The sequence below is a fragment of the Pinus tabuliformis genome, chromosome Q, assembly GCF_031772625.1.
Source record: "Pinus tabuliformis cultivar Carrire ecotype Pingquan chromosome Q, CPIR1, whole genome shotgun sequence".
Lineage (NCBI taxonomy): Eukaryota > Viridiplantae > Streptophyta > Pinopsida > Pinales > Pinaceae > Pinus > Pinus tabuliformis.
Window position 1 is genome coordinate 1,177,522,639 of NC_142296.1, and position 72,089 is coordinate 1,177,594,727.

The window sequence follows — 72,089 nt, forward strand, 5'->3', positions numbered from 1 at the left end:
TCTGCTTCGGGCAGAAGAAACTCCGGGTATAAGGAAGAATTTCCGCAGAAGAATATGACTAGTCCGTACCCCGTCCGTGTAAGGAAGTGGGGTTGTTCTGGAATAATAATCTTTTGTTAAAGTTATGTGTTTGACAAAAGAGTCATTCACCTTTGTCTAAAAAAGTGGGCAATGCCCAAGTAGGAATTCCCTTATCGTAACGAATAGTAACCATCTTTGAATTCAAGCCTCGCCCATTAAAACATATGTTTTGAAGGATAAGCAGGGGCAGCCTACAAAGTAGGAGACTATATTGTTGTGACAGAGGGTAACCATCTTTGGACAACCCAATGATAGACACCGCCGAAGAAAGAGATTGATTTGCGGCAGCAAATAGAACCGTCTTCGGATAATAAGAAAGAGGCAAACCTCGTTGATAAAGGGGCAGTCTCGAAATTCTATCCTATACCTGGGGGCATGCAAACTTTTGGAATGCAAGCAAGGGATGACTATTTATTTTTTAAATTTTTAGGTCCTCCCTTTAAACCTGTAGGTCTAACCCTTTAAACTCGTAGGATTAGCCGTTTCCGACCTTGCATAAAGAAAGCCTGTGGGGCAAAAGTAAAATTTGCCAAAATTGGAGCATAGCTTTATGAGATAAAGCTCCTTAAAAAATAGTTATCTCATAGGAGGCGTTCTTATTATGACTGGTATATCGAGCAGTTTTAGCATATAGTTTATGCTCGTTAAAAAATAAACGCAAAATTCGAGCAGTTTTATGACTGAATTTATGCTCGTTAAAAAATAGAAAAGTGTGAGCAAAAGTTTCCCCCAGAGTTCAAGCTCATGGAAAAAATGAACCGGTAAATAACCTTTTGAGATCGTAAATTCATCAGCCATAAGAACCTTGATCGTGTTTTCATCCATCACCTCCACTGTTCATTTGGCCGATCATTCACTTCCATTTGTGTGTTTACCTCTTTTGAGAAACAGCTGCGAAGAGTGATTTCACCTAGCCATCCTTGTGACACTGCCGTGATTGGAAAATTCCAACCTGTACCTGGAATCTGCTGCTATCCCTGTTTATCACTCGTTCCTCAAAAGACGAGTCTTCTTTGAGCTCTTTTCACTGACTCATAAAATATGAAAAGTTTGCCGAGTTTTGGCCTTCCAGCTCGTTAAATAACCGGAACGCTATCCCTCCTCTAAATTTTAATCTTTTTGGACCTGAGGGATTATTGCACAAAAGGATCGAGCGCTTGTCTTGTTCGGCTCGTTAAAAGTACCGAACAGCCATCCCTTCTGTATTGTTTTATACTTTTTCGGACTTAAGGGATTAGCTGACGAAAAAGGAATTGTGGAGTTAACTTTCTGTACCTTTTCAGACTCTCTAAAAATGAAAAGGACCGAGTTTTCCTTGTCGTTAGACTCGTTAAAATGATTAAATAGCGACAAACTTGTCTTTAGACGAGAACGAGTTTCCCTATCGCTAGGCTCGTTAAATCATAGCGATGGGCTTTCCCGAAGGGCAGGTTATAGAACAAGCATATGTTATCCTCCTCAAGCTTGACAAAAATAAAGAGGTACTGGTCAGAAATGACTGGGGAAAAATTGGGAAAACATCAAAGTTTAATGGTAGCAAGTCACTCTTGAACATGACACTTTTCCTCCGTACCACATCGGGTTGGGTTGTTTCATTCACCGGTCTCATCGCCATGGTCCTCGCCAAACCATCCACATTTGGGGTAATGCTACCGATCCATCGCATCAGTGTCGTTATATGTTCAAGAGGGGTCATTCTGAAAGTGTCAACCGTGTCCCATCCACTGCCATACATTATCCTTCATCCATTCATGATCGCCACCCTGAGTCATATGTCACAGTTTGTTTTCACCTCCACTAAAATCATTAGCTCCGTTCCGTGTCATTGATGTGGGATTCATTAAGGTCCTCCTTTGACGGATCGCTTCTTGTCGACTTCAGCTCATTATCCAAGAAGTTGATCTAGGAACAACCCCATCAGTGCTTTGAAGCTTGCATTCCTCAATGGCAAGTTTCTCACTTCCGGCGACAGGTATACATCAATGACCTTCGACCAGAAGATTTTGCGTGGCGTTCGACGCCAAGTCCTTTATTCACGCCACGTGAACTGTACTGCAGTACCTTGAGGATCATCGTCATTATTGGTGATTCCTCTCGCGCTTGTTAACGGTTTTCATTATTGACCGGTAATCAAGCGATGTCTTTCCATGTTCGACTTCAACGAAATTCTCACATGGATCGACTTGTACTTAGAGTGAAGATCGAACGAGTTTGAAGACCCCGGATCTAGTTTCATCCATCCGGGCTGCGATATATATTCAGGAAGTATAAAAGCATTTGCCATGTACATCATTGCAGCAGATGATCATCCTATTCTAAGGATGATAATTTCAGCAGAAAATTATCAGTCTACCTTCAGACGATCGTCTGTCATATGTACCAAAATGTATTTATAAAAGCTGAGCATGGGAATGCCCGCCTCAGCTAGATCATGAAAATAGAATGAAAAATAATGTATTGTATTGTATTGTATTACAGGGCGCCTCCTCAGCACTGGAATGAACTTCGGACCCTCTAGATAAAGCATTTCACCCGATAAACAGCCTCATACTTTAGGGGGCAACTGTTATAGACATTTTTGTGCCTCGCATCATGGAGCATGAAATGTCAATAATTACAGGGATCCTCAGTCCCTAAACATGTTTTTCTTACCCCTAAAAGAACAAGGTCATCAAACAACAGCACTTCCAATCAGTTCTCCACCTGAAAACACTTCAAAACAGGCTATTTTTGGATCATGTCAGCTGCTCCACTGAGCTTCTGCGCTGGAATGCAACTGCCCCTCCTTGTACCTGCGCTGGAAGTCAAGATTAATGAAGGCTACCTGCGCTGGGCGAGATTGACCAAGTGGCACAGTCATCCTGCAAGGTGTCAACTGCCCAGGAAGCTTCCAAACTGACACTTGGTTCATGAGATTCGCCCTGTGATGAGTAAGAGGTACTTGATCACCATGTGTAAGCAAGGATCTCCAAGTGGACTCAAGAACTGAAGATTAACTAAAGAGGGAGAGGACACAAGGCAGCTTCATGTCAGTCTCAAGCTGACTCATCCTCTCTTCTTCTCTCCTATATATAGAGCTCTTCTATGAGGTCTAGGGAGGCTGGAATTTTGTGTAAAGCAAGGAGGTGCTATTGGTTTACACTTAGTGCTATTGGGTGATTGTTTTACTAGAGGTGAAGAGGAGAGTTCTTGCTATTGAGGAGGTGCTGCTGGATTGGAGCCATCAATGGTTGTAACCTTCTCAGAACCCTGTTACTTCTATCAATAAAGTTTTGCATGTTCTCCTATATACTTGTATTGCATTGATGTATTGTATTTACATGTATATTTGATTCACTCTAATCCATGCATCAGTTATGAGTACGTGTATCTTGTAGTTTCCTCTCTTGTTTTGTGCAGGATCTGTGTGTAGCTAGACCGGCAAAGAGAGCAAGGAGCTGGGAGCAAGAGACAAAGAGAGAGGATAAGGATCGACTAAGCGAAAGACACCAGGTTGGTTAATCTTTTCTTCCTTCTCTCTGTACTTTCATAAAGGAAAATATCAAAGCTTTACTTTCAGTTGTTGCTAAAGACTGTCACCTTTAGAGTAGGGATAGGGTCATCCGCATCGGATACTTTTCCCCACAACACTACACTTAAGCTACTATAGGTGACAAGAACCCTAAAAAAATGTAAATTTCTAGATGAATTTTAATTAATGCTTTATTATTAAGTTGTTATTTACTCAAAAGGTAAATGGACATGAAACTGATGGTATTATGACTCGACTCAAAACTCTAATGCATCAAATATGAAATTTGTAATCTCTTCATTTTGATGAACTCTAGCTAGAGTAAGAAAAGAGGTTCTTCTTTAAAATATTAACTCCAAAATGTACCACTTCTAATTTTTCAATGCAATTCAAAGCTCTAAGTTGCAAACCATGCAAACTAATCTATACACAATTTTCCTGAAAACTATGAAAATGTAATCTATGCATAATTTTGGTGAACATAATGAAAATGTAATATATGCACAATTTTGTTCATGAAATGAGAATTCTAACCATGCAAATGTAATCTATGCAAGAGAATTATTCAAAACAAACACAAGGTGATTCCAAATCAGCGAAAGAACAACAAGACTATTTCACTTCACTAATACAACTAAAGAACCAATCAAGTGTAGGTAAAGGAAATCAGGTGAAAATTCCAAATATCTAAAATAATGACACTCAAAGGTGATTAACACTCAGAGACATGTTTTTGCAAAAATGAAAGCAAAAACATGCAAAAATTATTAGGAAACTGAGACAATTTTTTTAGAAATGACCAAAGGAATTCAAATTCAATTCACCCAAAGAAATACTTAAAATGAAAATGCTTGAATGAATGTTATGAAATCAATGCTTAAAGTGTAATTTTGATTAAACTTCAGTACTGGAATAAAAATGACTCATGTTTTCAATGCAGCACAAGAAGTACATCTCATCAAAACACTAATTCTTGAGAAACCCTACCTTTCAATCCTTGAACACAGACAAATATCAAGAAAACTCCTTCACAACACTCGATCAAACAAACGAAGACTGACTCGAGTCAGAGACAAATGTAATGAAACCTTGAAAACAAAAAATTCATACTTTAATGAAAGGAAAAGCTATTTTTTCCAAAAATTCTCAGAGTATGTGCAGGTCTACAGTATAGTATAGTGCACATGTACATTTTTAATAAAGGTAATTTGTGCAGATCTGCGCTCTGTTTCTAAACAGAAACTGTGTCGGTCAAGAAGCTTAAAGAAAAAATAAAAAAGCATCCAAACAAATCACAAAATCTGAAAGATCATTTACTTGTCAAGACTCAGATAAAGCTATCAAAACAAGTTTGAGAATAATAAACAAGGATGTGGAAGAGAACAAGACGTTCCTTAGTGGAGTCACCAATTTGTTATGCGTATAAATCCTTCTTGCTAACAAGAGTGATCTCCCTAGATCCTAAAAGGAAACTAGAAACAAACATACAATCAAGCCAATTCCTTTTCTGAATCTATATTTTCTTGAATCATAAGCTAACAAGGTGAGAAATGGAAATTCATATCTTATTACAACATGCTTGATGAAGATCCCCCTTTGTTCTTGATTGTAACTCCTCCACGATTGAATCTAGACTTGTACATATGGAAACAACAAAGGATCAAAGGCATATGCAACATAAATGATTCAATAATTCAAACTAGTGATCAAGGAGGCAAGTAGCAAGCATCATTCCAATGGAAAATTATAAATAACATCATTCCAATGGACAAATATAAATAACATAAATAATCCATGAAACCACATCAATTAATCCATTAAAAAATCTAATGAGAAGAAATTCTTGTTTTTATTAATTTCATAAACATAAAGGAGCTACAAAACTTGTGCCTTGATGTTGTGAAGCTCCTCCTATTAATCTCAATCCTCTCCAAGAATGATAAGCTCTCCAACCTGATTACTCTAGCATAAACTTACTCTCAGCAGCCTCCCTCGATTCCCCCACCTATGGCTTGATTAATAGGCCAAAAGGAAGTAGTTTGAGATCCTTAGTCCAAGGATGGGATCCACTAAAAGAGGGATGAGGGTTCCTTGAAGAATGGGAATTGGTTCCATAAAAAATGAGGTTAGGCTTGAATAAACATGAGTTCAAGGCTTTCTGCTGGGAATGATTCGCCCAACAATGCTTTTAGATCTCACTTTTTATTTTTACTTTTAATTGATTGACCTGCACAATTTCTGTTCAGAAATAGAGCACAGTTCTGAATAGTTTACAGTGGAAGAAACTGCACATCTGCGGGTTTTGTTTAGAAAAACTGCACAGTGCTCAAAAGCAAGGTTTTGTACCAAGAGATCCAGAAATTTCACTTTATTCAAGGTATATAAGTTGTTGGCTTGCAAGGGAGTGCTTCATGACACTTGGATGGATGGTGAGAGGTCTAATTTTGATGATTTATTTGTCATGGTGACAAAATGAAGTGTAAGACTTTGTTGTATAGAGCTCTAGAATTTTTGATGGGATGCACCTTATACAATTGTTTTGTAGTGGACATTTGTTTAATGGGATTCATTTTTGCAAAAAATTTTATTGGTGAGCCATTATTTCATGGGAAATCTGTAAAGGAGCAGTGGGATATTATATTTTCAAATCTAAGAAAGTCTTTCCCTTCATGCTACAAAATAATTATTAGAAATGTTGGGTGTCCAAAGGGTATGGAATGTTAGAAGTGGATGGGAATAAAAGAATAACAACTAAAGAAGATCTACAACATCGATACTTTTAGTGCTATAGATCCTAAATAGTTGCAAAAAATATTAAAAATGGAAATTAGCTACAAATCTTGATGATAACATCATCAATATGGAGGTTGATGCTCTCTTAAAGATAGAGCTGGAAATGGAAGCAGGTGTTATGGAGCTGACAATGGTAAAAGATAAGATAGCATAGCTACGCACAATGCATTCCACTCTCAAACGATCAGTTTTTGCAGATGTTTTGTAGATTGTGTAACAATCTTATAACCAATTTTGGCTTTGTCACCAACATGACGTTTGGCTTCTAATTTATTTTCAGCTGGTTATAAAACAAAGTGTCTCTTCATGCTCTACTTTTGGCATGGTAAAGAATAATATTGTAAAGAATATATCTATATCTATATCTATATCTATATATATATATATATATATATATATATATATATATATATATATATATATATATTCTTTACAATATTATTCTTTACAGATATATTAACTTTACTGAAAACTCAAGAAAAATATGATTCAAGGCAGTCTTCGGTTTTTTTTTAAGATTTATCCTATAAATTTACAAGGGAGGGCTTTGTGATTTCTTGCATTTATGAAATGTAATCAAATTTCTACTTGAAATAAAATATAATAGGACACAATAACACTAAAAAGTATAATATTAATAATCTTTACACCTAATAATATTAACAATCTTAAGGTGTTACTAATGAGAAAAAAAAAAAAAACAAGAGAAAAACAATAATAAAGCAACTTAGTTGTAATATAGTAATATACAACTGTGCAAGTAGTAAATAATCATATATTAGAAAATTATAATATTGGATAGACTTATCATAGTTAAATTTAAACCATAGTAATAATTATAAAATTAGTAATAGTAATACTATTAAATGGTTTATCAATACTTATGGCATTTGTGACTATGGAAAAGGATCTGTTCATAGTTGATATGTTCATATTTGAAGTTTTCACCCATTCCTCATCTTAGAAACTAATAAGTGATAGATTCTAGAGAATCTCCTACTACATTCATGTACATATAGATGCAAGCATATGAAGTGTATTACCTTATTCACATGACTTTGGATATCTTGATAAATTAACTGTGTGTATTTCCAATATGCTATAGAATTTCTTTCTCCCATAATTCCTAAGAGGGGAATATATCCTAATCCATACCAAAGCCTCAATGAAATCTCATTTTTTGAACTAAACTACTCTTTCAAATATCTCAAGGTTAACTTGACGAAATTGAAGAAATAGGGATCTTATTCAAAATTTGTTTCCTTGTCTTCTCCATAGGCAGCAATGGTGGTAAAGAAGCCTTTGGTGCCTAATTTTAGGTCCACCTAGCCTTTGGACCTTCTCATGGAACATATTTAGCCCTTAAGTGCTTTCCTTTATGGCTAGATGCCAACAAATTTCCCAATCACTACATCATCTTTTATGTACTTAATGTAGTTACTTGTATTGGGTGAAGTGACTTTGTACATATTTTTCTTTGCCAATTTGGATAAATACCAATTTACATCATGATTTTATGGGATTTTCTGACTTTCTCTTCATTCAATGTTTCCAATTTTCTTATGGGTCATTTTCTCTGTCTTGCCCATTTATATATCTAGACTATCTAACTAATTATGGCCTATGATTATATCGTGAAATGGTTTTCTAATTGGAGAAAATTGTAGCTCCTTCATACTACAAGAGTTAAAGTTGTTGTGACTACTCTCATCAAAACCTAAAAGCAAAATACTAAAATATAAACACTCTTCCGCTTATGAATTTATTTTATGCTTAAATTTTTCACTTATTAAAAAAATTACAATTCCCTTTTAAAAAACACCACTTCTAATTGATCTTACATTTTTTTCAAATTATGTAATAAAAAATTAAGTATTAAAATAATAGAAATACAAAAGGTGAACCCAGCTGTTGAGCATTGGAGAAGGTATGTATTTACCATTTATTTCTTTATCTTTTCCTTTAAATCATAACTCCTTTACATTCTAAGATGGTAATATGTTAAAGAATTATAATAGAATTAAGGAGATTTGTGATTGATGCAAAATGACTAATTATTGTCTTTTTCTACACAAAAAGTGAAGAAAATGGAAAATCACTATTCCAGAGGAAAAGACAAAGCAGAAGCAACTACTGTCCCTTTGACAGGAAACCGCATCCAGACGAGGAAATCAAGATCAGAGCGCATGGTCCAGGAAAAGGAAGAGGAAATGCGGCATCAACGCAAGAGGACAAAACGATAACTGAAGATCAAAGATATGGCGAATCCCTCAAGATCCTTTGATCCTGAGGGATCACTGCTTCAAGACTTATCTGTATTTTTGATACTTCTGCCTGGCCATTATAAAAAGGGACAGCGCTGCTAGCCGAAGGGGCGAATATTATTGTCAATTTGTAGAATTTACTATTGTAGTCTGAACTTTGATCATCGACACTCTTTAAAGATCGATAGTTGTAACTCTGCCATTTATGATTAATATATAACTCAGTTGTTGTTCCATTATCTGATCTTGGAGTAACCGCAGTAGTGCTTCTCTGGTGGCTAAGGGCCCAACCCTAGTGGATCACTTACTTCTTGTATCATTATTTTACGATTACAGTTGTGTGTGGTTTGACTTCCCTTACATTTCCTTAACTTGCTTTATTTAGTAATCTTATGTTCCTGAACATTTCATTGAATTTCTCTATTATATCGAATTCGTAATTGAATAGCAAGATTATTGTTTGCAACCGAAAATGTCATGCTGTTCATTCTGAATTAATATTGCACTATCTAATTCGGATTCTGCTATTCATTTACAAATTGATTCTGCTGTTTCTTTACAGATTGATATTGTTATTCATTCACAGTTGCAATTATTGTTCATTTAGCTACAGTTCAGTTACAATTTTGATTGTTGTTCGTTTAACTGCTGTTCCATTATAACTGCAATTGTTGTTCCTTCATACCTATGGTTAATGTCCTGTATGCTAGAATACGATTATTGATTCTATAGTTGTTGTGTGTTTACACTTAACTAAGTTTGCTATCCCAATTCTGTAGATTTACTTCGGTTTGTTGTTCCTTTCTTAGATTGTTGTTCAATCCCTTTAGTAGTCAAGATTGCTATTCAATTCCTTTATTAGTTAAATATTGCTGCTCAATTCATTTCCATAGATTAAGCTTTGTTGTTCAATCCTTTCAATAGAATTAGTTGTTGTTCCTTTTCTATTAATTGAATTTTTATTTCCAGTATTTGCTTTGGTGTGGATAGAAAGATCTACAACTGTAACAAACATTGACTACTGCTGTCTAAGTTCTCAGATTGGAGATCTTGTCTTTGATTGATTTTCATTTACATTAGTTTGCAGGGAAAGAGCTATCATTACTGCATCCTTGACTGATGGTTGCTATAGTTTCTTGACTGAATGATCTAGTTACAAAGCATTTAAGTTTCTTGCCATTACAATTAGATTTTGCTTCCAGCATTCATTTACTTTTGCAAAGCACTATACTGCAAACATTACTCTTGAACAAGTGACCGCCTCAGACTGAGTACACTCTTGAGATAAAAATCGTACCTGGATTGATAATTAATGTAGGGTAAATAGGGGTTAAAAGACACCTTTTTATCGCTCAACATTTTGGCGCCGTTTCCGGGGAGAGTGTAGCCATTTGTTTCTTTTGAAAATAGAGTAGTGTAAGTACTTGCTAGGAGAGAGTTGGGTTTTAAAAACAGAAGGTAAGAACCTGCGTACAAAGCACGTAATAGCCCTGCTCCCCCGCTCGCTTTCCTGCAGATTTGTTGTTATTTTGGGTAGAAATAAGTATTTGATTTGTGTGCATGACTAAGCAGAAAAAGCCTGAAAAGAATCCTAAACCATTACCCAAGCCTAATAAAGCTAAGGGGTTGGTGACCCTTGGCCGATCGACCTTTATAGACAAAATCCTTAAAAAAGCAGAATCTCAACCATCAGTAGGCCTTAGAAAAGCTACTTCTAGACAACCTACCAGTTCCCTTTGGGCCATAGAATCACCATCTGTAGCCTTTGCTGAGGTGCATAGCCAAACAAAGGAGCAATATTTTCAAGAAATGGGGAATTCTAGCCCAAAATCGTTACAAGAGGGGAACCTTAGTAATCTCTGCGAAGGAGGAGGAGAAACAGGGGAAACCGAAGAACCAAGATCTCCTCTTGGAATAGTTCAGCCATTGAGTAGCCCAGATAAGGGAAGTGCTGTCAAAATCATCCAGAACAAAGCTGAAGAACCTAAAGAGCTAAGACCCCCCCAGACATTAGTTCAACAAGGAACTCTCATCATCCCAGACAAAGGAAGTGTTGTTAAGGCCATTCCTGCTCCTTCTAACTAGCCTAGGAATACACCCCTAGAAATCCTAGAAGGATATTGGCACATATTCGACCAAATGGCCCAGAACCAGCAAACACCTCAAACCTCCACACTGCAATATCCCATTGTAGATACTGCAGTTAATGCACCTATGAAGGCCATTCCTCTTCAACATATTCCTACATTCCATGGCCTAACATCAGAAGATCCAGATGCATTTTTATTTGAATTCGATGTACTATGCTAGGGGTATGACTATACCACCGATCCCCAAAAGCTAAAATTATTTCCCTCTACATTAAAAGGGGCTGCTTTACGATGGTTTATGGGGTTAGGTGGAGGTGTTATAAACGACTGGGATCAGATGAAAGGTACTTTTCTGAAGAAATATCAGGATTATTGTAGGTCTAGAGAGTTAAAGGATGAAATATTTCAGATGGTAGCCAGACCTAATGAGACACTAGAAGAATATGTTGAACGTTTTCAGTATAATCTTCAGAGATCTCCTTATGCATCATTACCCTTACCTGACAATGTATTAAAAATGACATTAATTAAAGGGATGAAGGAACAATGGGTTGAAACACTAAATATTATGGGAAAAGGAGACATTTATCAAGAAAATTTTGCTAACATTATTGATTTATGTATCAGGAGTTCACGAGGCAACACAAGCCTAAAACCAGCAGAACGTGACAGGTTCACAAGGGACATCAAGATCTCCGGTGAAGCAGTAACCCACGCAGAAATCAGAAATTTATTGGAGAATTTCAAAACTAATATATTGGGGACTCTAACAATGTAGCTCAATATTATGCAAGCTAAACAGAAACAAGCAGAAGCAAAGCAAAATCTGGCAATATTCTGCCCTAGATGTAGAAAGAAACACAGCCATAAATATTTCCCACTGGATGCAGTTCAAGTCTGCGCTATTTGTACAAAAGATCACTCCACAGAGAACTGCCCCTCACTTCCGGGTTTGAAAGCAGTGTACAAAGAAGTGGAAGAAGAGTCAGAACCAGTGTACCTACTCAATCACCACCATCAATGGTAGCCACGAAAACTAGGTATGTCCTTCGATCCATCTTCTTCTTTCCAACCTCCGCAATATCATGCTCAGCAATATAATACAATGTGGCAAAATCAGCCTCCCTTTTCAAACTGGTCACAACAACCATTTCCTTCATCACCATGGCTGAATCAAACAAGCCAATCTAATTGGCCAAATTTTCCCTACTCTCCACCATATTGGTAAAACAATGCATATCCAACACAATGGTCCCCTCCCACTTCGTAGAGTCAAGCCTGACAGACAAACTGGCAAAGACCGATGAATCAGCCAACAGGAACCATTCCACTCCCTCAACCTACACTGTTAGCGCCATATGCACTACAACAAAATCCCCAGTCCAACTTAAGACCACAACTCCCAGCCCAACCCAACCCGAACCCAAATAGCAGACCAGTTCTATCTGTTCAAATAATTGAAACACCAGAACTAGAAACCAATCTAAGTGAGTGCAACAACCTTCAATTAAGGTCTGGGTGCATTATAGAAACTGAGGGAGATAAAAATGTTCAAGTTGAAAATTAGTTACCTGCAGAACAACCACTACAAGAAGAGGATGTGGTCAAACAACAAACTCACTACAAAGAAACCATGTCCTCTCCCCCATTCCCAGAACGATTATTCATAGCATGCCCTATAGAACATCCTGACTTTGATATTCTGGGAGAACTTAGAAATTTGTGTATAAAATCCCACTCCTCCAAGCTGTCCAAGATATCCCAATATATGCAAAAACCATCAAAGAGTTATGTATAAGGAATCCAAAGAGGAGAATAACAACTAACCTTATAGTCCAAGTAGTTGGCACCTTATCTGATCTGTTATTAGGAAGAGAAGCACCTGTCAAATATGAAGACCCAGGGAATCCTATAGTGACGGTGCAAATCAATGGACAAACCTTTTCAAATGCCCTAGTTGATTTAGGGGCCGCAATTAATATTTTAATAACCACCACTTGTCAAAAATTGGGCATTACATCAGTGGAACCAACCTCCACCTTATTAGAACTGGCTGACCGATCAGTAGTGAGGCCAGAAGGTACACTACACAATGTAATGGTATCAGTAGATCCCTAGGAATATCCTACCAATTTTCTAATAATAAACCCCAAAAACCAACTCGATGGACACCTGTTAATTTTAGGTAGACCTTGGCTTGCGACTGCTGATGCTTACATTGGCTGCCGACAAGGCAATATGACTATAACTAGAGGGAGTAATATCAAGAATCTAGCTCTATACCCTCCAGCCTAGCCAAGAGTAACAATAATGAAAACTAACAAACAACCTGTGTTATACCTCACAAAAAACATTAGGTCCCCATTAACCATAGAATATGCCCTCGATTTTAAAGATCAAACAGAGGATGATGTTATTAACAACTTCATTAACCAATCCGAATCCAGATCCCATGTACAATGTCACATGATAGAGGCAGCATTTGACAATGAACTAGAAGAAGATCCTCTCAAAGACACTCATGATCAAACAATACCCACTACCTCTATTTCAAATAGCAAAACTATAGTGAGCCAGGAAAACCCCTGAACATTAACAATAACTTGACTCCTGAACAAGAAGAAAAGCTAGTCCAACTACTGAGAAAATATAAGGAAGCTTTTGCATGGGATTATCCAGACATGAAGGGAATTGATCCCCAGCTGTGTACGCACCATATTTATATAGAAAAGGATGTTAGACCCATTCGCCAACCCCAACAAAGACTCAACCCTCACCTGAAAGATATTGTGAAAGCTGAATTACAAAAACTTTTTGATGTAAACTTTATTTATCCAATCTCCGATAGCAAGTGGGTCTCTCCACTAGTAGTGGTGCCAAGGAAGAATGGAAAGTGGAGGATGTGTGTAGATTACAGAGAATTAAACAAAGAAACCCAGAAAGACCAGGAGAAAACTACTTTTACCTGTCCTTGGGGAACATTTTCTTACAGAGTCCTACCCTTTGGCCTATGCAGTGCCCCTGCCACATTTAAGAGGGCCATCCTTTGTATCTTTTCAGATTTAATAAATGAAGGGCTCGAAGTATATATGGATGATTTCACACCATACGAAGATGATTTTGAGATAGCACTAGACACATTGGAAAAGGTGTTGCAATGATGTATTGCCACCACGCTCTACTTGAGCCATGAAAAGTGCTAGATGATGATGACTTAAGGGCTCATCCTAGGTCATTATATCTCAGTGGCTGGAATACAGGTAGATCCGGCCAAAATTAAAATAATCTTGTTAATACCTACTCCTACCACACGAACAGAGGTATGTAGTTTTCTAGGATTCTCTGGTTATTATAGGAGATTCACAGAACATTTTTCTCAAATAGCTGCACCTATATACACACTAACAGGGAATGTTGATTTTGTTTGGACAGATAAATGCGACTGTGCTTTTGAGGATCTAAAAAATCTTTTGTCAACAGCCCCAGTGCTCAGAGGCCCAAATTGGGACCTGCCATTTCAAATTTCATTAGATGCTTCAAACACAGCTATTGGAGCAATCCTTTGGCAGGAAGAAGACAAAAAACCATATGCAATCTATTATATTAGCAAGAATTTGTCTCCTGCTGAGCTAAACTATACCATTACAAAAAAAGAGTTTTAGCTATAGTACATGCTATAAATAAATTTAGGCATTATATCACTGGATATCCTGTTGTTTTATATATAGACCACTCTGCCATAAAATATTTAGCAAATAAACCTATTACAAATGGTAGAGTAACAAGATGGTTGATTTTATTGCAGGAATTTGACATCGCAATAAAAGATTGACCAGGGAAAAAGAATCCTGTAGCTGATTTCCTCTCATGAATGCCGAAGCCAGCGGACGCAGCAACAGTCGAAGATCGATTCCTAGATGAACATTTAGTTGTTGTTACTGTCAAGACACCCTGGGATGCTGATGATGCAAATTACTTAGCAGTAGGCAAATTACCAAAGCATCTAACCCCCAATGAACGAAAACAGATTGTGCAACGTAGTACCCGATTTTCTTGGATTGGGGGCTACCTATTTCATACAAGGGCAGATATGCACATTAGAAGATGCATCCATGAAGACGAAATATTTGACATTCTGAAAGCCTGTCATGATGGACCGTGTGGTGGACATTTCGCAGATCGAAGGACTGGTCACAAGGTTTTGCAAATAGGTTATTACTGGCCCACAATCTTTAAAGACGCTAAGAAATTTGTTCAAGCCTGTGACAGTTGCCAAAGAGCAGGACACCCTGGATAGTCCGATGAAATGCCTTTAAACCCACAGCTAGTAATCGAACCATTTGAGCATTGGGCACTCGATTTTGTTGGTCTGATCAACCCATCATCAAATCAGAAAACATATATTCTAGTAGCAATAGAGTATGTTACCAAATGGGTTGAAGTAGAGGCACTTCCAAGAGCTACAAAGGACTCTGTGATTCATTTCCTATTCCAAATATTTGTGCGATATGGCCTCCCAAGGGACATAATCACGGACGGAGGACCACAGTTTGTAGGTAATAAAATCACTGCAACATTAAAAAATTATCACATTCAACACAAAATTACCACTCCGTATCACCCACAGGCAAATGGCCAAGTAGAGAGCACAAATAAAGTGATAGAGGCAATATTGACAAAAGCCATTACATCACACAGGCGTGATTGGGCTTCAAGATTTCCAGAAGCCTTGTGGGCATACTGAACAACATGGAGAAACACCACCGGTTATTCACCATATCAACTAATATTTGGAAAGGAACCCATCTTTCCAATAGAGTTCAAAATACAAACATTAAGAACCGCATAGGAGGTCAGTCTGAATTTAAATGAGGCCCAGAATAATAGATTAAATCAAATTAATGAGCTAGATGAAATTAGGCTCTCGGCTCTTCAACACACTGCATTAATCCAACAACAAAGAGCAAAATGGCATGATGCCCTGATCAAAAAGAAAATCTTCCACAAAGGAGATTGGGCACTCCTATATGACTCCAGGTTTCAGGATTTTCTGGGAAAGCTTTAGACTCGTTGGCTTGGACCATATGAAATCTAGAAAGTGCACTATGAAATTCTATGTTCCAACAAATTCTAAACTGAGAACTAAAAAGTACGCAGTGGAACAGCTTGCCTCTAAAAACTAGGGAACTGATTCATTCAGTTGCAAACTACCTTTTCATGGATGAATCTACCTCTATGAGTGAAAATTTAGCATAATTACATCAAAATCCATCAATTCACATTAAATTACATCATGAGTTCGACAATTAGAAGGAGAAAAGTCAAACTATCAAAAAACTAGGTGAAAAATAGAGTATTTTTGGTCAAACTGAGCAAAATTCCTCCAATGCGTCATGCTGATTTCCCTATGCGTAGTGCCTTTTTGCAGCTGCTTTTGGAGGCCTTCCCTGTGTCCAAATTTGGTCCAAGTGTTCTTGTTGGAAATTTTCACCTGTCTACTATCTAGAACAAGTGGAATTTTTGAATTTGGCCTCCATTTGCCCCACCAAAACTGCGTTCTCCCAGCACTGCTTCCTGTGTGTCCAAAAAGGGGCAAAAAGGTCATTTTTGAGGTGTTTTCGACCTTTTTGGAAGCTCAAAACCTGTCAAAATTTCTTGGCCATTTGAGGGCATTCATATTTTTCCATGAAAAATCCAAAGATGCTGAGCTTTCCTCAAAAGGAGGTCTCTAGCAAAAGCACGCGCTAAGTGGCACTGCGCATCAGGCAGAAAAACCTGTGTTTTGCTAAAAAATTTCTAGTTACGCACTTTCGCTTAGTATTACCTGTGGTCCCGCACCTAATGGTCATGTCTCCAGCGCACCTGACCGCACTTTTTCTATGTTAAAGGTGCGGACCACTGATGCACCACGCCACTACCTAGGCGCACTGCACCTTTTTGCAGACCAGTTTTGGAGGCCTTCCCGGTGTCCAAATTGGGCGCACGATAGCTTGTTGGAAATACTATCGAGTCTAATTTCCAACAAAACTTGAATTTTTAAATTTGGAGTTCATTTTCCCTATCAAAAATCAAATCTCCCCAGACTGGTCAAAATGTGCAAAATAAGGCTGCTTAAAGGTAGAGTGCTGTTGCAGTCAATTTTTGAAGATCGTCCTCAACTCCAAATTGAGTTCATGATGGCTCATTGGAAATATCCTTGTGTCTAGTTATCATTTGACTCATCAAGCAAGTCATTTGGTCAACCAAGCTAGGAGAAATCTTGATTTTTCCAAGGTCACTTCAGAGGTGCATCAATTCTCCTGAGGCAACTGTATTGTTTACATTTCTCTAAAACCATGACACTCGTGCAAAAAGTGAAGGAGATTTTTCTTCCTTGGCTTATTGTGGACAAAAATCTCTCTGATTTTTCCCAAATTCATCTTTTCTTTCTCAGAAACATCATTGGAGTAAAACTTATCTCGATGTGTGGAACAGGGGATTTGTTGAAATGAAGTGAAATGAAGGGGATAAAGGGCTTTTAAATTCTTGAGAAAATTTTGGGAAGTAGGGAGGGATGTTAGGAAGTAGGGAAAAGTGGAATTTAAAAGATTGAGTGAGGGGAAGGGGTCCAAAAGGGCAAAACATAGGCCTAGTCGAGAAAATTGTCAAGTTGTAGCAAGAAACTAGGGTTTGTGGAAAAATGAGGAATTTGGAGGATCTCGATGATGGGAAGTGTTTAATAAGGTACATTAAGGATAGAAAAAGGTGTATGAACATCTAGATACAAGTTTTGCTGATGATTTGACCATCCAAGATAAATTACCTTCAAAACCCTAGGAGAGGGAAATGAACCTTACCTAGGCACAACTGAAGCATGAACAAGGTGTAAAATGACCCATTGGAACCTGACATGATGATGACAACCCTCTGAATGATGGTACACTCAGCTGAATGGTGACATGGACTGACATTTGGACAACTTTTAAAGGAGTAAAAGCAAACCCTAGACCTAATACCTAGTGACCAAATTTTGTTTGAAGACTCACTGAAATGACAAAATTTGACCTTAAAACCTTAAAATCACTTTGTAAGAGCATGTTTGATCACTAGGGGAATGTTGTAAAGACTGGCACTAATAGGAATAACACTTTCGTTTTTTGTTGTTCCTTTCCGAAGAAGTAGCACTTTTGCATTTTGTTGTTCCTTCCGAAGGAATAACACTTTCATGTTTTGCTGTTCCTTTCCAAAGGAACAACACTTCCACATTTTCATTGTTCCTTTCCGAAGGAACAACACTTCCATTTTTTGTTTTTCCTTTCCGAAGGAACAATGCTTTTGCATTTTGCTGGTCTTTTCCGAAGGAACAACACTTTCACATTTTGCTATTCCTTTCTGAAGGAACAACACTTTCACGTTTTGTTGTTCCTTTCCGAAGGAACATCACTTTTGTTTTTTTGCTATTCCTTTCCGAAGGAACAACACTTTCGTTTTTTTGTTGTTCCTTTCCGAAGGAACAACACTTTCGTTTTTTTTTGCTGTTCCTTTCCGAAGGAACAACATCTCTGCATTTTTGATATTCCTTTCCAAAATAACAACACTTTCATTTTTTGCTGTTCCTTTCCGAAGGAACATCACTTTCGTTTTTTGTTGCTCCTTTCCGAAGGAATGGCACTTTTGTTTTTTGTTGTTCCTTTTCGAAGGAACAACATTTCTGCATTTTTGATGTTCCTTTCCGAAGGAACAACACTTCTGCCAAATTGTTTTTCCGTTCCTTTTAAAGGAACAACCCTCCTTTGCATTTTTTTCCTTTCTGCCGTTCCTTCCGAAGGAACAACAATTTTGATTTCGGATGATCTTAGGCTATTCCACCAAAGGAGCAGTATTTTATTTCGCACTTAATTTATTTGCTGCAGTATTTTATTTCGCACTTACTTTATTTGTTGTTCCGATTAAGGAACAGCTACTGTTCCTCTTAAGGAACAACAATTTCGAGTGTGTTTTTTTCTTTTGCTTGTTGTTCCTCTTAAAGGAACCACGGTTCTTGCGTGCAGATATTCTTTTGCTATCCCCTTTAAGGCACAACAACTGTTCCATCTAAGGAAAAACACTTTTTGAGTGCATTTATTTTTTATTTTTGTGTGACTGTGTGTTTCATCATTTAAAGGATTTTTGTGAATGATGGTTCATTTAAGGCACAACTATACATTTATGCAAGAATACAAAAACTAGAGGATACTGAAATCAACAAACTAAAGAAAAAGCGTTATCTTTAGAGAAACTGCTTTGAATTGATAAGAAAAAGAGGAAAGGACACAACTATTTATATCACGTTGCTGTCTTTATTTTCACTAAAACCAATTTGATTGATTATTTTTATCATGTGGTTCTTTCTTAAAATTTCATAATTATCTTTGATCATTATTATTGAATAAGAATAAGGGAATATTTTCCTCTATTGAGATGTTCAGACTTCTTCCACCATCCCTACTCTTAAGGAGTGTTGAGCCACCCTCTATATATAAATAGGAAAGTGTTATACAAAAGAAAAGAAAAAAAGAGAAAAATATATATCTATATGATTACTAACATGGTTTGTCATATGAAGGATAGGGGGTCTCATCAAGAGCCATCCTACCATGATCATAACGAAGCAAGTGAAGTGGCATTCCCACTATGGCCACCACACTAGGGATATGATCCAAAAGACATATTAGAAAAATAAAATAAAAAACTTCCTTGGAACAAGAGGTCTCATCATGAGCCGGCCTACCCACCTTTCACTCCTTCTTGGTGAATGGCATTGTGATTCATCTGGTTACCAAGACAACACAATGGCCTCCATTCTGACATCGTACAACACTTTCCTAGGCATACACAAAGGATTATGGTTCCAAGTGTGAAATAAGCAACTCTGTCAAGGTTATGGACACCTGTGGGCAACAGAGCTCTGCTGATGGTATTGAAGTCATATTTTTCATACACCAATAGTCATTATAAACCCTTCTTCTTATATCTTTATATTGATTTCAAATGAGATTATGTTATATAACCCTTTCGAACCTTTTATACATGAAAAATCATTTATAAATCAATCATAATGGTTAAAGTGGTTAATGACCACATAAGAACTTTTACTTACGTCAAGCTGTCCTATCCTCTATTTTTCGCATCATTTCATGACATTTCCATATTTATTTGCGATTTCCATCATAAGCCTCGATTTCAGTAATCCGCTAATTTTTGTAAACATGTCATGGATCTATACACTGTTCCTTTATTTTACTATATGACTGCACTCCAGCATGCTACTCCTTTATTTTCCAGTCGAGGATGGCCTATCACATTTCAGGGGGGCATGGGTGACCTCCATAATACACTGGCATACATGTCAACTCCTTATTTGGAGGTACTATGACTCCATCAAAACTTGGGAATAACAAGTTTAATGGTATTGTATTTCCCAATATGCACAGCTTGCTGTTCCATTGCCATTTCTGTGTTTTTTCTCTGTAAAAATTAACAGTGAGCTAAAGCTTGAACAACTTGTTGTTCCATTGTCATCTCTGTGTTTTTGCTCTGGAAAAATTAACAGTGTGCTAACCTTGAACAAAATGGGAGGCAGATCAATACGCAGCGAACCGCAGGTGTTAATGGTCTCCGATGCTACACGCGAAATCTTAGTAAGAACAAGATGGATTGCCTACCTTAACCGACTACAATAGTCTAACGAGGCGGTGGCCATTGAATTTCTGTAGAATTTGCAGGAAGATCATTCCATGGTGAGGGGGAGGCAAATAACAGTAATAGATGCGATAATTGTTGAAGTTTCGGGACTGCCAACTATTGGACCAATATGGACCCTGAAAAAAGTGAGACTGCAAGACGCTATAACCATCTTCCAGGATGAAGGACAGAGCCTTACTGTCAAAGGAAAAGGAGTCTTGCCTACAACCCTGGGAGAACCTTGGGCAGAATTAGCCAGAATTGTGCAAAGCTACATCACTTGCGATGGAAGAAAAGACGTGGTAAGACCACACCATCTCAAACTGTTAGCTGTATTAAAACAAAAATGTGTTGTGAATTTTCCCGCATACTTAAACTTTTTATTGCATGATGCTGCTCGAAGCATAAGAAAGTCTCGTCATGTAGAATCGGTAGTAAGTCATCACGGCTTAATTCGGCTAATAGTCAGTTACAGTCTCACCCAACAGCAGAGTAGTTGGGAAGAATTGGTTTTCTCAATAGATGGGGGATTGGCCTTGCCAGCCCCAAAACAAAAAAGCACTGCTAGCACATCAATTAGACTACAGAAACGAAGACAGTCCACTAGATTGGGGAGAAGCAGAGGAATGTTGGGAAATCCCCAAGAAAATAGTAGCCAGCCATTAGAAATACATGACTTAGAGGACGAGCAACCCCCACAACTTGAAGGAGGGGAAAATGAAGAAGAAGAATTATAAGAAAATGAGGAAGAGGAACTGAAAGAGGAAACTGAGCACTCCAACGAGGAAGAAGGGGAGGAAGCAAAGCAACCCAGCGAAAGCCCATTACAAAACCCTCTGCAAGAAGACGAATTGGCCCAAATTTTGGCCAATATGGGTGAGTATGTACAGCCCCACAGCCCACTCAACCCTGATGTCGAGGCAGCACAATCACAGGAACACTTTTCTCACAGTAAGAGTGCATCTAAGGAGATGTGTGATGAGGAAGAAGGAGGAGGACAATTTCAGGAACACTTTTCTCAAAATAAGAGTGCATCCAAAGAAATGAATGATGAAGAAGAAGTAAAAGCAGAAGCCGGCCGGGAAATAGCAGATCAACCCAGGGTTTCCTCCCCTGAAAAACCTAATAAGGAGGACAAGAACACTGAAGAAGTGTTCTAAGCAGAAAACATGGAAACAAGCTAGGGCGAGAGTACAATCCCTAAAGAACAAAGCCCAGGCCCAAGAAAAGAAACAGTTGTTCCTTCGAAGAAAACAAATGAAATCAAAAAGTTGCGAAAGGAATAGCAGAGATTGCTAAATGTAATTAAACAACTCAGACAACAAATAAGGGTCCTAAAAATGGGGAAAATCTCAAAAAGAACCCCTGGAGCAAAGGATGCAGCCATCCAGGCAAAACCCCATAAAAAGAAGATCAAAAGAACTCAAACTAAACCCATTATCATTCAGGACTGCAAGGAACAACATGTGGCTGTTATAAATGCAGAAGCCCAAATAGAAAACAAACTAGTCTGTAATAAGGACGTCCAGACAAAGGCATTATCCTCTAGCATCACGACTGATCAGATAGTTCATGAGAAGGAAACGCAAACTATAGGAACCAGATGTCGCAATAAGGAGATCTAGGTAGATCTCCAGCTTAAAAATGTTATGATGGACAATGATCCGAGGATAGTGAAACTTCAAAAGGATCTGGCACAGGCCCAACAAACGATAGAAAAGCTCACAGAGGAAACTATTCCTCAGGAGAAATATCAGAAGTTACAACAGCAGGTAAAGAACATCAATGCATTGGAGAGCGAGGCCTTTGATAGATGGCAAAGGGCAGAGGAAAAAGTTAAAAAGGTAACCAATAGACTAGACATAGTTATGAGTCAAATGGATACCTTATGTTCTCTATATACTGATGTTTTAGCATGTAGGGCACCTACCAAAAACTATGCTTTGTTTTTTATGGAAAGGTGTTTATAATTGAAAATTAAGGCTGTCAATGCAAGGGTGCTTATAGAGCTAAAAACTATTGGTGCTTTCATAAACTGTTGTAAGCATTATGGGGTGAAAGTCCAACGATTGCTATGTGCATTTTATTTGCATAATCTTGTGTTGGACGGTGAAACAGAAGAGAACCCTAGCCCTTTTGTGGGTGATATCCAGCTTCAGGCATTCATCTCTTTTGTTGTCAACCAGATAAAATGGCTTAAAGCCAATAATACCTTTCAGAGATAGGAGAACGGGTTAGATATGTGGGTAAGGGGTGAACCTAGAAACCCATTGCAACTGCGGAATAAACATAGAAGCTTAATGAGAAAGAAGGGTGTGATCCAGACATTGGGACCCATTCACACAACAGTTGTCCGGCAAGGGGTAGAATATTTCCTAGCCATCAAATACCTTGCCATAGCAGCAGCTAAACTCTGATGGAAGACTTCCAATCGGAATGTTCAGGACAAAGAGCCATTCAATTACGAAAATTTTAAGTTAGCTACTGATCGCCTGGTTACCTATAGTAACCTCATCCTGAGAGAAGGCCCGCATTGGTTAGGCTGTAGGTTTCGAAGTCCAATTATTTGGTATCCTGCACCAGGGTATAAGGCCCTATATGAATTGCCTGAAGGCCAAACAAGGCATATTTTTGAAGTTTTAGCTACACATCATGGTTTTAGACCACTGCATGAAAATCCTTCTCCACCCTATTCCCTAACTACCTTGCATGTAAATTACAATGTTTCCATGAGGGCATGAAAAAGGGTAAGCGGGGGGGTGGGGGGGGGGGGGGGTGTTGAGCATTGAAAAAGATATGTATTTACCATTTATTTCTTTATCTTTTCCTTTAAATCATAACTCCTTTACATTCTAAGATGGTAATATGTTAAAGAATTATAATAGAATTAAGGAGATTTGTGATTGATGCAAAATGACTAATTATTGTCTTTTTCTACACAGAAAGTGAAGAAAATGGAAAATCACTATTCTGGAGGAAAAGACAAAGCAGAAGAAACTGTTGTCCCTTTGACAGGAAACTGCATCCAGACGAGGAAATCAAGATCGGAGCGCATGGTCGAGGAAAAGGAAGAGGAAACGCGGCATCAACGCAAGAGGACAAAGTGATAACTGAAGATCAAAGATACGGCGAATCCCTCAGGATCCTTTGATCCTGAGGGATTGTTGCTTCAAGACTTATCTGCATTTTTGATACTTCCGCCTATCCATTATAAAAAGGGACAACGTTGCTAGCCCAAGGGGCGAATATTATTGTCAATTTGTAGAATTTATTGTTGTAGTCTGAACTTTGATCATTGACTCTCTTTAAAGAGTGATAGTTGTAACTCTGCCATTTATGATTAATATATAACTCAGTTGTTGTTCCATTATCTGATCCTGGAGTAACCGCAACAGTGCTTCCCTAGTGGCTAAGGACCCGGCCCTAGTGGATCACTTGCTTCTTGTATCATTATTTTACGATTACAGTTGTGTGTGGTTTGATTTCCCTTACATTTCCTTAACTTGCTTTATTCAGTAATATTATGTTACTAAACATTTCTTTGAATTGCCCTGTTATATTGAATTTGTAATTGAATAGCAAGATTATTATTTGCAACCAAAAATGTCATGCTGTTCATTCTCAATTAATATTGCACTGTCTAATTCGGATTCTGCTGTTCATTTATAGATTGATTCTACGTTCCTTTACAGATTGGTATTGTTGTTCATTCACAGTTGCGATTATTGTTCATTTAGCTACAGTTCACTTACAATTGTGATTGTTGTTCATTTAACTGTTGTTCCATTATAACTACAATTGTCGTTCCTTTATACTTGTGGTTAATGTCTTGTATGCTAGAATAAGATCACTGGTTCTATAGTCATTGTGTGTTTACACTTAACTAAGTTTGCTATCCCAATTCTGTAGATTTACTTCGGTTTGCTGGTATTTTCTTAGATTGCTGTTCAATCCCTTTATTAGTCAAGATTGCTGTTCAATTCCTTTATTAGTTAAAGATTGCTGCTCAATTCATTTTCCTAGATTAAGCTTTGTTGTTCAATCTTTTCAATAGAATTAGTTGTTGTTCCTTTTCTATTAATTGAATTGTTATTTCCAGTATTTTCTTTGGTGTGGATAGAAAGATCTACAACTGTAATGAACATTGACTACTGTTGTCTAAGTTCTTAGATTGGAGGTCTTGTCTTTGATTGATTTTCATTTACATCAGTTTACATGGGAAAGAGTTATCATTACTGCATCCTTGACTGATGGTTGCTATAGTTTCTTGAGTGAATGATCTAATTACAAAGCATTTAAGTTTCTCGCCATTACAATTAGATTTTGCTTCTAGCATTCATTTACTTTTGCAAAGCACTATACTGCAAACATTACTCTTGAACAAGTGACCGCCTCAGATTGAGTACACTCTTGAGATAAAAAATCGTACCTGGATTGATAATTAATGTAGGGTAAATAGGGGTTAAAAGACACCTTTTTATCGCTCAACACCAGCACACAAACATAGATCTAGATCACCTCTTTGGATGGAAACCTTAAACACTATTGAAAAGAGAGAGATTGAATAAGTAGTATGAATCAAGTCATAACCTCGACATCAAAACAATGATAACTCATGTCATGTTGATCACAAACCATGAACGCCACCATCATGAGGTTAACATCATTAATAAGACAAACAACACTAAGACAATATTAACATCTTTTTCAAATCCTCTCATTCTTTTAGATGCTTGAAATTGAATCTACATGATTTAATTGAAATGCTTGAAATTAGATTTATACTACTTAATTGCAACTTTACATTTTTAAATGGTTTATAACCGAATCTTTTTATAATATTAAAAGATTTATATATTATTTTTCTAATATTGAATTAATACTAATAAAATTAAAGATTTTTTATCAAAATTTATATTTTTGACTTTTTTAATTACTATTGTCAAAATATTTTATAAATTTGAAATTATATCTATATTAATGAATTAAAAATTCACTACTTACTATTTACTCATTGTTATAAAAAATAATAATATTATATATATTAATTAATTAAAAATCCACTACCTACTATTTACTCATTATTATAAAAAAATATTATTATTATTATTATTATTATTTACTCATTGTTAATTAAATAATATTATAATTATAAATATATAACCTACATAACTCTTTTTAAAAATCATATTATTTTATCTTATTTTTAAATACTCTAAAATACCTATTAGTATTTATTATTAATGAAGATATTTTTATCATAGATTTTTTTTTTTTTTAATTACATTTCATTTAGTTTAAAAAAAACACTCATTGAATCTTTATAATACTACAACTTATAATTTACATTAATTAATTTAGAAACCACTATTTTTTTACCAAAAAATATATGAGATATATATAACAAAGATTAATGATCAATGTAAACATGGTAGTTAATTTTAGAAATTAAAGAAACTTTTATATATAATATATTTAAAAAAATATTTCTAATTAATTTTATAGGTTTACAAATTAATTAATAAAATTTTATTTATTTCAAAAGTTAGAATATAAAAAATAAGTTTCTATCTCTCACACATGGATTACCTCTTTTCCAATTCCTTTATATATTTTCAAATTAATTAATAAAATTTAATTATTTCAAAAATAAGAATATAAAAAATAAATTTTATCTCTTACACCTAGATTACCTCTTTTACAATTCTTTTCATTTTTTTAAAGTTTAAAATTAAATCCATATTATTTAGTTTAACAGATTGAAATTGGATCTATACTATTTAATTTGGTTACAACTTTAAATCTTTAAATTGCTTCTAACTAATTTCCTTTATAACAGTAAAAGATTTCCACATTCATTTTTTTAATATTAATTTATTACTTTATAAATTTGAAATTAAATTAACACTAATAAATTTAAATATTATTTATCAAAATTTATATTTTAAATTTTTTTAATTATCAAAATATTTTGTAAAATTATAATCAATTTTATTGTCTTATGAAGCGCTCTACACCTAAGTATGAGATAGATATTGCTATATAATATTATATTTAAATATAATAAAGTAATACTTAAATTAATATGTTAAGAATAGTAATAATATAATATTATTGATATTACATGATGTTTAATTCATTTTATGTTTAGTTTACATATAATATTTTTAAAATATATATTTTAATAACCAAAAAGATTTTACTATCAATTATAAGAAGAATATTTCAATGTCCGTGTTGAAAAAAAATAAAGTAATTTAAGTTTAAAAAAATCTTATATTTTTATTTTCTTAAATGAATTATATATCAAATATTTCAACATGCATATTGAGTAAAAGATGCTAACATCAAACATATATAAAAAGAGAAAGTAAGAGAAATCTTATTCCATCATAGGTTCTTTCTAATTCAAGGTATGATGGAGATTTGTAATTATGTTAATGTTTAATCTTGATTTGATATATAACATTTTAAAAATGTTAATAATAAAAATAATTATATATATATATATATATATACATACAGGGAAAAAATTTAATCACAAAAAAATTCAATATGTGTGTATATAAATATAAAGAGAGTGCATTGTTCAAAACCAACATAGATCCAACTAGCTCCCCTAAGAGCGATCAAATTTCTCAAAATGAAAACTTATCTCTCAAAGTGCAAACTTTTTCTCAAGTTATATACTTAAAAATAAGTTTACATCTTAAGACATTTGATCCATGTCTAAACTTAGTAGATTCAGAATTAAATAAATCTATATTAGTATTAATCAATCAAAAAATCATTGTATTCACTCATTGTTATTAAAAAAAAATTTGTAATTTTAAAAATATAACATATAAAATTATTTTTAAAAATTATATTAATTTTCATATTATTTTTAAACGTTCTAAAATAATTTAAATAAATAAACCAATTTCAAATCTATATGTAATAAAATTATTTTTATTATAGAAATTTGTGTTTTTGAATTACATTTCATTTAAAAAAAAAAAACACTTATTAAATCTTTATATATTGATTAATTTAAAATTAACTAGTACTTATTATGAATAAAATTATCCATAAAACTATAAATATATGAAATATATTATATATAACAATAACTAAATAAATGTCAAGTCTTGCTGGCACAACCAGTTGAGGATGGGCATCAGCAAGGTGACCCCGGATCAAAACCTCACGGGGTGGTTGTGCTCTATGCTAGGGGGAGGAGACACGCTAAAAATGTGTCATGTGCTAAGGGGAGGAGACACGCTAAAAAATTCAATCAAGTAAGAGTTGGTGTGACCCATGTGGCCCTCGACTCATTTTGACGGCTTAAATGTCCCTAAGTCAAGCTCCTCAAGCTAGAGATCAAGTTTAGAGAATTACACAACTTGACAAACAAAAAACAAAAATATAAATAAATATATTATATATGATAATTACTAAATAAAATATTCACTAGGGTGATTAATTTTAGAAAATTAAATTTACTCCACTTTCGACACATTTATATATAAATAAATTACAAACCTATTTTTAAGAGGTTGAAATTGTGTTTCAGTACAAAGAACAAACTACGAGAAGCAAAGGTCCGATTGAAATTCAAAATGGCAAAACTAGCACTCGGCTTTCGATGGTTAAAAATGGTTGATAAACATTATAAGACCCTTGAATTTTAGTCATGCCAAGTCCATTCAATAATCGATGATTTCTTTGTATGTTTGTCTTTCTTATTATGTGTCCTCCTCTTTGATACATTCAAAAATTCAAAATTAAATTCCATATAGAGACTTCAAATTTTATTGAAATTACAGTTTTTGGCATTGTTTCAAAGGCCAAGAATGTTAATATAAGAAAGATAGTGGCTATGAAAATTTCTCTTTATAGTAATGTCATGTCGAGGGAAGAAGTTTTGTTAAAATTTCTAAGTCTAAGTAAGTATGTGGTGGGGTTTTTTTAATGCAAGAAGATTGAAGGTTGTGATTGGTATAGAGACCTAATTTTTGTATTCATTGCAATGGAATATATAGATCTGGCCATCGAATTTTTTTTCCTTTTTCTACATGTCTTGTAGGGTTCATGGGTTTTTGGGTGCCATTATAGATTAGGGGTGGTGAAAAGGTTATTATGGTAGCTTTGCAACAGTGTGACTTATTCTCACATCAAGGGTGTTACACACAAGGACCTTAAGCCCTCTAACTGTTTGATAAACAAGGAAACCACTTCCCTCAAGATTGCAGACGTTGGCATGGCTATCATGACAGAAGGCTCTAAGCATGGAATTATTAAGAACTATAAATACAATAAGTGCGTTACTTTGTGGTACAGAGCTCCTGAATTGCTGATGGGATGCACCTCATACAATTTTTTGTAGTGGATGTTTGGTCAATGGGATGCATAGTTGCAGAAATGTTGATTAGTGAGCCACTATTTCGTGGGCGAACTATAAAAGAGCAGTTGGATATATATTTTCAAATCCGAGAAAGTCTTTCCCTTCATGTTGGAGAAGAATTGTTATAAATGTTGGGTGTCTAGAGGGTATGGATTTGCTGAAAACATTGTTAGAAGTGGATGGGAGTAATAGTTGAAGAAGCTTCACAACATCCATACTTTTCCTGCTATAAGATTATAAACAGTGGGAACAAAGATTAAAAATGGAAATCATGCATAACAAAACACACTGTGTAATGAAATTATTCATCACACGTTAAATTGAAGACTTCTTGAGAAATATAAAACATGACAATAGAAAGTGACATATATTTTGATGGAGGGAATGATTGCTCCTATGCACATTTTGTTTTGTTGTCATATACTTTAAACAGTATTACACATTGCAACTATGGAAACCATAGCAAATATGCATGATTTCAAAAAAAATATATATAAATAAATAAAAATAAAAATAAATAAATAAATAAAAATAAAAATAAATAAATAAATAAATAAAAATAAAAATAAAAATAAATTGTTATCCAAATTTGTGTGATCTGATTTTGTAATTGGTGAGATTATTAATCATGGGTTGAATATGATTTATGGATATAAAATAGCTTTTTGACATTTTTCAAGTCATTTTATTGCACTGTAAAAAGACCATTTCAAGGTTATAAATAACTATGACTTTTCTTTCACAACCTTGGTGACTATGTAGCTCAATTATTGTGTGTCCAATGAAAGAGTGAAATGGGTGGTGTAACATTAGAAACTCTCGTTGCCAAGACCCAATTTTTATTTCCCACAATTCTAATATCTATCTTGTTCATCTGAGTCAAGTGATGATTCTTTCTATGTGCATAATTTTGTGAATATATAAACTACTTTAGTTCTCACCAACTTCAGCTACAGTGGCCATTCTTATGATATATTTCATAGTCATTGCACTTCTCTAATATACCAATAATATGTATTTTCTTCATCTTTGTGTCAAGTGATGTTTCTTTCTATGTGCATAAGTTTATGCATATATAAATTGCTTTAGTTCTCAGTTCTTTCCAACTTGGGCTACAATGGCCAATCTTATGATCTATTTCATAGTCAGTGCACTTTTCTAATATACCAATTGATTTAAATTATGTGTTTGAAATAAGGATACAAGACCTCATTTGTACTTGAAGGTCTATAAGACATAGTATAAACTTTTATCCATCATATCAAAAATTATTGGCCTAATGCTAATGACAAGGATTAGTTGATAGGGTTGGCCTCACATGATTTTAGAGTATTAAATTATGTGATTGAAATAGGGATACAAGACCTTATTTGTTTGAAGGTCTATAAGGCAGGTTATAAATTTTTGTCCATCATATCTCAAATTATTGGTCTAATTCTAATGAAAAAGATTAGATGATAGGGTTGGCCTCACATGTTTTTAGAGTACTAGGTTGGGTATTCCTCCACATAACTCTCTAACTAAATAAATCCAATATTGGAATATAAACTCTTCACACATGAAATTTCATTTCTAAAAGGTCTATACAAAGAACTCAAAGTTACAAGTACGAACATTATGCTTTAAAAATGATTATTTTTTGTGTAGTGAGCTTTACACAAGGGTATGCTTCCTTGAGATATACACAAGGTTTTATAACAAACAACTTTGTCAAGAGGAATATCTTAAAGAAATCTTTTATATGAACATAAAATCAAGTTGAGTTTAGACAAAATTGATAGGCACACAAGAGTATTGTTGTGGGAAGAAATTTCATTCTAAGTGACATTAATGTACATTTTCGTATAATATAGAAGGAATTTGATGTGATTCCTAAGTGACTTGGATCCATTGACCATAGAGAATCAAATGGATAAGTGATGAAAGAACATGAGTTGAAGAAAAAGGACAATTTCATTGAAGTGGTGGATCTTGAAATTAAAGGAAATGATTATGTCAAACAAATCTACTAGTAGTATACACAAAGGTAACATACACTTGGAAGAGGAAACTAAATTAAGTGCAAGAGGAGTCAACTTGCCAAGGAATATATGTCACATATGTTGGAAAGTGAAATCAACAAAATGATTGCAAAAATTGATCTAACCAAAGATGAAGTTGATTCTTATGAAAAGAGTTCAAATCAGGGTGAAGTGAACCCAATAAATGATATGTTGCCATCCTTCTAACAAAAATCAACAAGCAACTTTTAAGGAAATCGATTGAAAAGAATAAGAACTCATCTTGGATACCTTTTATTACCAAGGTAAATTGTGTTCAAAGTTCGATGAGAAATCGACTTGCATGTAAGAATGTAACTAAGTTCCAATTAAGGAGAAAATTTCTATTTGAGGGGAATTGTGGACCAAAAGAGAAGAGTTATTGGCAAAGGATCAAATATAATGTTATTTTGAACACCTAATCAATATCTATGGTTGTATATTGAAGTTTTGAAATTTTGGAAACAATATTGAGTATTGAACTGGAGGTGTACAATCCTGGCCACTTTAGTAGATTTTATATGTTATGTAATGATTGATTCCATTAGAGTTCCAAGGACAAGGAAGGACCGGTGCATCCTTCCAAATATTTTAGTTAGATGGAAAGCAATCGGGGAAAACTCCCATGCTTAGTGAGAGTTACTCTAACAAAAAATAATTCAGTTGAACATATTAGTGTAGAGTTTAGGATGGAAATTAGCTAATGTCTTGCAAAAAGAGAATGATGTACCTACTTGTGAATGGTTCTAATGTCCCAGTGTCTATCTACTAATTTGTTGTTCTAACCCAAAATTGTTGCAAAGCAATAGAAGGCATGACGGAATTTGGCTTAGTATGATAGCCTTGTAGAACTGAAAATATTCCCACTTGTAAAACAATAGAGCATTGATAGATCAATCAAGGAAAGAAGAAAGCAATCATGCTTTAGTTGTTCAAATTCCAACTTGCGAGAAAATACTAAACAAGAACCCTTGTAATCTGCAGCTTATGAATTTAAAAATAGTTTGAGCAATGTTTTGTTGTTATTGGCTTCCTTACATTAGTTCCAAGGTTAGTCTCTATGTTGATAACAAATAACAAACATAAAGAACAACCTCTATGGATTAGTTGAGTGGGCTCATGAGCAGATCTAGTATGCATTTGCACCATTGGATTGGTTTAGCTCATTGCGTGTGGAAAGTTTTAACTCGTATGCCACCAATTGAAAAATCTTACATAAGAAAATGAGAATAACAAATATAGAAGCCCACCTCCCATATATACTGCAATGGAGTAGAGGGACATAACTATACAAATATTCACCCACTTTTTACATTCATAATGGGCTATTAATAATTTCATAGGATCATGGGTTCCAATATAATCAACAACGATGATAAGTGTAATGTGGGAATTGTATAATGATGCAACCTACTATCATAGCAAGGGTGCTTCAGAGAAGGACATCAAGCCCTCGAAGTGTGTGATGACCAAGGATTAAGCAAGATCCTAGACTTTGGATTCAATGTCACGGTTGCAAGTATGGAATGTTGAGATCAAGAAGTGTAAGGAGTATGTTGCGCTATAGTATGATGAGAAATATTGTATATGATTAATTTTATAGGATGTTTAGAGAGTCGGATGAATATTTAAAAAATGTTAATAGATGAGTTTTTGTTATATACATATATATATATATATATATATATATATATATATATATATATATATATATATATAATTGTGAATTAAGAAAGAGAGATCATATTTAAAGAATGTTAATAGATGAGATGTTTTATGGATATTAGTGGTTGGAAATTATATTTCCATAAGAGGGTCTTAAAACCTAAAATATATTTATTTTTTTTAGAAATATATTAACTTAACTAAAAAGTCAAGAACAATATGATTTAGGACATCTTTCAATTTTTTTGAAGATTTCTCCTATTAATTTACTATGGGAGGAATTTGTGTGATTTCTTTCATTTTTAAAATGTAATCAAATTTATAATTCAAATAAAAGTTGACAAGAGGCTCTGTCACAAATGTTAGCACAACCGACTTAATTAAGAAGAAGATATGAAACATTGTTTTTGGGGGTGTGTTATAAATTTATGTTTTTTTTTCTTCAGGAAATTGATGATTGAATTTCTATTTTTTACATGAGCAGAAATACTAATATATTTTGAGACTTTCCTACAAAATGAGATTTTAAGACTTGGAGGAGGAATGTTTTTGTTATAAAATGACACTTTGGTATTTTTTAAATCATTTTATTGGAATCTGAAACGATCATTTCAATGTTAGAAATAACTACAACTTTTATTTTACAACCTTGGTGACTATGTAGCTCAATCATTGCATGTTTATATGTAATTCCATTTTGGAAAAGGGAAATGGATGGTGCAACATTAGAAGCTCTCTTTGTTAAGACCCAATTGTTATTCCCCACAATTATAATATCTATCGTGTTCATGTTTGTGTCAAATGATGTTTCCTTCATCTGCATATGTTTATGTATATATATAAACTACTTTAGTTCTCACCATCTTGGGCTACAATGGCCATTCTTATGCTCTATTTCATAGTCATTGCATTTTTCTAATACCAATAAAATGAAAATATATTGAATTAAATTATGTGATTGAAATAGGGATACAAGACCTCATTTGTATTTGAAGATCTATAAGGAAAAGTATAAACTTACACCAATCCTTATAAAATCCAACTCTGCGTACACGCGGGTTGGCTATGACCAACCCACATATAGACAGCCCTACACGCGACTGTGTGTAAAGGGAACCCGCGTGTACATGAGTTGAAATTCAAACTCAAATTCTAATGGTCAAAACCCATTTCTTTTCAAGATGACCATCACATGGAGAGGCATAGAGCATACCACAATTGATAATGAGGTAATGAATGACCAAACTACACTAGATGCATTGAGAGGGTGCGGCTTGTTGAAATTCTTCAAAATGTCGAACATGAAGTCCAACACACGCTTGCTCAAATTACTGATCCACTACTGGAGTGTGGAGGATGATGCCTTCATGATAGATCAGATGCCTCTGAAGATTGAGGTGGAAGACATTTACTTTATCATAGGTCTCTCCCAAAGAGGGGAGGTTGTGCATTCGACTGGCAGGACACGGAGTAGTCTTTCAGTAGAAGACTATGTACACATATATTGTTCCAGGCATCCGGAAAATATTGGAAGTCAGATTCCAATCAAACACGTGGATAGTTTATCTCTCAGGATTCTGTTGGTTACCATTGCCAGGGTAAACGGATCAGCTTCACTACATCAGGCTTCACGGGTGTCCATGAGCTTAGTAGTGGAATGCCTAACCACTGTGTTTGATAGGTGCACACCTCTTCTAACCAACATGAAGAGCTAGCTGACCTCGATTAAGAAGGGGCAGACAAAAAACTTTGGATATGGGACCATTTTATGCTCCTTCTTCTTCAAGAAAGTACCTGGGCTATGTCCCAAGGTACTTGTCTCTATTAGTAGCCCGCGAGATCCACGGATGGGTAGGTGGGCTGACTTGATGAAACACCTTGGAGGCAGGGACGTGCCAAGGACGACTTTTGATGACAAGTTTTTTGCTTGGTGGGAGCAACAAATCATCCTAGTCGATGACTACCTTTATGCTGACATGGATTTTTGAGGAGATCTAGACTTGGTGTTGCCACCAAACACAACATGGGGAGACATAGGTAACAATTTTTAAAGTTTTGTCAATTTTTAAGATTTTTTGTTTTTTTAAATATGAAAATGAACTTAGAAATATTTTTGATGGGACAAAATACTGACAAAATGATCATGTTCCAGATGTGGGTCCAGTGAGACCAGATGGATTCCCGCGGCACAGGCATCGAAGAGGCAGCTACTGAGACAAAGAGGGTTGTATATGCAGTCCAAAGAAACTTGGTGAGATTGACTCACGAGGTACCGATGATAGCCATAGAGGACCTACTTGAGGATATGCAGCACCGCGTAGTAGGAGTACCACGGGACTGGGTCCCCATACTTCGGCGTGTGGCCAATGCAATAGTGAACTTCTTAACTGATCATCCTAAGCTAGGTCGATAAATAAACTGGACATGATTATGGGCATTTAGTCCCAATTTTGTATATTATTTTTTGAACACTTTATGTACACACAGGAAACTTTATGATATATATACAATTCCAAATTTTTTATGTTCGTTTAATTTGATGAATGATTGATATGCCAATCTAATGCTTGATTAGTGATAGAATCCGCTAATGAATTTTCAGATAGTGGAATGTGCACATATGTAATATAAATAAATGATCATTGCAACACCCTCACTCTCAAAAATTGTTGATATAAATAAGGATCCTGAACCCGATAAATGTTAATTAAATTTTGACGCTACCAGCTGTGAGTCAAGATACACTACCAACGAATAAATTCCATAAGAAATAGCTTCGGATAGTAAATTAATAACGGCTATATATTCGGAAATGTTATTTGATGTAGGACCAATACATACTCCCCTTGACACCGTCAACTGACCAGATGGATAATAAATCACCCATGCTACAAAAGCAAGATTCTGAGTGTGCCGACTAGCACCATCGGCGAATTCAAAATATACCAAGTCATCCATCAACACATGCCAAAGAAAATCAAACAAATGTCGATATCACAAAAATGACTCACAAATATGTACAAAAATACAAAATATACAAAGAAGCAATTGCTTGGCTGTAATCTAAGCAAAATACTTCTTGAGGTAGAGTCCATTTCAGGGCTCCGCCAACTTGTTCCCTTCAAAATCGACTAATTCATAAGCCCCTTTTCCTAAAACTCATTTTACTACAAAGGGACCATACCACAGGGACTTGAATTTTCCTGCCCGCAAGGCGTCTTTATCCTAGTCATAGACCAAGATAAGGTCACCTTCAGAAAAGGCTCGAGGAGGGACAGCTTTGTCATACTAAGTTTTAACCCTTTTCTTATGGGCCTCATTTATTATGGCAACATCTCAACGCTACTCATCAAGATGTTCCAAATGAATGAGGTGCTCTTCAAGACTAGAGGTCTCTGGAAGAAGCTCAATAGCTAACTTAAGGGATGGAATTTCACATTCAATATAAAAAATAGATTCCAGCCCATAAACTAACTGAAAAGGTGTAAAACTGGTGGTAGTCTTCACCTAGGTTCGGTACACCCAGAGAGTTGGGTACAACTTGATGTGCCAATTGGAATGCTTTTTGTCATGGCTTCAACTTGCACACTGGCCTAAGGATAATACAGAGATGAATTCTCTTGCCGGAAGCCCAACTTAAGAGCCAATTCGATCATCAGTTGGTTCTAGAAGTGACTGCCATGGTCAGTGAAAATCTCTCTTGGGATACCAAAACGTGAAATAATATGATTGAAGAGAAACAATGTTGTTGTTTCACTATCATTTTTGTAAGTAGGCATGGCCTCAACCCACTTCGTAAAGTAGTCTACAACCACTATGATATACTTGTGATTCGCTGCTGAAGGCAGATTACAAGTGGTAAAGTCAATGCCCCACTTCGTCAAAGGACCGACAGTGATAACAAGAAACAGAGGAGCTGGATGCACAAGCATCTTCCAAGTATAGACTTGACAAGGGTGTCAATGTTTGACTGCTTCAATACAATCTTTGAAAATTGAAGGCCAAAAGGATTCGGCACGCAAAATTTTTGGGTTGTTGCAAGCCCTGATAGATGACCACCACAAGCTCCACTATGGCAATCATTGAGTATAGACTCCGCTTCCTCCAAAGTTAAGCACTGCCTAAGGATTGAATCAACCCCTCGGCGATATAATGTATCACCAATGATAACATAATTTTTTGCAAGGTAATGTAACTTTCGACACTCATCCTTAGAGGAAGAAGGTGGGAACTTCGAAGTCTGGAGATATATGATGATATCTCCATACCAAGGATCTTGTGAAGAAATGAGGAATAAATGTTCGTCGGGGAAATTTTCCTCATAAACAATGTCTTCTTCACAAGGCAGCTCGAAAATTAATTCCGCAAAAACCAATGACTTCTTAGACTTGGCTGACAAGAACTCGAGATCGAATTCTTGTAAAATAACAATCCATCGATTGTATTTTCCCCCAATCACTCACCTACTGAGGACAAAATGAAAAGGATTGACAGCTACTAAGACGAACATTTTGTGTAGCAGAATATAATGATGAAGCTGTTGGACAGCATGGACAGCTGCCAAGGCCAATTTCTCAATTGGAGAATAGCATAGTTCAGGACCTACCAAGCCTCGACTCAAGTAGTAAATCACATGCTCCATGAGAGCATCATCCTCCTGAACCAGAACAATACCTATGGTTAATTCTGCCTCTGCAAGATACAAAATGAAATCCCTACCATAATCCGGTGGACTCAACAATGGGGCAAAGATTAATGCCTACTTCAAGGCATCAAAAGATCATTTCTCAAAGTCATCCCATAAAAATGGAACTCCTTTCTTCAGCAAACACATAAATCCTTTAGTTATCTTAGCATAGTTTACTATAAACTGTTCCAAGAAATGTGCCTTTCCTTGGAGACTTTGAAGTTGTTGGATAGAAGATGGGGGAGGCAACTGAATTATTACCTCAACCTTGAAGGGATCAACTTGAATCCCTTCAGTTGATACGGTGAACCCTAACAACCAACCAGATGTAATTGCAAAAACACACTTATTCAGATTCAACTGGATTTTGTAAAATCGACATCTCTCAAAAACTAGCCGAAGGTGGCTGGGATGATCGATTCTATTTCTAGAACGAGTAGTTAAATAATCTAAGTATGCTTCGATGAAATGTTTGATGTCGTGGAAAGCATAAGACATGGCCCGCTGAAATGTAGTGCTAGCATTTTTAAGACCAAAAGGTATCTTTTTGTATGTACAGGTACCCCAGGGACAAATAAAAGCCATCTTATGCTGGTCCTCTTGATGGGTAGATATTTGATTGTAACTAGAGAATCCATCCATGAACGAAAAAATTTCATTACCTGAACATTCATTAACTATCTGATCAATAAACAATGTGGGGGTAATTGTCTTTCAGATAAGCTTTGTTCAAATCCCTAAAGTCAATGCACACTCGGATCGTTCCTTGTTTTTTATCAACCAGGACTAGATTAGAAACCCACTCCATTAGAGGAACAGGGTACATGAAACCCGCCTTTAGCAGCTTTTCTACTTCATCTTTAATAGCTGCTACTTTCCTAGGATTGACCGGCCAAGGCTTCTGACGATTTGGCTTAGCATTTTCATACGTCTTGATCTCATGTTGAACTATGGATGGATCAATACCAGGCATTTCCTCATAATACCAAGAAAATACATCTCGAAACTCCTTAAAGAGGTTGATGTAAATTTGAATCTCTTCAGGGGAACAACCGGCTTTGATGAAGACATTTTCTATAACGTCAGGGTTCCTAGAGATGTTTATTGGTATAGTTTTTAAGATAATTGGCATATTACCTTCGACAAATAAATGCGCTAGAGCCAAAGGGTTTGAAACCATACAAACATCGCTAGTAAGCGTATTGGAAAACCTAGATTCGACCTCCTGTGATGGTGGAAGAAAATATGATCGATGATGTAAATCTTCCCAAGGTCAATCTACACCTGTCATTACTTCTAAAATTGCTTCGTCGGATGGTAAAACTATATCTAAGCAATCCAGAGTAGAAGTAGAGTCAAGGGTCCAAGCTGGGGCCACATCACCATCCAACTCCTCCTTTGAAAAAGGAGTGGGATGGTTGTCTGCAGATTTAAAGATAGATTGATAGCTAAGTTATGTTGCAGACATGGGGAATGCCATTCCACCAACCTGCCCTCCATCTAATGTGGTCGTAGATGAAGGTAGGGTCCAAGGGTATGAAAAATAATGAGTTCGAAAGAACTCTTTCCATGAAGGCCCTTTGGAGGATGAAATTGCATTGATTCTAGTTGTAGGAGGGGGAAGGTCAAATATACCCATCAAGGAAGAGTACATCCCAACTCCTAAATTCTTTATAGGTGGACGAGGATTATCCACCAATGGAACAGTAGAATCTGAAGTTGCTCGAGAGTCACTCAGAGAATAATCTAACTGATCAATTTTAACAATCCTCCCCTCATGAGGGAAACAGAGGATGCAGAATAGAGATGAAATAATGGCATCCATCTCATAAATCCAATTCCTTCCTAAGTGGAGGTTGTAATCCAGGTTGGCATCAATGATTTCTACTTCAATATTAACGACCTTTCCTCCAACACATATAGGAAAAGCCGAGATAATCTTGTGTGGCCTATGAGAATGACCATCAAATGCCGTTAAGAGAGTAGGTGAAGGAACAACTGAAGGTGATCCAATGGCCTTCCAACATGACATAGACATTACGCATGTGGAAGCTCCCTCATCTATAACTGTCTGAAAAATATTGGTTTTCCAGTAAGTAGACTTTATCTGGAAAGCCATATGGTGAGGAAGTCTCTTTTTGACATTGAGCATATCAAAAGTGAGCACTAAAGAATTTTTTGGATCCACTACCCCGATCGCCAAAAGCAAAGCACTTCTTTGAGCAAGACATGACTAGAGTACCTCTAATGCAGACATAGTGCAAGGACTTTGAGCCAGATCTTCCACAGTTGAGTAGTTTTGGGCTTCCCTAGCATTAGGGTTAATAGTCGCACGCTTAGCGGAACCTTTCGGTATCTGAGGTATAGGCTCAACAGAGGGTCACTCAATATGAAGTGGGTCCATGGTATTAGGAGCAGATTTACCCTTACATGTTTCCATTTCACCATAATCGCATGCTCGTGTAGCAACATCAACATGAGAACCCATCATATAGACATTTGAGGAATTTTCCCCTTCCTGGTTGCCCCTTGCGGAGGTACCAGGGTTTGAGCTTGCACTAGCAATTAATTGCAGCCCTTGGGGAAAAGGGTTTGTTAGGACAGCTTGGGAGCTAGAAAACCCTTACTGCACTAACAAGCGCTGAGCATCCTGAATCTTCGGATAGAGGTGAGTCAAATCATCTCCATTGCATAACTTGCATGGAAATTTATCCTTATTTTTGGACTCTTTTCTACCCTCTATGGCACCGTTGTCAGGCTTATTCGCATTACCCTTCCCTTCCTGATTCTTCTTTTTACCTCATCCCTTATTCTTCCCATCAGATTGTTGATTTCCTTTGCGGTTAGAGGCCTGGACGACGTTTATAGAAGAAGATTGGGAAGGCAAAGGAGTAGACGGTGCAACCTGGTTAGAAGAAGCAGTTTGTAGAGACAATTGCTGCAATTGGTTCAAAAGGTTCCCCGTATTCATGTTAATTGATCCAAATATACCATCAGCATGAGGGTTTGGCTTCATTTTGGCTACATCAACCTTGGATCTAGGAGCGTCAGGTAGGATTTTCTGGAGAGTCCCAGATTGATAATATATCAATTCTAACTATTGGGCTCGAAAAATAGCCTACTCTTCCGAATAAACAACAGAAAGAGAAACATCCTTGGAGATCTCAAGTTGTAATGATTTTAGAAACCACTCGAGACGGAATTCTGGTGGAATTTCGGCTTTGATAAGCCTCTTTCTCCATCTCCATTCTTGAATATGGTCAGAAATGTGAGTTGTCGTGTCTTGATGAAAATTGGCTAGAAGCTCCATTTCAACTTCATAACAGACAGGCAACTGAAAATGGTTCAAGAAAATATTAGCCAAATTGGCAAAAGAAGTAAAGGTGCCCCCTGGAAACTCTATATACCATTTGGCCGCATTCCTGGTTAAGGTGCGCTAAAATAACCTTAACCTAATCGAATCATCGATCAGGGAGTTGAATGAGCACCATAAATGGAACGTGGTTACATGGTCACCCGGGTCTTCACCATTCTTCCCTTCAAATTTTGGAATATCCGATGGAAGTTTGGTTGGGACCAGAGGCCAAGCTGGATTGTACCTAATTGGATCATTCGTCAATTTAGTCAAGTCTGGCAAATTAAGCGTGGCCAGAAAAGGAAGTTGTGGAGGACCTTTGGAATTCCATCCAGACTGGGCGGGGTTCCCATAGGCCTAAAAAGAATGACCTGGATTTGGAAAGGCACCAGATTGCTCGAAGTAACTTGTAGAACCTATTGAAGCAAAGGGTGATCCTTGGGGTCCAACAAAACTCGGAGTTTAATGAACTCCTGTCACAAATCCTCCGTAACCTATGAAGTTACCCCTAACAAAGTATTGAAAGGAGTTGATAGCCCCTGATAAGGGTTCCAAGCGTTAGAAAAGAATGAAAATCATTGAAATGAAGTAACCGAGGAATATGACACATTCCCTTGTTGGCCGAAAAATTGATTCCCTACTCCTATACTGCTAACGGTAGGTTTAGTCCAAGTCTGAAAGGGGTTACTACCTTGACTTGTGAAAGGAAGAGGCATGAACCCTACTGTCGGATTGGAATGTGGTATATGACCACTCCCAAATGGGAAACCCTGAAAAAAAGTCGATCCACTCATCATGGAGGTGGAGGCGGTTAATGGTATATTCAATGGAACTGAAGGAATACCTTGAGAGGGCATTCCAAAAGGGAAAAAACCAAAACTGGATGCATTATCTTGAGAACTTCCACTCCTCGACGGAATGGAAGTAGACCCAAATATGAAAGTGTTGGGAGTGTTAGAAGGGATGGAAATAGTTCCTCCCCCTTGCACATATATGGGAGTCTGCATGCTCGCAACACTTGTGGTGGACGCCATTCTTCCAGCAGTGGTCATCGAAGGGATTGATGTGTGTGGACCTGGGCTTGAAGGCCTGTGAGTTGGAGTTCCAACGTATAACAATACGTCTGGATGATCAGGAGGGAGAGGAGAATTCGGAGCCACAACTGACTCTGAAAGCTCTTCTACTTCAATACTATCTTCCGATTGGAAGAGTACTCGAGAAAGAACTGGTGTGTTCCTCTCTAACTTTGTGCTAAGACCAGGTCTATCTTGTGAACTAATGCCCCCCCAGCGAAGGATCAATCTCTGCTGCACCCGCTGCTACTAGTTGAAAACTGTTGGCAGAATCGCTCCTACGTCTTCTAGTAGAAGGCACTGGACTCATAGGTTAAAGCCCACGAAGTCTCCGAGACCATCAAGATGGTCGGTCAACCACTTTGAATTATTTTTATAACATCTACTTAAAGACTCAAGAAAATTAAAAGCTAGGCCGACTAGGAGCACAAAATACACAGTAAAAATGTCCCTAAAGAGATAAAAAATCAAACAACTTCCAAGTATTTCCGCTCTGGGTGATTAGGACCGGACACTAAAATGCAAGAAAGTTAATAATAAGGGCCTTTCGAAAATAGATTGGGGTAACTACACCCCAAGTCTACTAGCGAAGGTATCAGAGGTAGTTACGCTGACCTCCAGATAACAGCCTTTGCCGGTGCAAGCCCCCAAGCTTTGCAAGGTTGCCCTCCAGAAGTACTGTTGAACGTGATGCAACATCAACCTCAGGTGCCACAGGATTCCCCTCTGTAGCCACCTGTGTGGATCCCTAGGATAGGCAACTAAAGATACCAACTCGTATCAAAAGCCAGGCAGAACAGTTGTGAGGTAGGATCCAACAAGTAAGAGAGGGGGTATCTCTCGTCCTTATCTTCACGAACCCTCGTGCTTAACTCCCAGTCACGGAGCTTTCCTGGTCTCCCTAATGCTATTGGATTTCACTCTTTAATCAGACTTCTATGTTTTACAATTTAGAGTGGCCTTGGAGAGTTTACTCTCCTCTCACCTAATCCAAGGCCCTAAATAAACCTAAAACTTGTTGGTGTATTCTGATGATAATACAAAAAGTTCTAGTTTATTTTATTAAGCGCTTGATTTTAAGTGGTTGTTCTTTTAAGTCAAAGGGACAATATGGAAATGAAACCAATGGTGTTTGTATGACGCAAAAGAAATTAATGAAAAACTAACTTATATGAAATGCACTCATTTGTTCTTCGATGAAAAGAAATTTCTACTTGGGTTCTAAGAAACTTCTATAAAGCAAAAAAAAAATCTTTTCTTTTCTTATAGCACACTTCTCACTCACAAAAACTAAAAAGACTATTGATGCTTTAATAATGCAAAAATACCCTAATGCACAGTGTACATGATAATGCAAGATCCTAGATTACTCTAAAATGAAATGAAAGCAATTGTTTATAACTTTAATAAGCCAACTTAAGTGTTTGAAAAGAATACAAATTTCGAATACAAAATATTCTCCAAACAAGAAGGACTAATAAAAAAAGATCACAAATCACTTTCAAGAAATCAAAAGAAACCAAAATAACACTTGGAAAGAGAAGACAAAAACAATGTTTTTTAAGGACATTTTTTTTTCAAGAAACAATGAAAACAACCTTTCAAAAGCACTCTATATGCCACCAAAGACTTAAAGACCGAAAGAAGAGCACAAGGAAACTTTGCAAGTTACTAATTCGACAATGAATGAAAACTTGAACAAAAAGGGCTTCAACTTGCACTAATCGACCCAAACAGCAGCAAAGAGTTTTGAGAAACTGACCAAGAAGTCAGGAAAGAAACACTTTCAAATTCATCAAAAAGAAACTTTCAAAAAGCAAGGAAAGGTGTAAGGCCACAAAATGACGGAAAGCAAAGCAAGTAGACCAATAATCAAGCTTGACACAAAGATCGAAAACAATCTGCTATTCTAGAGGACCAGAACAACCAAGAACCTCTATAAGAAGTCTTGTATGTCAAAACACAAATCATAAACTCACTCAAAAGAAAACCTAGGCCAAAAAAATTTCAAAGCAGAAGAGAATTCAAAACAGTAAGCTCACTGGAAAATTAAATTCTAAAGACAGAAACTGACCACTTAGAAACCAAACAGACCAAGAAACAAATCTTTCTGGGGAGAAAGATTTGAAAAAGCATGCAAAAAATGGTATATGTGACTATGTTCAAGCACAGAGGCGTGTACACGTGCTTATGACAAAGGAAACTCGCGTATACGTGGGTTCACTTCATAGAAACAAGCATCTGCATGCTACTATAAGTAGAAAAAATTGTGTATACTGAGTTTTGCAAGAAAAATAAAAAACAAGGCCAGATAAAAAAGATTAGACTTGAGGTCTAAGTTCCTATAGGACCAAACAATACTGTCACAACAAGCAAACTAAGAACTGAGCCCTGATTGACACTGAACAACCCAAACTAGGAATAACAAGATTGTTATCCCCAGTGGAGTCACCAATTCTGTTACAGGAATAAGTACCCTAGGGTTTTGGGTTGGAACCCCAACAGAGCAAGAGAAATCTACAGTAAGAAACACGCATACAACTCAGGCAACATGCTTATATAAACAAACTATGCGATAACGATCATACCCGGATGTCCTTCGTTTGGGTAGTTCCAGCAGGGTTCAGACCCTCTGCAACTCCTGATGATCTTCGAATCTGCAAATCAACCAATTCAAACATACATAGTAGCATATAGATAAAGCATTTTAATGAAATCAACTTTATATCATATAAGAAAATGGTTAGTTATACATCAAAATAATCATTCATACATGAATTACAACAACAACATCTGATGCATAAACAAAGTCAATCTCAGGAACAAGACAACGTTTCTTTTTATTGTAGAAAGCTATAACAAATACGGAAAGAGTTCACCTAAGTCTTCTTCTTCTGGCTCCAAGTAGAACCATCCTCTAGATCCGTCCAGTCCCAGTCTTCAACAACCTCCTTCCATAACCAATACCATGATATCTCAAGCAAGTGGGAGAATATCAACGCTCAAAGAAAACAAGGGTTTCCTAAAACTTGGGGAAGTGCTTGAAGCACAAGGATACTTCAGACTCAGTCAGGGATAATCTCAGTATAGTAATCCTATCTCTTCTTCCTTCCTTTAGGCCTTCCCATAGAAGTCTATTTATATTTCTCCCAATTAGTTTTTTAGTTGCAAAACAGTTGAGCCATGGGCACTAGGAGGTAAACAACAGGTAAAACCCGTGAACTTCGCCCATAATTAAGGAAATTTAATTTTTTTAAGTGTTTTAACACATATGCATGGGCTGGGTATTGACTAACCCATGTGTACATGCTTTTATCTCAGGGAAAAGTAGCGTACAGGGAATAAAACACTGTTTTTAAAATATTTGGACCAAGACTAGAAGGAGGGGTTTCCCTTGGCCATAAACCAAGCATCACAAATACCAAGGGTGATATTTGGAGCTATAACAAATGTGAAGAGAGGAATTGAGTTTGATCCATCTCTTCCCTATTATCTTATGAATTTCATTGAAGAACTCCAAAGAGGGGTTTCGATCCCAAATGATGTGCCTTATCTTACCTACCATGCTATCAATACATTCATAAAACTATACAAGGGTGGGGGAATCAATATCTGTATACCCAATCAACTCCACAATTGGAGTTGTGAAAGAAACAACATATTTACAATCAAACCACCAATCATCATTAAGAAGTTGCTCTCCTATCTTCTTTGCCTGCATTGATTTAGATTCAGACCATGCATTCCACTCTTGGGAAACAACAACTGCTTGTAATGATTCATGCACCTCAAACATACGTTGAAGAAGAATGAAGTATGTAGCATATATTTTTTTGTAGGTTTCAAAAACCTATTACTTGAATACATCCTATAGATTGGTAAAGAGGCATGGTGGTTGCAAATGTACATTTGTGCATCTCTTGCATCTAAAATAAGTTTTGCAATCCAAGATATTTTTCCAATGACTTTGAGGACATTATTCAAGGCATGTACACAACAAGGAGTCCAAAAGATGTGCCTATATCGACTTTGAACCATCAAACCCACTGCTTTGCAAATAGGGGTTGCATTTGTGATTACATATACTACATTTGAAGGACCAAGCTCATCAATTTCTTCTTTCAATACTTCAAACATGAAGGTAGTAGTTTCCCACTACAATCAAATTCTATTAAAAAATAGGCCCTAGCTGGAGATGTAACAATAATATTCAACATTGGCCTTTGTTGAATGTATGTCCAACCATCCATAACTACTGAACATCCTGAATAAATCCAATATTTTTTGAGGGGAACCATTAGCCCCTACATTCTTGTCACCCCCTTATCTAACAATGATGTCCTCAATTTTTTGTAATTTGGAGGTGCATATATTATCCCAACAACTATGATTTTTCACACCATTTCTTTGTAATGTGGAGAACGGGTAGCATTAAATGAAATTACATTTGCTTTAAAAAAAATTAACAATAACATCATCAACCTCATCCCTATGTGATACATTGTAGATTTTAGAAAAACATTTCCTGAGCAAAACTAACAGGCCTCTTACTCCTCCCAGAAGTAGACCCCCCCACAAACTCAAATTGGTTTGATGCATTTTGATTAACCAAATCTTCCATATCATGGGAAGAAGATCTAGGTACGTTAAAATTACAATCATTGTCCAAGTTCATTGTATTAGATCCTAGGGAAGCCATATGAAGCTTTGTCAACTCCATCATGTTCTCAATAGTACATGTACAACCCTTTACCCCATCACTAGATAGGGATAGAATATGATGCCATGTCCTAGTGTAGCTTCCTTTAAACACATGGTTATACAATGTGCACATCCATTCTTCACAACCACCACTATTCTTTTTCTTGTTTCTAGAAATTTTCTTCACAAACTTTTACAAGGGTTTCTTGGGGTTTTTTCTTTGTTGGGATTGACCACTTGGAATTGGAGGAAGAGAAGAATGTTCATATCCATTTGGTATTGAACTACCACTCTCCATGATTTCTCGGATTAATTCAAGAGACAAAAAAACACATTATAAACAAAATATACAATGAAAAATAAAAAATAAAAATTAAATAACATGTACTTTTATACAAAAATCCATTAATACATCATATTTTCCCATATATTTATAAAATATTAAAAATAAACCATAAAATTTGTTAGTCCCAATCCTAATTCAATCAATTTCCATAAAATCCTAATCTTAATTTTTTACATCCCTTTTCCATAAAATAAATATATAAATTTATTTTAATCTCTTTATTATTAACTTTGTAAATAATATAGTAATTCATCTCTTATATATATTTGTCAAAGTGAGAAACCTACCATTAAGGCATGTGGGCTTCAAGGTACTGAAAGTTTCGAGATCAACTTCCTAGATAATGAGCTGAAGTTGATAGGAAGTGACCCGTCACTGGAGAGCCTACTACATGAAACTCATGTCAAGTTTTGAAGAACAGTTTGCACGGACTAACTCAGGGATGGCCGACGTGATTGAAGGCTACAAATTGCAGGGTAATTTGAACTGAGGTTTAGAATTCTCTTGAACATATTGGTGACACAACAAAATGACTTGGCAGCAATTGAATTAATGATAATACCGAAAACAAATTGAAGACTTTCAATAAGGTTTGATTAATTGTGAGACAAATGGACTCCCCAACCTGAACATATATGTCATGGAGTTTCATGTTCATGAGTGACATACTACTTGAAATACAAGAAAAAAACTTTTCTTCTCAATTTCCCCCCACCATTACTGGCAAGTACCTCTTTATTTTTTACAAGATTGAGGAGGATAGCATATGTTTCTCCTATAAGCTCATCCTTTAGATGAGTCCATCCTAGTATTTTTAACGAACCCTAAGAAGGAATAGTTCGGTCCCGTTATGCTTAACAGAGCCTATATTGTTTAGTTTTTATGAGTCCAGTAAATGATTAACTTGATGCCTTTTTGTTTTAAAGAGTTTGAAAAAGACACAAAAAGGAAACTCATTCAGTTCCTTTACCTTAAAATTTTAATGAGCTCAAAGAAAGTAAAGCTTGGTGTTTTTCAGTTTTAGAGAGTCAAAAGAAAAAAATAAGTAGACTCCATCAAGTTATTTTTCGTAAGTTTTAGTCCCTCGGGTCCGAAAAAGGATAAAATAATACAAGAGGGAACTCTATTGACCATGTTTGATCAACGTATACCTTTTTCGTAAATAGTCCTAACTTAGTCCGTAAAAGGGCTAAACTTATACTGAGTGGATGGTTGTTCATTTACTTTTACGAGTTCGAACAAACAAGTACTCGACAATATTTTCATGTTCTAAGAGTCTGAAAATGGCTTAAAAGAGGACTCTATGGTTTCGCTTTTTCATAAGTTTTAACGATTTTGAAAAGGGATAAAAATGTACTCATCTTATTGAATTTCAATTTAATTAACGAGAAAGAAAAGGAAGAAATAACTTGGCATTTTCATATGTGTTTATGAGCATGAAAAGATAGCAAAAGGAGCTCAGGATTTTCATGAGTTTAACGAGTCTTGAAAATAATAACTGAAATGGATAGGAGATAAGTTTCATTTTTACACAAGATTGAAACAAAGAAAAATTGTGGTTGAGGGTGGTTTCATTTTTAGACAAGCTTGAAACATAGAAAATTGTGCTTGAGATAAGTTTTCATGCCCCTAACATAATGTCTGCAAGGGCACATGCCCCCCAAACTTCATTTTATTCACTTAAGTAGACTACAAGTTACTAATAGGCGGATGAAATGAAGGCTTGTTTGTGAGATCATAAAGACTCGACTTAACATTTATGAAATCTAGTTAAAGACTCAATTCAAATAGGGGAGGATTTTTTTCATTTTTTTATGAGATTGACACAAGAAAAGAACTATGCTCATGGGTAGTGTTTCATTTTTTAATGAGGTTGAAACAGTAAAAGAACCATCCTCATGGAACCTTGTTTCATTTTTTAACGAGTTTGACCCAAGAAAAGGAACTATGCTCATGGGTACTGTTTCACTTTTTAACGAGGTTGAAACAATAAAATAATCATCCTCATGGAACCTTGTTTCATTTTTTAATGGACTTGAAACAAGAAAAGGAACTATCCTCATAAGGATTTGTTTCATTTTTTAATGAGGTTGACACAGTAAAATAATTATCCTCATAAGGGACATGTTTCATTTTTTAAATGAGGTTGACACAGTAAAAGAACTATCCTCAAAAAGAGTTGTTTCATTTTTTAACGAGGTTGATATAGTAAAATAACTATCCTCATAAAGATTTGTTTCAATTTTTAACGAGGTTGATATAGTAAAAGAATTATCTTCATCAAACCCTTGGATTATGTCTTCCATTTGGAAGAAAAACATGTCAAGGGACACCTCTTGATCGTGGCTTTCAAATAGTCTTCATCAGATGAAAGAATAGTTCCTTGGAAGGAACACATGTCAAGGGGATCAATAGGGATAAGAAAATCATATTCAAATGCCCCCATTGCTTTTTTGACCATGTCAGCTACCGAATCTGAGTCAAAATAAGTTAAGAAAATAGTGAGAGGCACACTTGCATTGGTAATTAAAATCACGGGATAGGTTGCCACATAATTAACCCATGGCAGGGTAGGTACCACTTCCATATAAGGAACATTCAGGGGTGTTGTATGACTGGTAGTCGAAGCAAGATCAACGTATGAAATATGATCAATCGTCACAACGTTTCCATTATGAGGGGAGGACATCCCATGAAAGAGTGTCAATACGACAACTTTCATGGCATAGAGATAGTCTCATCCAAGGAGTAAATTGAGATCTAAGGGACCTTGGACTGCCATAGGATCGATACAAACAGTCTTACCTTCCAGAGTGATAGGTAAATTAGGAATGATCCCTAAAGGTTCACTAACAGTTCTATTAAAAGCTAACAGATTTTGTGTAACAGGCACAAGCTGAGGGGAACCCAAAGCTTTCCAAGTAGTTGAGGATAAAACACTGACAGAAGCACCTTCATCTACATTTGTGCGATGCACATTCTTACCATAAGCCTTCACAATGATTTGGAAAGGGGTGGAATAAGGAATATGAGGTTCTATCAGTCTACTCCAATCAAAAGAAATAGCCTCATTACTTGGATGGGGTTCAAAAGCAACAGATGAAATGCCCCCATGTGTAAAATAATTTGAAGTAACATGAAGAACCTGAGCGGTATGAAGTTCACTCTCTAAAGGGAGAGTGGGATCGACCGAAGATGGAATCGATTCAACCACTTGATAAACAAATAGTCCATCAACCCGAGTGATACATGTTTCACCCTCCAATGGAAGAGTGGGATTGATTGTACTTGGATTTAGATCAATCACTTCGTCAAGTGATAGTAGATGGGGAGAAATGTTACAATAATTAGTTGGAAGTTGTTGTTGTGAAATAGTAAGTTTTTCCAACAATTCAGAGGCTTCATCCATGTGAGGGCAAATGTGACTATGATGAGTCCCTTTTCATAACCTACAAGGAAACCTACCTTTAAGATTTTTCCCCTGAATTTGAGAATCACTTGTTGATGGCTCAACAGTAAGTTGATAAGAATTATTTGACCATCTTATAAAACCTTGGGAATACTATGACAATTAATAAGGAATTGGTCACCCTTACAAAGCTTGCAAGGGTAGTTGGGCTTACGATGCATTATAGAAGTTTCTTCAACATTACCAATACTTCCAGCCACGGTTGGTTGGTTGACTACTTTCCTATATTACTTCTTCTTCTTCTTCCCTTTATTCTTCTTCTTAGTCACTTGTTTACTAGAATCAAGGCTTTTACCAAGCGAAGAAGAAGAAAGGGAGGAGGACATGTTGGATGAAGTAGGTAAAGGGTCAACAATAGGTTGGTGATGTTGAGATGGTGAACATGGTTGAGGTGAAAAACTCGGTTGACCTAGTACAATTGGAGTATTTGGAATTAAATAAGTTGAGAACAACCATACAGGTAAACCTATCGTGAATCCAAGAAGTGACAATGTAGCCATATAAGGAGGGCCAACATTTGTAAAATTAGGAAAAGGATTATGATTCCCGTTACAAGGAAGATTTTTATCGGTAACGTTTGGCATTGTTTCCATTAGATTCAATCCAAAATAGTTCACTTTTTAATATTAACAATTAAAAAATCACAATCCACACCTAAGGTCTTGTAAAAAGTAAAAATAAACAAAGTAACACATACCAAAAAAATCTAGGGATTCAAACCATAGAAACTGACTTCTCATAAAGATCTATAATTACTAGTCAGTGATAAAATCCAACTTTGTGGAGATCAAAGTGAAAATATTTATAGATATGAGTGTTTGGAACCAGTTACCCTAACAACCTACTTAATGAAACAATCTGGTGCAAGTAACTTTGCTTATGCCATCTCCTGGATGCGGGTGTTTGTACGAGTGGCAGCGAGGAGCCACATGTATGACATGTGCTGCCTCGAGTTCATCCGGGAAATTCATTGCCTCTCGCCGTCGAGGAGTTAAGAGAGGAGACGCGATAGCAGAGCATTCAATGCTGCGTAAGGTGAAATGGGGAGGCTGCAGAAAGCAGTTAAGGAGTTCGGGCTTCGAGAGAATGTCGAGAGGTTTAAGATGGATGAGGGAATGCTGCAGGTCCATGCTCAGAGCGAGGATCACGCAGCTCAGGTTCCCGTGGGCAATCTTATCATTCAAGCTACAGCTCCTGTTGATCCAGCCAGCATTCAAGAAGCCAAGGGAAGTCGCGAGCTCATATATTCTGTTGTCTGTTGTTTCTGTTCTGGTGAGCTTCGTCTCAGAACTGTGGGGAGAGGACTTATTTCTGTTGGGGGGCGACTCTATCCGGGAAAGCCTCCATTTGCCGCTCAGCTTCAAGCCACCGGCATCCCTGCAAATATGGTCAGACCCAGGCAAAGGTTGCTCAGTAGAAGGGGATCTGCTCGAGGAGGTTCTTCTCGCCACCCTGGTGCGGAATCCCACCACCACTGCTGTTGTTGTTACTGCCACAGAAGGGCAGGGGCCACTCCTATCCAGGCAAGTCAACACATGGACATGGGTAATCCCAGTGCTGGACCGCACCCTCTTCCAGCGTTCGGGTCTACCATCTTCACTCTTGGCAGCTCGAGGGACAATTCCCGCATCAATGCACACATCTCGGTTCTATTCACTGAGGATTTTCAGGAAGGTGAAGGCGGTTCGGGCAGCAAGGGGGAGCTCCCAGGCGAACAGCCGGAAAAAGTCGAGAAAGATCCAGCGGGGGTACCTGAACAGACTCCTAAACGACCTCAGGAGCAGGAGGCGTCGACTTCAAAGAGGGACGCAGGGGAAGAATGGGACGACTTCCCCGAACACTACGGGTGGTGCCGAATTATCGAGGAAAAGCTGGAGGATTAGCGTCCAAAGGCACACTCTGTCGCTCTCCACTTTTGTTCAGGTCGGGTATGGGTCTTTCGTTCCTGTCTGTGTCGGGTATAGGTTATATGTCTCTGTTTGTGTCGCTCTAGTTTATATACATGTCAATGTTCGCTCCGGTTATGTCAATAGGTGCTGTAAGGGCGCTGTCAGTCTTCTAACGCCCCTGCGAGGGTTGGATTTTTGCTCCGAAGCCCCTGCGCGGGCGATTTTTGTTTGGATTGAGAACAATGTTATGTCATGTCGCGATATGGAAGAGGCTCTGTCTGGAAATGATGCCCCTGCGAGGGCCAATACTGAGATTCGAAATGCTAACCCAACGAGCCACACTCGGCCTTGGGCAACTTGACTCTTTGATTGTAATGCTTTCATGTACATAATACAATAGAATAGAATAGATTTACCGAGAAGAAAAAAAACTTTGCTTATGCCATCTCAAGAAAATATTGCCCTCCAAAAAGTCCAAGTGAGTCTAGTCAACATTTGTTCCAAGTACAACAAGACCTTCCCTCTACCATCACCTTAGGTAGAGCCCTAGGATTATAGTCACTAAGTTTAACAAATACAACAATTTTACCTTAGGGGGCAGTCGTAGATCGGACATACACGCAAGGGCAGAGTAACAAAGTCAATCCCCTTGAAGGCTCCTCCACATGATCAATTGGAGGTTTAATTTCAAGTGACCCCAAGTACCTTTCAATATTGTTGTAATATGTGAAAATCATTATATCTTAGCCAATGAAGTGGGTATGATCACTTCACCAGATCTGACATGATCTCGTGCTTAACTCATGTATAAGAAGAGCTTCCCAGAGAAAAATGGAAATAATTGGATTTTCTCTCCCTAACTCAAGATTCTATGGTTTTTCTGTAGCTTTGGAAAGTTTACTTCCTGCCCTATTCCAAAGCCCTACACTTAAGCTACTGTAGGTGACATGAAACCTAAAAAAATGAAAATTTCTAGATGAATTTTAATTAACACTTTATTATTAAGCTGTTATTTACTCAAAGGGTAAATGGACGTGAAACTGGTGGTGTTATGACTCGACTCAAAACCCTAATGCATCAAATATGAAATTTGTAATTTCTTCATTTCGATGAATTCTAGCTAGAGTAAGAAAAGAGGTTCTTCTTTAAAATATTAACTCCAAAATGTACCACTTCTAATTTTTCAATGCAATTCAAAGCTCTAAGTTGCAAACCATGCAAACTAATCTATGCACTATTTTCCTGAAAACTATGCAAATGCAATCTATGCATAATTTTGGTGAACATTATGAAAATGTAATATATGCACAATTTCATTCATGAAATGAGAATTCTAACCATGCAAATTTAATCTATGCAAGAGAATTCTTCAAAACAAACATAAGGTGATTGAAAATCAGCAAAAGAACAAGAAGACTATTTCACTTCACTAATACAACTAAAGAACCAATCAAGTGTAAGTAAAGGAAATCAGGTGAAATTTCCAAAGATCTAAAATAATGACACTCAAAGGCAATTAACACTCAGAGACATGTTTTTGCAAAAATGAAAGCAAAAACATGCAAAAATTATTAGGAAACTGAGACAAATCTTTGAGAAATGACCAAAGGAATTCAAATTCAAAACACCCAAAGAAATCCTTAAAATGAAAATGCTTGAATGAATGTTATGAAATCAATGCTTAAAGTGTAATTTTGATTAAACTTCAGTATTGGAATAAAAATGACTCATGTTTTCAATGCAGCACAAGAAGTACATCTCATCAAAACACTAATTCTTGACAAACCCTACCTTCCAATCCTTGAACACGAACAAATATCAAGAAAAATCCTTCACAACACTCGATCAAACACACGGAGACTAACTCAAGTTGGAGACAAATGTAATGAAACCTTAAAAACAAAAAATTCAAACTTTAATGAGTGGAAAACTATTTTTTCCAAAAATTCTTAGAGTATGCACAGGTACACAGTATAGTACAGTGCACATGTACATTGTTAATAAAGGTAATCTATGTAGATCTGCACTTTATTTCTAAACAGAAATTGCACAAGTCAAGAAACTTAAAGAAAAAATAAAAAAGTATCCAAACAAATCACAAAATCTGAAAGATCATTAACTTGTCAAGACTCAGATAAAGCTATCAAAACAAGTTCGAGAATAAAAAACAAGGATATGGAAGAGAACAAGTCGTTCCTTAGTGGAGTCGCCAATTTTGATGCAGATAAATCCTTCTTGCTGACAAGAGTGATCCCCCTAGATCCTAAAAGGAAACTAGAAACAAACAGACAATCAAGCCAATTCCTTTCCTGAATCTATATTTTCTTGAATCATAAGCTAACAAGGTGAGAAATGGAATATCATACCTTATTACAACATGCTTGATGAAGACCCCCCTTTGTGCTTAATTGAAAATACTCCATGATTGAATCTAGACTTGTACACATGGAAACAACATAGGATCAAAGGCATATGCAACTTAAATGATTCAATAATTCAAACTAGTGATCAAGGAGGCTAGTAACAAGCATCGTTCCAATGGAAAATTATCAATAACATCATTCCAATGGAAAAATATAAATAACATAAATAATCCATGAAACCACATCAATTAATCCATTAAAAAATGCAGTGAGAAGAAATGCTTGTTTGTATTAATTTCATAAACATAAAGGAGCTACAAAACTTGTGCCTTGATGTTGTGAAGCTCCTCCCATTGATCTCAATCCTCTCCAAGAATGATAAGCTCTCCAACCTGATTACTCCAGCATAAACTTACTCTCAGCAACCTCCCTCAATTCCCCCACCTATGGCTTGATTAATAGGCCAAAAGGAAGTAGTTTGAGATCCTTAGTCCAAGGATGAGATCCACTAAAAGAGGGATGAGGGCTCCTTGAAGAATGGGAATTAGTTCCATAAAAAATGAGGTTAGGCTTGAATAAACATGAGTTCGAGGCTTTCTATTGGGAATGATTCACCCAACAATGCTTTTATGTCTCACTTTTTATTTTTACTTTTAATTGATTGACCTACGCAGTTTCTGTTCAGAAACAGAGCACAGTTTTGTGCAGTTTACAGTGGAAGAAACTGCACATGTGTGGTTTTTGTTCAGAAAAACTGCGCAAATTCTCAAAAGCAAGGTTTTGTACCAAGAGATCCAGAAATTTCACTTTATTCAAGGTATATAAGTTGTTGTCTTGCAAGGGAATGCGTCATCACACTTGGATGGATGGTGAGAGGTCTAATTTTGATGATTTATTTGTCATGGTGACAAAATGAAGTGTAACACTTTGTTGTATAGAGCTCTAGAATTGTTGATGGGATGCACCTTATACAATTGTTTTGTAGTGGACATTTATTTAATGTGATGCATTTTTGCAAAAATGTTTAGTGGTGAGTCATTATTTCATGGGAAATCTGTAAAGGAGCAGTTGGATATTATATTTTCAAATCTAGGAAAGCCTTTCCCTTCATGCTACAAAATAATTATTAGAAATGTCGGGTGTCAAAAGGGTATGGAATGTTAGAAGTGGATGGAAATAAAATAATAACAACTAAAGAAGATCTACAACATCCATACTTTTAGTGCTATAGATTCTAAATAGTTGCAAAAAATATTAAAAATGGAAATTAGCTACAAATCTCTTGATGATAACATTGTCAATATGGAGGCTGATGCTCTCTTAAAGCCAAAGTTGGAAATTATCATCAATACGGAGGTTAATTCTCTCTTAAAGACAGAACTGGAAATGGAAGCAGGTGTTATGGAGCTGACAATAGTAAAATATAGGATAGCATAGCTACCCACAGTGCATTCCACTCTCAAATGACCAGTTTTTGAAGATGTTTTATAGATTGTGTAATAGTCTTATAACCAATTTTGGTTTGGTCACCAACATGACGTTTGGCTTCTAATTGTTGAAAATGCAACAAGATGATGGAGCTTAGTGAAAAGAAGTCGCCTTCACTAAGTGGGCCCGCAGGCTATTTTTGGTGCAAAGTCTATTTTTAGACTATGTCTATTTTTAGACATATGGATCATGGTCTATGAGTTGCAGGATGTTATTTACGGATGATTGGTCATGTTGGTAAAAATAGATGGACCTCTATTTTTAGACATATGGGCAGAGTCTATTTTTAGACTAGCAGTCAAAAAATAGAACAGTCGAATATTATTAGCTTTTAATAATATTTGGACTATAAACATTATCTTATCCTCTTGCAGCACTTCAATTCGAGCTACGGATGTGGCACATGCAACTGCCAGAAGAAAATACGCTTTTCCTATGGGTTAGTTGAGCTATTGCATGATGGACTTCAGTTAGAACTCAAGTGATTGAGTTTGGGGGAGTTGATTGAGGAGTTGATGGAGTTGTGTTCAGTTTGACTTAGTTGAACTAGTTGTATTTAGTCTAACTGAGAAATACACTAGTGATGAGTGGTGTGAATTAATTATTAATTAATTCACTAATTATTAACTCATAAATCAACTAAAGAATACATCAGTTAACTCAGTGGATGGACAGTTCAGTGGAGACAAGTGTTAGAGGTGGGTGAAAGGGTGAGACTACTATCAGTTGTGACTATAGCTATGCATGAGATTTGCACAATCATTGATTAAGATTGCCAATGACGATTGCGCAGTACAAGCCAAGGGAATTCGAACTTGGATCAGATCCATTCTCAACTTGGATTGTGCAGTAGAGGCAGGCAAAACAGTGGAGGAGATTTGAACCTGTGACTTGTTCAGATCTGAGCTAGTTTTGTGTGTAGCATGTGGAGATAATACTGAGTACTTGTGAGGAGTATTGTAATATGTATTGTTACATGTTCTCTATCATTATAATATACATATAGTTGGGGGTTTTCAACTGTATGCTTTCCCCATTACATACTATGTTGATATCTGTGATTGATGTTTCAATGTGCGCATGCGATTGTATTTTAATTCCGCAAATTGATGATCAGTGGCAGAGGAGGTTATGTATTATGCATGCATTCCGCAAATAGTGTATAATCAGGATAATCTCTGTGAATACGTGTTATATTATTCAAATTTCTACACTAATTTATTTTTAGTTGGTTATAAAACAAAGTGTCTCTTCATGCTCTAATTTTGACTTGGTAAAGAATATATATATATATATATACATATATATATATATATATATATATATATATATATATACACATACATACATATATATATATATATATATATATATATATATATATATATATATATATATATATAGATATATATTCTTTACAATATTATTCTTTACAGATATATTAACTTGACTAAAAACTCAAGAACAATATGATTCAAGGCAACCTTCAGTTTTCTCTTAAGATTTCTCATATGAATTTACAAGGGAGGGCTTTGTGATTTCTTTTATTTATAAAATGTAATCAAATTTCTACTTGAAATAAAATATAATAGGACACAATAACACTAAAAAGTATAATATTAATAATCTTTACACCTAATAATATTAACAATCTTAAGGTGTTACTAATGAGAAAAAAAAAATAAAACAAGAAATAACAATAATAAAGCAACTTAGTTGTAATATAGTAATATACAACTATGCAAGTAGTAAATAATCATATATCAGAAAATTACAATATTGGATAGACTTATCATAGTTAAATTTAAACCATAGTAATAATTAAAAAATTTGTAATAGTAATACTATTAAATGGTTTATCAATACTTATGGCATTTGTGACTATGGAAAAGGATATGTTCATAGTTGATATGTTCATATTTGAGGTTTTTCACCCATTCCTCATCTTAGAAACTAATAAGTGATAGATTCTAGAGAATCTCCTACTACATTCATGTACATATAGATACAAGCATATGAAGTGTATTACCTTATTCACATGACTTTGGATATCTTGATAAATTAACTAAGTGTATTTCCGATATGCTATAGAATTTCTTTCTCCCATAATTCTGAAGAGGGGAATATATCCTAATCCATACCAAAGCCTCAATGAAATCTCACTTTTTGAACTAAACTACTCTATCAACTATCTCAAGGTTAACTCGACGAAATTGAAGAAATAAGGATCTTATTCAAAAATTGTTTCCTTGTATTCTCCATAGGTAGAAATGGTGGTAAATAAGCCTTTGGTGCCGAATTTTAGGTCCACCTAGCCTTTGGGCCTTCTCATGGAACATATTTATCCCTCAAGTTCTTTCCTTTATGGCTTGATGCCAACAAATTTCCCGATCACTACATCATCTTTTATGTACTTAATGTAGTTACTTGTATTGGGTGAAGTGACTTTGTACATATTATTCTTTGCCAATTTGGATAAATATCAATTTACATCATGATTTTATGGGATTTTCCGACTTTCTCTTCATTCAATGTTTCCAATTTTCCTGTGCGTCATTCCATATCTAGACTATCTAACTAATTATGGCCTATGATTATATCCTGAAATGATTTTCTAATTGGAGAAAATTGAAGTTCCTTCATACTACAAGAGTTAAAGTTGTTGTGACTACTCTCATCAAAACCTAAAAGAAAAATAGTAAAACATAAACACTCTTCGGCTTATGAATTTATTTTATGCTTAAATTTTTCACTTATTAAAAAATTACAATTCACTTTTAAAAAACACCACTTCTAATTGATCTTACATTTTTTTCAAATTACCTAATAAAAAATTAAGTATTAAAATAATAGAAATACAAAAGGTGAACCCAGCACACAAACACAGATCTAGATCACCTCTTTGGCTGGAAACCTTAAACACTATTGAAAAGAGAGAGATTGAATAAGTAGTATGAATCAAATCGGAACCTCTACATCAAAACAATGATAACTCATGTCATGTTGATCACAAATCATGAAAGCCACCATCATGAGGTTAACATCAATGATAAGACAAACAGTGCTAAGACAATATTAACATCTTTTTCAAATCCTCTCATTCTTTTAGAAGCTTGAAATTGAATCTACATTATTTAATTGAAATGCTTGAAATTAGATTTATATTACTTAATTGCAACATTACATTTTTAAATGGTTTATAACCGAATCCTTTTATAATATTAAAAGATTTGTATATTATTTTGCTAATATTGAATTAATACTAATAAATTTAAAGATTTTTTATCAATTATTATATTTTTGACTTTTTTAATTACTATTATCAAAATATTTTATAATTTTTAAATTATATCAATATTAATTAATTAAAAATTCACTACTTACTATTTACTCATTGTTATAAAAAATTATAATATTATCTATATTAATTAATTAAAAATCCATTACCTACTATTTACTCATTATTATAAAAATTAATATTATTATTATTAATGAATACTATTTACTCATTATTATAAAAAATATTATTATTATTATTTACTCATTGGTAATTAAATAATATTATAATTATAAATATATAACGTACAAAACCTTTTTTTTAAATTATATTATTTTTAAATACTCTAAAATACCTATTAGTATTTATTATTAATGAAGATATTTTTATCATAGATATATATTTTTTTAATTACATTTCATTTAGTTTAAAAAAAACACTCGTTGAATCTTTATAATACTACAACTTATAATTTACATTAATTAATTTGGAAATACTATTTTTTGTACCAAAAAATATATGAGATATATATAACAAAGATTAATTATCAATGTAAACATGGTCTTTAATTTTAGAAATTAAAGAAACTTTTATATACAATGTATTAAAAAAATTATTTCTAATTAATTTTATAGGTTTAAAAATTAATTAATAAAATTTTAATTATTTTAAAAGCAGGAATATAGAAAATAAGTTTCTATCTCTTACACATGGATTACCTCTTTTCCAATTCCTTTATATATTTTCAAATTAATTAATAAAAATCTAATTATTTGAAAAATAAGAATATAAAAAATAAGTTTTTATCTCTTATACCTAGATTACCTCTTTTCCAATTCCTTTTATTTTTTTTAAAGTTTAAAATTAAATCCATGTTACTATTTTTCAATTCCTTTCAGGTGTAAAATCAAATCCATATTATTTAGTTTAATTTTGTAATTGGATCTATACTATTTAATTTGGTTACAACTTTAAATCTTTAAAATGCTTCTCACTAATTTCCTTTATAACAATAAAAGATTTATGCATTCATTTTTTTAATATTAATTTATTACTTTATAAATTTGAAATTAAATTAACATTAACAAATTTAATATTAATTTATTCTTTTTATCAAAATTTATATTTTAAATTTTTTTAATTATCAAAATATTTTATAAATTTATAATCATATTTATGGTCTTAAGAAGCCCTCTACACCTAAGTATGAGATAAATATTGCTATATAATATTATATTTAAATATAATAAAGTAATACTTAAATTAACAAATTAAGAATAGTAATAATATGATATTATTGATATTACATGATGTTTAATTCATTTTATGTTTAGTTTACATATAATATTTTAAAAATATATATTTTAATGAGCAAAAAGATTTTACTATCAATAATAAGAAGAATATTTCAATATTCATGTTGAAAAAAAATAAAGTAATTTAAGTTAAAAAAATTCTTATATTTTTATTTTCTTAAATGAATTATATATCAAATATTTCAACATGCATATTGAGTAAAAGATGCTAACATCAGATATATATAGAAAGAGAAAGTAAGAGAAATCTTATTCCATTAAAAAGTTCTTTCTAATTCAAGGTATGATGGAGATTTGTAATTATGTTAATGTTTAATCTTGATTTGATATATAACATTTTAAAAATGTTAATAATAAAAATAATTACATATATACATACAGGGAAAAAATTTAATAACAAAAAAATTCAATATGTGTGTATATAAATATAAAGAGAGTGAGTTGTTCAAAACCAACATAGATCCAACTAGCTCCCCTAAGAGCGATCAAATTTCTCAAGATGCAAACTTATCTCTCAAAGTGCAAACTTTTTCTCGAGTTCTATACTCAAAAACAAGTTTACATCTTAAGACATTTGATCCATGTCTAATCTTAGTAGATTCAGAATTAAATAAATCTATATTAGTATTAATCAATCAAAAAATCATTGTATTCACTCATTGTTATTAAAAATAATTTTGTAATTTTAAAAATATAACATATAAAATTATTTTTTTAAATTATATTAAGTTTCATATTATTTTTAAATGTTCTAAAATAATTTAAATAAATAAACCAATTTCAAATCTATATGTAATAAAATTATTTTTATTATAGAAATTTGTGTTTTTGATTTACATTTCATTAAAAAAAAGCACTTATTAAATCTTTATATATTGATTAATTTAAAAATTAACTAGTATTTATTATGAATAAAATTATCCATAAAACTATAAATATATGAAATATATTATATATAACAATAACTAAATAAATGTCAAGTCTTGCTAGCACAACTAGTTGAGGATGGGCATCAGCAAGGCGACCCCGGATCAAAACCTCACAGGGTGGTTGTGCTCTATGCTAGGGGGAGGAGACACGCTATAAATGTGCCCTGTGCTAAGGGGAGGAGACACACTAAAAAATCCAATCAGATAAGAGTTGGTGTGACCCACGTGGCCCCCGACTGATTTTGACTGCTTAAATGTCCCTAAGTCAGGCTCCTCAAACTAGAGATTAGGCTTAGAGAATTATACAACTTGACAAACAAAAAACAAAAATATAAATAAATATATTATATATGATAATTACTAAATAAAATATTCACTAGGGTGATTAATTTTAGAAAATTAAATTTACTCCACTTTCGACTTCTCTAATTGAAATTCAAAATGGCAAAACTAGCACTCGGTTTTCGATGGTTAAAAATGGTTGATAAACATTATAAGAGCCTTGAAATTTAGTCATGCCAAGTCCATTTGATATTGTCTTTCTTATTATGTGTCCTCGTCTTCGATACATTCAAAATTAAATTCCATATAGAGACTTCAAATTTTATTGAAATTACAGTTTTTGGCATTGGCTATGAAAATTTCTCTTTACAGTAATGTCATGTCGAGGGAAGAAATTTTGTTAAAATTTCTGAGTCTAAGTAAGTATATGATGAGGTTCTTTGAATGCCAAAAGATTGAAGGTTGTGATTGGTATAGAGACCTTTTGTATTAAGAACAATAAATACAATAAGTGCATTACTTTGTGGTACAGAGCTCCTGAATTGCTGATGGGATGCACCTCAAACAATTTTCTTGCAGTGGATTTTTGGTCAATGGGATGCATAGTTGCATAAATGTTGATCAGTGAGCCACCATTTCATGGACGATCTGTAAAAGAGCAGTTGGATATACATTTTCAAATCCAAGAAATTCTTTCTCTTCATGTTGCAGAAGAATTGTTAGAAATGTTGGGTGTCTAGAGGGAATGGATTTGCTGAAAAAATTGTTAAAAGTGGATGGGAATAATAGTTAAAGAAGCTCCCCAACATCCATACTTTTCTTGCTATAAGATTATAAGCAGTGGGAACAAAGATTAAAAATGGAAATCATGCTTAAAAAAACACACCGTGTAATGAAATTATTCATCACACATTAAATTGAAGACTTCCTGAGAAATATAAAACATGACAAAAGAAAGTGACATATATTTTGATGGAGGGAATGATTGCTCCTATGCACATTTTGTTTTGTTGTCATATACTTTAAACAATATTGCACATTGCAACTATTGAAACCATAGCAAATATGCATGACTTTAGAAAAAAAATTGTTATCCAAATTTGTGTGATCTGATTTCGTAATCAGTGAGATTATTAATCATGGGTTGAATATGATTTATGGATATAAAATAACTTTTTGACATTTTTCAAATCATTTTATTGCACTGTAAAAAGACCATTTCAAGGTTATAAATAACTATGACTTTTCTTTCACAACCTTGGTGACTATGTAGCTCAATTATTATGTGTCCAATGAAAGAGTGAAATGGGTGGTGTAACATTAGAAGCTCTCATTGTTAAGACCCAATTGTTATTTCCCACAATTCTAATATATATCTTGTTCATTTGAGTCAAGTGATGATTCTTTCCATGTGCATAATTTTATGAATATATAAAATACTTTAGTTCTCACCAACTTCAGCTATAGTGGCCATTCTTATGATATATTTCATAGTCATTACACTTCTTTAATATACCAATAATATGTATTTTGTTCATCTTTGTGTCAAGTGATGTTTCTTTCTATGTGCATAAGTTTATGCATATATAAATTGCTTTAGCTCTTAGTTCTTGCCAACCTGGGCTACAATGGCCATTCTTATGATCTATTTCGTAGTCATCGCATTTTTCTAATATACCAATTGATTTCAATTATGTGTTTGAAATAAGGATACAAGACCTCATTTGCACTTGAAGGTTTATAAGGCATAGTATAAACTTTTATCCATCATATCAAAAATTATTGGCGTAATGCTAATGACAAAGATTAGTTGATAGGGTTGGCCTCACATGATTTTAGAGTATTAAATTATGTGATTGAAATAGGGATACAAGACCTCATTTGTTTGAAGGTCTATAAGGCAGAATATAAATTTTTATCCATCATATCTCAAATTATTGGTCTAATTCTAATGAAAAAGATTAGATGATAGGGTTGGCCTCACATGATTTCAGAGTACTAGGTTGGGTATTCCTCCACATAACTCTCTAACTAAATAAATCCAATATTGGAATATAAACTCTTCACACATGAAATTGCATTTCTAAAGGTCTATACAAAGAACTCAAAGTTACAAGTACGAACATTATGCTTTAAAAATGATTATTTTTTGTGTAGTGAGCTTTACACAAGGGTATGCTTCCTTGAGGTACGCACAAGGTTTTATAACAAACAACTTTGTCAAGAGGAATATATTAAAGCAATCTATTATATGAACATAAAATCCAGTTGATTTTAGACACAATCAATAGGCACACAAGAGTATTGTTGTGGGAATAAATTTCATTCTATGTGACATTAATGTACATTTTTGTATAATATAGAAGGAATTTGATGTGATTCCTAAGCGACTTGGATCCATTGACCATAGAGAATCAAATGGATAAGTGATGAATGAACATGAGTTGAAGAAAAAAGACAATTTCATTGAAGTGGTGGACCTTGAAATTAAAGGAAATGATTATGTCAAACAAATCTACTAGTAGTATACTAACAAAGGTAACATCCACTAGGAAGAGGAAACTAACTTAAGTGCAAGAGGAGTCAACTTGCCAAGGAAAATATGTCACATATGTTGGAAAGTGAAATCAACAAAATGATTGCAAAAATTGATCTAACCAAAGATGAAGTTGATTCTTATGAAAGGAGTTCAAATAAGGGTGAAATGAACCTAATAAATGATATGTTGCCATCCTTCTAGCAAAAATAAACAAGCAACGTTTAAGGAAATCAATTGAAAAGAATAAGAACTCAGCTTGGATTCCATTTATTACCAAGGTAAATTGTGTTCAAAGTTTGATGAGAAATCGACTTGCATGTAAGAATGTAACTAAGTTCCAATTAATGAGAAAATTTCTATTTGAGGGGAATTGTGGACCAAAAGAGAAGAGTTATTGGCAAAGGATCAAATATAATGTTATTTTGAACACCTAATCAATATCTATGGTTGTGTATTGAAGTTTTGCAACTTAGGAAACAATATTGAGTATTGAACTGGAGGTGTACAATTGTGGGCACTTTAGTAGATTTGATATGTTATGCAATGATTGATTCCATTAGAGTTCTAAGGACAAGGAAGGACCAGTGCATCCTTCCAAATATTTTATTTAGATGGCAAGAAATCGGGAAAAACTCCAATGCTTAGTGAGAGTTACTCTAACAAAAAAGAATTCAGATGAAGATATTAGTGCAGAGTTTAGGATGGAAATTAGCTAATGTCTTGCAAAAAGAGAATGATGTACCTACTTGTGAATGGTTCTAATGCCCCAATGTCTATCTACTAATTTTTTGTTCTAACCCAAATATTGTTGCAAAGAAATCAAAGGCATAATGGAATTTGGCTTAGTATGATAGCCTTGTAGATCTGAAAATATTCCCACTTGTAAAACAATAGAGCATTAATAGATCAATCAAGGAAAGAAGAAAGCAATCATGCTTTAGTTGTTCAAATTCCAACTTGGGAGAAAATACTAAACAAGAACCCTTGTAATCTGCAGCTTATGAATTTAAAAATAGTTTGAGCAATGTTTTGTTGTTATTGGCTTCCTTACATTACTTCCAAGGTTAGTCTCTATGTTGATAACAAATCAAAAACATAAAGAACAACCTCTATGGATTAGTTGAGTGGGCTCATGAGCAGATCTAGTATGCATTTGCACCATTGGATTGGTTTAGCTCATTGCGTGTGGAAAGTTTTAACTCGTATGCCACCAATTGAAAAATCTTACATAAGAAAATGAGAATAACGAATATAGAAGCCCAACTCCCTTATATACTACAATGGAGTAGAGGGACATAACTATACAAATATTCACCCACTTTTTACATTCATAATGGGCTATTAATCAGTTCATAGGATCATGGGTTCCAATATAATCAACAACTATGAAAAGTTTAATGTGGGAATTGTATAATGATGCAACCTACTATCATAGCAAGGGTGCTTCAGAGAAGGACATCAAGCCCTGGAAGTGTGTGATGACCAAGGATTAAGCAAGATCCTAGACTTTGGATTCAATGTCGTGGTTGCAAGTATGGAATTGTTGAGATCAAGAAGTGTAAGGAGTATGTTGCACTATAGTATGATGAGACATATTGTATATGATTAATTTTATAGGATGTTTAGAGAGTGGGATGAATATTTAAAAAATGTTAATAGATGAGTTTTTGTTATATATCTATATATATTTATATATCTATATATGTTTATATATATATATATATATATATATATATATATATATATATATATATATATATATATATATATATATATATATATATAGATATATATATATATATATATAAAATTGTGAATTAAGAAAGAGAGATCATATTTAAAGAATGTTAATAGATGAGATGTTTTCTGGATATTAGTGGTTGGAAATTATATTTCCATAAGAGCGTCTTAAAAACTAAAATATTTTTTTTATTTACAAATATATTAACTTGACTAAAAAGTCAAGAACAATATGATTTAGGACATCTTTCAATTTTTTTGAAGATTTCTCCTATTAATTTACTATGGGAGGGTTTTGTGTGATTTCTTGCATTTTTAAAATGTAATCAAATTTATAATTCAAACAAAAGTTGACAAGAGGCTATGTCACAAATGTTAGCACAACGGACTTAATTAAGAAGAAGATATGAAACATTGTTTTTGGGGGTGTGTTATAAATTTATGTTTTCTTTTCTTCAGGAAATTGATGATTGAATTTCTATTTTTTACATGAGCAGAAATACTAATATATTTTGAGACTTTCCTACAAAATGAGATTTTAAGATGTGGAGGAGGAATTTTTTGTTATAAAATGACACTTTGGTATTTTTCAAATCATTTTATTGGAATCTGAAACGACCATTTCAATGTTATAAATAACTACAACTTTTATTTTACAACCTTGTGACTATGTAGCTCAACCATTACATGTTTATATGTAATTCCATTTTGAAAAAGGGAAATGGATGGTGCAACATTAGAAGCTCTCTTTGTTAAGACCCAATTGTTATTCCCCACAATTATAATATCTATCATGTTCATGTTGGTTTCAAATGATGTTTCCTTTATGTGCATATGTTTATGCATATATAAACTACTTTAGTTCTCACCATCTTGGGCTACAATGGCCATTCTTATGGTCTATTTCATTGTCATTGCATTTTTCTAATACCAATAAAATGAAAATATATTGAATTAAATTATGTGATTGAAATAGTGATACAAGACCTCATTTGTATTTGAAGGTCTATAAGGAAAAGTATAAACTTACACCAATCCTTATTATTCTTTGCAAGAGGAAATCAGTTTCTATTTCACTCTTCAATAACACTGACTAAATCCCAATTTGAAAATCAATTAACCTAAGGAGAAATTGCTCTCATTCAAATGAGAAAATTCTCAACTAGTTCTAAGTTGTCATTGTCATTTTAGCAAACATGCAGGGGACACATTCTTCATATTCTAATATTTTATCACTAAGGTCAATGAGAAGGGGGAAGGTGCGAAGGTGATCTATAGATTGTCGTGGATATTCCACTCGATAGTTTGTTAAAACATATCTCATAAAATTATATTTAAAATGTGAAATTCCACACTTTTACAGTTTTATTAGATTTTTGGATATGTAGATTTATTGTTAATAATGCATGCATGTGAATGAAAATTGTGCAGAAAATAGAGAACAAAAAATAAAAAGGCTCACACACGTACACACACACACACACACACACACACATTTGAAACAAGACATTCTTTGGGAAACCCTTAAGAGAAAAACTCAGATGGAAGGTGAGGTCACTCTGCTCTCTTTCTCTTAATGAAAAGATGGTTGCAAGTACAAAGAAGTATGTTGTATGGCCTGTGGGTTGTTATAGTGCAGAAATCCTCTTTGTTTGCTCTACCTCCTATCCCTCTTGGCTATTTTTGCTCAGTTATGGAACAAATGCACTTGAAAGAATGGAACCTCTTTTCCTCCTAGTAGCCTGATTATAACACGGCCCGATAGCCTACTAGTGGTTAAGTTTGACTACATCAACTCTTAAACAAAGTTACAATATAGACTTCTCTATATATTATACATCATAATCACATGGCTAGCCCCTTTTTCATGAATAATGGGGCTGATGTGGCATCCGATTCAACCATGGTGGTGAAAATAGGAAGGTCAACTTTTGAGTGGCATAACTTTTGCTTACGAACTCCAATTGACGTGATTCTTGTGTCGTCGGAAAGGTCTTTATGTGTAGAATAGCATTAAAAGGTGTTTCACTAAAGAAGAAATTTTCTACCCCTAAAAAAAGTTGTTTGATGCCTCAAAAATCTCTAGTAAGGTTTTAGGCCTTGTTTTGCCAAACTTGATTCCACCAATAAAAACAGTCTCATGAGCTTATTCCTCCACTCTTTCCACTTTGGATGTGTTGAGATGGATGAAAACAATTTAATGATCCAATCTAGATTAGAAGGAGATGGTTACACAAGGTTGTGAGGAAGGGGTTGTAGAGAGGAGAAGGAAGCCTAAATGTGTAAAGTGGAGAGTAAAAGGAACGAAGCTAACATTGGGTAAAGATGTGGTGATGAGGCATGCTCAACTCTATTAACCAACAATATTGTTACGAAAATTTCATGGTAGAGCTATCTCTAAAAATCAAATTAGCATGTGGGTGGGAAAGGAATGGAAACAACAACTTGGTTATTCTCCTATTTTACAATAATTTTCCATAGGATATTTTATTTTATTTCTTTCAAAAAATGAAGTGCAGACAAAACATCTTGGAGGGGAAATGGTATTGGCATAGCACCATTTCATCCCTTAAAAAATGGACCATTGTGTATGGTCCAATGAGAGAGAGGTATGGCATCTATCGATTATGGGTGAATATGAATTCTCTTACATTGGATTTTTGGTCAAAGATGGCCTCAAATATGATAGGGAATAGGTAGACTAAGATGTTGGATGTAGATGACGAAACACATTCCATAGATAGGAGTTTTATGGCCAATCTTGGTGTCAAAATGAACATGGGAGATGGTTTCCATGAACATATTGATATCTAGGTGAGGATTTGTTCATATTATCACAAAATTCATTAAGTAAAGATCCCTTTTAGATTTTTTATCTTTCATATCTATGGATGCCTTAGGCAAACATGCCCTAAAAGGGGATATTCCTAATGAAGTTGATGATTTGGAAGTAAGAATGGAGGACATGGAATATGTGCACTTCCAACTAGAGGAAGTTAAGAGGAATACTTTTAATCCATATTTTTTGAAAGGTTAGTCAATTTTTTAAGAACTCGCTTCAGTTTTGTCGAAAAAATATTGCAAGGCATAGTTAGTGCCCAAGTTCTAGCCTCTAGTCCCAAAAAAAGAGTAGTTACGGATCCTAAGTCAAAATTAAAAGTAGAATTGGTTATTAACTTGGAGTACCTACTCCCTCTACCTATAAGAAACCTTAAAAATTCTGGATGTGATTAACATGAAGAGAAATCCTCACAAGAGTCCCCTCCTCTAATGGATTTGAACACCATAAATGAGCATGTGCCAAATGAGTTGGACAATTTTCTTGCAATAAAGTTATCCCTCTTAATAGTATGCCCTCTAGAAAGGGGGTAAAGGTTCCAAAGTCATTCCGATTGGATATGGGTAACACAAACATATTCATGAAGATATCTTAGTGTTCCTTTATTTATGTATATAAGTCCTATAAAAATAGCACACATAGCTCATTAAATAAATATGTCCAAGTGATAAATGTTTTGTCTCTAAATCCCTTGTACTTGTTTGTCTCTACAAAGTATTTTTGATGGTTTCCTAGAAGTACCCCAAGTCACTATATTGGGAATCCTAAGATAAATATTGAGATAAAGAATCATGACTTATGAAAAGAATAACCCTAGACTTTATCCTAGTTATTTTTCATCAGCATCAAACCTTACCATTAGGGAGTCCCCAAAATATTCTTATTGATATTGCATCAAATTGCCTCAAGTTTTTTCAACTAGGAAAAATTAGGTTTGATCAGTACCACTCCTTCATTGTTAGAGAATCTATGAGCTCATTAGGCAATACTTTTGTGGAGCCTCTACAGAAATGTCGATGTCTAAATGTTAACTATTTAAAGTAGGGAAAAGTCACATACTTCCCCACCAATAACTTGGGGCTACTCCATGGAAATCCCATAAAATTCAAATGTGAACTTTTTAAAGCAAGGGAAATTCAAGGATTAGAAGATCCACCTTGCATTACTTTTGAGGAAAGATCCATGGAAAATGACACTCCGTATATAACTCTTGATGAATTCAGATGTATCTAAATGTTGAGGTTTAGTTAGAAAGTAATGGGATGATATAAGGAACACTTAGAGTTATAAAACATTGAATTCCACAAGTTCTATCACTTATTGAAAATCTTGGGATTGTTACAATTCCTTTCACTTATCTTGACATGTTTGTTATGAGTGTTAATGGACAAAATAGGTAATTCTCATGAATTCAACAAAGCACTAGTTCAATAAATTAATATCACCCTAATAAGATATCTAACATGGTAGGGAAAAAAATAAATTATTTCTCTCAAAGTCCTCAATAGTTTTGGCATCAAAGACTGCAAATATTAATGGATTTGGTATTATCTTTCTCCAACTAGGTATTTAAGAGAAGTGTTGTAAACATCTAGACTAATAAGGTTCACCTACATTCTTGAGGTTTTTGTTGAAAATGCAACAAGAAAATCCTGATTTAATTTTGTCCTTGAATTAAATTAGGAATGAAATTGTAATTCCACACCACAAGACAACTTGTACGAGCTACCTAAGTTAAATTGACTTAGTTGGTTCAGTTAATTCAAGTTGAGGGTATAACTTGAGTCATGTGGATTGTCTCCTACATTAATGGAGCCCTGGTTGAGTTTTTTTGTGTTGTAATTAATTAATTTAGTTTAACTGAGTTAAAGTTAATTAAACTAGTTCCAATTGATGGAGGAACTAGTAGGAGGTTAATCAGTGGGGTGTTGCTTCATGTGGTCAAGCAGTTAACTCATGATTCACTCATAAATAACCCATGCATGTCAAATATGAGAGTTACCCAGTTGATATTGGAGTTCAGGGACAATGTACTATCAGTTGTATAAGCATCTGAATTGTACAAGTGGTGCATGCAGTCAGAGGAAGGCTTATGAGGATTACATAATTCACATTGAGGAATTTCCCTAATTAATAGGGGGGTAATTCCAAAGGAAACCACATAAGGAAATAGGGACTTGGGCAAGCAGAAAATTGGATAAGTATTGGCCTAGGCTTGTCTAGGAAGCTGTGAGATAGATAAAGATAATGCAGAGGTTTCTCAGGCTTGAGAATATCACTGTAATCTTCTCATTTTTCCTGACTAATGAAATATACAGATAGCATGGGTTTTTAATTCTAGTTTTCCGTGGAAAATCATGGTGTAATGCATTGATTGATTTCTTTCTCTTGTATGCTTCATGATTTTGCAATCATTTAATTTTTTATGCTGATGAGTAGAGTAGATTCAAGTATATTGTTTTATTCAATTACAATTAGTTGCTTGAATCTACAAGGAATTTCTACAGTTTTCAACTCCAAAGAAATAATATAATGGTGTAAGAAGCATTATGTTAGAAAGTAAATAAATAAATAAGTTCTCCATTTAGGTAATGCGACTTTATTTTTTATCATTCAATTCTTTCAACTCTATGTTTGTTTTCCTATGGGAGGAATAATATATCATTCTAAGGAAATTTAGGTCATACTAACAAATGCTAGGGGATAAGGGAAGATATTAAATGCATGAAGAAATATAATAGTGAATAATCCTATGAATATTGTTTCATCACATGACTTAGACATGTTGTGTCACACATACATATATTTGAGTTGAATGCTTTGTAAGAATTGCAGAAATATCAAACTGCAATTTTCAAGATAAAAACATGCTCAAAATTTATTAGCTCACCCAAGAAGGTAATGTTGTTTCTTTTGAATAGGGAGCTACCATTTTAGACACGGTGGATCACCAAGTAAGAAATTTCTAGGAGATGTTATAATTGTTGCCACAACTTACCTTTTAGCTACATGATCCAGGGGGCTCCAGACACGGGTAGAAGTCTTACAGGACTCAGAAAGGGACAAAATTCAAAGTGGCCAAATTTCTCCCAAACTAGCACTAGATCGAAGTGCTCGTCACCCTGATTGCAACGGTGTGAATGACACTCAAATCCGAGCTCATATGAGGGAGAAAGAGCGAGTCAAATTTTTGGTCAAAGTTGGGCTATGGGCCAGGTTTAAGTGTCCTACAATTTGACCGACCCCAGGGCATGGAACCTAGCTC